The 72,089-nt window shown below is 47.0% G+C and overlaps 1 long non-coding RNA gene across 1 annotated transcript; it reads right to left on the reverse strand.

Annotated features, from left to right (window-relative positions):
• Nucleotides 1-49,801: 49,801 nt before the first annotated feature.
• LOC311606687 lies at nucleotides 49,802-54,762 on the reverse strand. The gene is made up of 3 exons (XR_014782399.1): nucleotides 54,662-54,762; nucleotides 52,584-52,671; nucleotides 49,802-49,816 (listed from the first exon to the last, which is right to left on the reverse strand). It is a non-coding gene; the product is annotated as an uncharacterized lncRNA (long non-coding RNA).
• Between the last annotated feature and the right edge of the window lie 17,327 nt (nucleotides 54,763-72,089).

Here is a 72,089-nt window from a genome sequence, read left to right on the forward strand (position 1 = left end):
TCTTTACCCTCTCTAAAAAAAGTTCAGAGAGAAAGACAAAGAGTAGAGAAATGGGAGACTAAGTTACTAACAACTAGAAAGGAAGAAAAAAACTGAACTCTTCTCCATAAAGTTGATAGAAGCTGGAATTCTAAGCTCCTTAGCTACAAGGTGTTTGTCAGGGCTTCCTGAAAAAGAGAGATAACAATAACTAAATCCCAACGAATGATGCACAGGATTTCATTAACTAAAGCCTAAGTTGGCACAAATGACCCAAGGCTTAGACTTTTCTGGTTTCTTTGTTTGATTTTTTTAACTGAGATTTCTAAATATTTGGACTAAATTGAAATGAAATAGTTAAAGAGGGCAGTGGTGGCACCAGCCCTTTATCCCAATACCATGGAGACAAAAGCGAGGAGTTACAAAAACTCCTGAGTTCCAGCCTGGCCTCCAGGGCCTTGACTCCCTCCTGATAAGATAAATTACTTACAAGAGACTGATTAAGATTTAAACTGACAGCCAGACGTGGTGGCACATGCCTTTAATTCCAGCACTCGGGAGGCAGAGGCAGGCAGATCGCTGTGAGTTCGAGGCCAGCCTGGTCTACAAAGCGAGTCCAGGATGGCCAAGGCTACACAGAGAAACCCTGTCTCAAAAAACAAAAAAACAAAAAAACAAAAAAAAGCCGGGCGTGGTGGCGCACGCCTTTAATCCCAGCACTCGGGAGGCAGAGACAGGCGGATCGCTGTGAGCTCGAGGCTAGCCTGGTCTACAAAGTGAGTCCAGGATGGCCAAGGCTACACAGAGAAACCCTGTCTCGAAAAACCAAACCAAACCAAACCAAACCAAACCAAACCAAAACAAAAACCACCCCCCCAAAAAAGATTTAAACTGACAATTTTTAAAATATGTTCCTTTTTCTTAACAATAAATTATATGTGCTTACTGATCTAAAAGATAAATATATATCAATCTTAGGTCTATATAAAAAAATGATAAAACTGCCCTAAAAAGGGTCAGCCAATCTCCTTAAAAGTAAAACTTCCACGAGGCATATGGTACTAAAGGGTAAATCGGCCTAAAAAATGTTTTGTTGGTCAAAATAAAAACCAAGGTAAAACAGAGAGACAGACATAAAACTGAGTAGCTCCCAAGTTGAAAAGTGGTGAGAGAAAAACACCCACAACAAATGTAAAAAGCCAGGTACAAGATACCTATGATATACATAAACCCTAAAATAAAATTCAAATCTATCTGATGTTTATTTAAAACTTAAGGCCTTTTTCTTCTGCTTAGGATAACCGACTTGTTTCTAAAATGGAAAACATTTTCTCGGAAAACAGGTTGCGGCGTAGCCTATACATTAGGTGCCATAGAGCCTAAAACAAATAAACAAACAAACAAACAAAATTTAAAACTATACAATCTTGTTTTTATTTCAATATGATGATAATTGAATGTTCATTGTTAATGGTGATGTCATATTTCATCTTTAAAAGAGGTCAAAGTAAAACAGGCCTAGATAAAAGAGAGACTACTAACTTAAGTGAGTCTGTGTCTATATAAATTCAAACTACAAAACAAACAGTTAACTTATATTACTAATTCCACTACATAAAAATAACTCTAAGACTGGCTGAGAGATGAATAAAGATTTACAGATGTTTTTCTTCTGCTCATACAAAGAACAAAAAACTAGCCTTAATTATTCTGTACAACCTACATACCTAATACATTCATAGTTTTTTTTTTTTTTTGGTTTTTCGAGACAGGATTTCTCTGTGCAGCCTTGGCTGTCCTGGACTCGCTTTGTAGACCAGGCTGGCCTCGAACTCACAGAGACCCACCTGCCTCTGCCTCCCGAGTGCTGGGATTAAAGGTGTGAGCCACCACTGCCTGGTGATTCATTTATAGTTTTAGGACTATATAATGCTTATAAAAAATTATAGCCGGAAAAAAAAATTATAGCTGGGTGGTGGCACACGCCTTTAATCCCAGCACTTGGGAGGCAGAGGCAGGCGGATCTCCATGAGTTTGAGGCCAGCTCAGTCTCCAGTTCCAGGGAACTCCAGAGGGAGTTTCAGGACAGCTATAGCTGTTACACAGAGAAACCTTGTCTCAAAAAAAACAAAACAAAACAAAACAAAACAACAAAAAAAAACCAACAACAACAAAAAAAAAAGAAAGAAAAGAAAAGAAAAAAGAAATATATTTTCAAAATAAAAGAACCAGACACTAATGTTAGATCAAACCTGACAGGATTCATTTCCCCAACATGCTGAGATACTGACATCCTACACCCTTCATGTTCCAGCCCCAAGAGCTTTGGTTGCTGTTCTTCATCAAAAAGCAAACAACTTAAAAAAAACTTCCTTATCCAAATTGGTCCAACATTTCAAACTGTCACACACAAGACTAATATTAAGCCTAGAAGTTCTCAACATTTAGAGAGTGGACCACAAATACTGTTCCCAGCTTGTTTAACCTTTATTTATTTGGGCCCCCTACAGGTATTCTCTGCCCTCAGTCAGCTTTAAAAAACTTAAAAAAAAAAAGAGACACCCCATTTCCTTTATGTGGGGTGGGGAGGAGGGGTGTTGGGTAGGTTTTTGGTTGCTTTCTTGGGCTATGGATATATATTATCATTAAAAAAAAATATAGAGATAGGGGTTACAAAAAGATATAGAGAGATATGTAAAGATGATAGGACAAAAAGTAGATTACTGAATCTACTTTTCAATTTAAGGCCTTAATTGTTACTCACAAATAAGGTTAATTTTAATTTATTGATATGAAATTTTGTATATTGATACAAAATAAGTTTAATTTTGATACATTAGAATACAATTCAAATTTAATATTATCTTCGCACATTATATTTCTACTCTAATATAATATACGTATACAACTCAATTCATGCATGGCTGCTATTCTAGGCTGCTTAAGATAATTAAATACAAGTCAACTGTTGATCTATTCATAATCATGTCAAATATAAAAATCTACATACTAGCTTTAGCAGATATGAATCTATAGATGGATATGGTAAAAATAGTTAAGTCTTTAAAAACCTCAAAGACCTACGAAATATGACATTAAAAAAATGTTTTTATTGTTTTAAAGATTCTTTGACAATAAGACAAGTTAACTCCTGGTAGTACCCAGCCTAGCACAAAAAAGATGATAAACATTAAAGAACTTCCCTGTAGAAATGGCTTTGAGTGTGACAAAACAGCCATTGGGACAAAAATGTCCATTTTTCCTACAGACAAAATTCTGCCTAATATGGGCAAGGTTGGATACAGATAGAGTTAACAGCCAAACTCTGCCAAGACAGGGTAAACAAGTCCTCAATAGTTCCTGCTTCATAAATATTATCTGTCAGAAACACTGGGCCAGAAGGCTGAAGAAGATGCTCCAACGTTTGGGTGTCTGTTCAGACAGCAAACTGTCTCTGTCGTTTTTTCATTTTAGAAGCTACTAACCTACACTTCCTGTTTACTCAGGTAATTACATTTATTTCTTCTCAAGTCTCTGATGAGGTTAAAGACCAGATAGTTTTAAAATTAAACTTAGTTGTTTAATAGTTAAAGAAATACTTTTATGTTTAGATAAATACTTATAGGTTGACAGACATAAACTTTAATAGATATTGATTCAGTTCAAAACTTTAAACTCGACAAGATAAAATAGATATTTTCTACAAGGTTGCCAAATACTTTTTGATTAGACATTATGTGTTTAAGTCTTACTTATTGGTTTTTATGGTTTTTCATAATTGTACTTACTGTATTATTTTTTTTAATGGCCTTTTTTATTTAAACAGAAAAGGGGAGATGTTAGGGGATGGTCTGATGTATTTTGATGCTAATTGCTGCTTGCTGTGTCTGTGACCCACCTTTTGGTTAATAAAAAGCCATCCCACCTGGGCAGGGCAAAGGAGATAGGTGGGGTTTGGGGGGCAGAGGTGGGGAGAGAGAGAGAGAGAGAGAGAGAGAGAGAGAGAGAGAGAGAGAGAGAGAGAGAGAGAGAGAGAGGAATCCTGGGAAAAAGAAAAAAAAGAGGGCCATGAGGAAAAGGAGACCTGAAGGGAAGAGAAGAAGGCCGCCATGGGTTAGATGGAGGAGAAGCACATGGCCGACGTGGATGGAGAATCCGGACCAGATAAGAAACATTAACGAGTATTTGAGATTATGGATGGGAGGTAGCTTGATAGAAATTGGTAGAACAGATGGCATGGGATTGGGGCAAGGATCCCATGCCGGCCCCACTATGGGAAGTAGTTTAGAGGATTAATGTCTGCCCTGCCCCAGGTTATCTCAGGGTATTTTAAAATATAACAAGTGTCTGTGTCTTAATTGATTGCTAGCAGGGCCTACGGATAATTTAAAAACAATAGAACCGGGGCAGTCACTTGGTGTCATATGAAAGCCAGACTCACTCTCAGTCTTTTTGCTTTGCCTGCCTTCGTCCTTGTCGTATTATGTGTGTTTAATGATGCCTGGGCTTCCCGGCTTGGAGCCGGGAAGAAAATTAAAGTGGTGAATCACTTAAAGAGTATATTCAACTTGACACTCAACACTGCTTTCTCTGAATTCTCCTGCAGTGACCTGTATGTGTTTATTCACGTCTGTTTACTTATGAGAAGAAGTTGGCTACAGGCCTGCGCCTGATCCAGTGCTGTCGGCTCATCGTGAGATGACTAAGATGGTTCGGGCTAAGTCTGACTCATCTTTTCCAGCAGAGAGGACAGGATGCCTTCCTCAAGTTCAAGGAGCCACACCTGTTCCGTGAGCAGAGTATTTATTTGACCTAATATTCCATGTGGAAATTCCTGGAGGCATTGCTGGAGGTCATGTGCCTTAATTGGTTAAAAAAACAAAACAAAACAGGTGGGGTAGATGTGGGGGGCTGGAACACTTATCCTTGAATCAGACTCAAAAGATGTTTTTGTTTGTTTTGTTTTGTTTTGTTGCTTAACATTACATTATACATTGTATGAGTGCATGTGTCATGGAGTGGGAGTGGAGGTCAGAGGTCAATTTATGAGAGCTGGTTCTCTCTCTCCTTCTGCCTTGTGGGTCCCAGGGATTGAACTCAGGGCACCCGTTTTGGTGGCTGTATCTGAAGAGTCATCTCACTGGCCCCAGAGTGGTTTATTAAAAGATATTTTAAAGACAGACTTTAAGAGACAGAGATGCAAGCCGGCGGTGGTGGCTCTTGCCTTTAATCCCAGCACTCAGGAGGCAGAGGTAGGCGGATCGCTGTGAGTTTGAGGCCAACCTGGTCTACAAAGCGAGTCCAGGACAACCAAGGCTACACAGAGAAACCCTGTCTCGAAAAAAAATAAAAAAAAGAACAACAAAACAAGACAGAGATGCTCTTGAGAAGAGAGTAAGACGCATTAAGAACACGGCTGTGGGCTTGTCAGAGGAGGCTCTCACTGCATTGTCTTACAATACTAATATATGGGATTTTGGAGTCATTATCAAATAATTTATTTCCAAGATACTCTTGACAGTATTAAATTTGTGTGTAGGTGCCTGTGGATGCCGGAAGAGGACACTGGATTCCCCTAGGGCTGGAGTTACAGGCAGTTGTGAGCCTCCCATCCACTGGGTGCTGGGAACTGACCCTGGATCCTCTGAAAGATTAGGAAATACTTTTAACCACATGAGCCATGTCTCCAGCCCCTAAGTACGTTTCATCTTTAAAGGCCACTTAAATCGATAGGTTCCTCTATCTATCTATCTATCTATCTACCTATCTATCTATCTATCTATCCACTATGCCCCTTTTTGGCTTGTAGCCAAATGTACTTCCAATTGATAAACCTTTTCATACAAATATTAAAGAAAGTGATTTAAAATTATAATCATCTTCTGCTGGGCATGGTGGCGCATGCCTTTAATCCCAGCACTCAGAGGCAGAGGCAGGCGGATCGCTGTGAGTTCGAGGCCAGCCTGGATTACAAAGAGAGTCCAGGACAGCAAGGACTACACAGAAAAACTCTGTCTCAAACAAAACAAAACAAAAACAAAACAAAAACCCCCAAAAGAAACAAAACCTAACATATGATCCCAAACACATCCTTATTTCCTAACTACCTATATTTACAAAGAGTTTATCATCTCATTAAATATTAAGTAAAAAAAGATATCTATGGGTAATAAATATGCACATATATTATTTTGTAATATATATTGCACTATAACTTCATCTCATTCGACATGTGACATGTCGAATAGCCAGGGCTATTCAGAGAAACCCTGTCTCAGAAAAAAAAAATTATAACCATCTTCTAGGGAGGTTTGGAGTGTGTTCCAAACAGTGTATTAAGCTTAAGGAAGTCTATTCTGTTTAGCTGACAGCCTCAGTGAGTCTTTGGTCATCGAGGACCAGCCTGGAGCAGTTCCAGCATGAAGGGACCGCAAAGACAAAAAGCAAATCTATCAGGCACCCAATGTGGTGGGTGACAATAATGTGTTCACTCGTTTATTTGTGGACAAGGTGTTAGGTAGCCCAGGCTGGCTTCAAGTGTGCTACATAGAGGGAAATGACCTTGAATTTAGTTCTCTTGCCTCTGTGTCCTGAGAGCTGGGATTATGGGCATTCATCACTGTATTCTATGCTGTGCTGGGGATGGAACCCAGGCCTTCATGTATATTAGGCAAGCACAGCTGAATTACAAATATATATATTCATGCTGGGGTTGCACTCTGCTACATGACCGAGTCCACATATCAGAAAAGGAGGGAACCTCACTCGCCCAACAGGATATACATTAGATAAGGCTTTTCACCCTGAATCTATAGGAAGAGGAGTCTGGGGAGGGGTCAGTACTAGACACTTGGAAGGCTGTATCTCTTTAAAGACCTCAACCAATAAGGAATTTAGGGCAGTGTGGGCAGAGAAATGCCACTAGGAATGTCAACTAGCATCAAATTGGCATACTGGCCACCTTTGCTCTTTCTCTAGGCTGATGCTTTGTGCAAGGTTGTTAAAATAAACAGCCTTGGGCTGGAGAGATGGCTCAGAGGTTAAGAACACTGGCAGTTCTTCCCAAGGTGCTGAGTTCAATTTCCAGCAACCACATGGTGGCTCACAACCATCCATAATGAGACCTGTTGTCATCTTCTGGCCTGCAGGCTCACACAACACAGGCAGGCAGAATACTTTATTTATTTATTTTTGAATACTTTATACATAATAAAATTAATCTTAAAAACAAAACAAAATACAGCCAGCCTCAGTTTGGCTCTTCTGAGTCTCTAGCAATCTCATTATGAAGTGGGGATTGCTGTTTCTCATATCCACGTGAAACAGTTATAGGGTCACCCTGATCCTATAATTCTCCAAAGTCTCAGACTCTAAAGCTTTGGAAGGCTCAGGTCTGGGTTCTCTTGATCCACAGAATCCCAACATGTGCCAATGAAAAGAACCCTGAAATTCCACCACATAAATGTTGCCCCATGCTCCAGTTTTACCTCTGTTGTTGTGATAAAATACCCTGACGAAAATCAACTCAAGGCAGGAAGTGTTCATTTTAGCCCACATTTCCAAGTGAGCTATTTTATTATTATTATTTTTCATTTATTGATTGATTGATTTTTCGAGACAGGGTTTCTCTGTGTAGCCTTGGCTGTCCTGGACTCACTTTTTAGACCAAGCTGGCCTCGAACTCACAGCGATCCAAGAGCCTCTGCCTCCTGAGCGTTAGGATTAAAGGTGTGTACCACCACGCCCGGCTATACTCCATTATTTTGTGGAAGGCAAGGCAACTGGAACTTAATTCAGCAGATATCCATAGCACATCCAGTGGAGAGTAGAGAGAAAGGATTGCATGCTTGTCACCTGCTTACTTAGTTGCTTGTGCTCAGCTCCTTTCCTCTACTCTTACACATTTTGGGGCGCTTGCCCTAGGGAATGGTGTCACCCACAGTGAGCTGGGTCTCCTGGTATCGATCAATATACTCAAGACTATTCCCCATAAATAGACACATAAGTCAATCTGATCTAGGCAAGCCCTCATTGACACTGTCTTCTTTGGTGACTGATTCTAGATTGTGTCCAGTTGATAATTAAACTGATCATCACAATGGGTAAAGGATTTGTCATGCAAGTGTGAAGACCTGAGTTGATGTCCAGACACCATGGAAAAAGCCAGGCATGGCAATGTATGCTTGCAATTCCAGTGCTGAGGGGGCAGCCAAGTGAAGAGGCTGCCCCAAACAAACAACACTGTAGGAGAGATAAACAAGTTTTTGTGTTGATCCCAAGTGTGGGATGGGGAACAGACTTGTGAGAGAGCAGGATGTTCTTCCATTTAGAAGTTGAACTACTTCGTGGGGGAGCTTGGATATTGCCAGCTGAAAACATCCTAATAGAGACTCTGAGAAGATATGTATATATACCCAAAACAGGAGGCTTTGGAGAGGACTTGGGATTGTTTTGGCTCTTCATCAACACTTGGAGAGATGCTCCTAGAGAGAACTGCTCCAGGGAAGGCTTCAAGGCTTTGGGCTCTGGCCTTGGCTCTTGGCCTCGGCTGCTGTTCCAGGTTCCAGCAGCCACCTTGGCTGAATTGTGAGTTTTTCTGAGGTCCTGCTGACTACGCCGGGAGAATCGTTCCTAGGACCTGATATCCTTAAGGTTTCATTATTGTGTTCTTTAATCTCCTTTTCCTATTGTTTGCGAATATAAAATATAATTATTAAGAAAACTGAGCCGTTCGGGAGGCAGAGGCGGGCGGATCGCTGTGAGTTCGAGGCCAGCCTGGTCTACAAAGTGCGTCCAGGACAGCCCAGGCTAACACAGAGAGACCCTGTCTCAAAAAACCAAAAAAAAAAAAAAAAAAAAAAAAAAAAAGGAAAGAAAAAAAGAAAAAGAAAACTGAGCCGGGCAGTGGTGGCGCATACCTTTAATCTCAGCACTCGGGGAGGCAGAGGCAGATGGATCACTGTGAGTTCAAGGCCAGCCTGGTCTACAGTGGGAGTCCAGGACAGCCAAGGCTACACAGAGAAACCTTGTCTTGAAAAACCAAAAAAACAAAACAAAACAAAACAAAACAAAACAACAAAATAAAACAAAACAAAAAACAACCCAAAACAAAACAGAAAAAAAAAAAACCCAAAAAAAGAAAAAGAAAAGAAAATTTAGTATACACAAAACAAAACAAAACACAAGGTAAATGGCGCCTGAGAATGACACTTGAAGTTGACTTTTGTACACAGTACTTGCACAGCACCCCTCCCCCTCCATACAAGAGCACACACCTGTGCTCAGACACACAGCCACACAGAGATAAAAGATAAAAACATAAGGACTGTTTGTTAGGGTATCTGTGATGTTAAACCCATTTGTCATCTCAAAGCTTTCTTTCTTTTTAAGATTTTTCTTTTTAATAAAAAAATCTGTTTTTAGCCATGTGTCTCTGTGTGTATCCATGTGCGGGGATGTGTGTGTGAGTGCAGGTGCCCTCAGAGGCCGGAGGCATCTGGAAGTGGACCTGCAGGGTGTTGTGAGCTGCCTGACACCACTGCTGGGACCTGAACTCTGCTCTTCTGTAAGAGCAGGATGCGCTCCAAGCCACCACCCAGCCAGCTCTCTAGTCAGCGACACTGAAAGGCTCACAGCTGCCTGTAACTCCAGCTCCAGTGGATCTGACAACCCCTCCTGACCCCACACATATGTATACGAGCACACACACACACAGACACACACACACACAGACACACACACACACACACACAGACAGACAGACACATACACACAGACACACACAGACACACACACACACACAGACACACACACACACACAGACACACACAGACACACACACACACACAGACAGACAGACACATACATACAGAGACACACAGACACACAGACACACACACACACACAGACAGACACATATACACAGAGACACACAGACACACACACACACACAGACACATAAATTGGGGTGGTCTTTTTATTAACTGTGTAGAGGTTGTTTTTGTATTATTCAAGTGCTGATTTCTGTTTGTTTGTTTGTTTTTTTGGTTTTTCGAGACAGGGTTTCTCTATGTTATCTTGGCTGTCCTGGACTTGCTTTGTAGACCAGGATGGCTTTGAACTCACAGCGATTCACCTGCCTCTGCCTCCCGAGTGCTGGGATTAAAGGAGTCAAGTACTGATTTCTGTACAGGCAGAGATCTGATTACAGGCTGGACTTTGGTATTGTGTGTGTGTGTGTGTGTGTATTTTTTTTTCCCTAGATAGGGTTTCTCTGTGTAGCATTGGCTGACCTAGACTTACTTTATAGACCAGGCTGGCCCCCCAGACTCATATCAATCCACCTGCCTCTGCCTCCGGAGTGCTGGGATTAAAGGTGTGCACCACCACACTTGGCTGGTATTGTTATTCTTATGGCTACATCAAATTGTGTAAACACTCCCTCCAACACCTTCTGATTGGTTTAATACAGCGATGACTGGCCAATAGCTGAGGCAGGAGAGACTAGGTGGGACATTTAGGCAAAGAAAGGAACCCTGGGAAAAAATCTGAGGTGGGGGTATTCACTAGCCAGAAGTGAACCGAGGTACTGAGAGTCACAAGCCACATGGCAGAATGTAGGTTAATATAAATGGGTCATTTAAAGTTATAAGAGCTAGAGCCGGGCGTGGTGGCGCACGCCTTTAATCCCAGCACTCGGGAGGCAGAGGCAGGTGGATTGATGTGAGTTCGAGGCTAGCCTGGTCTACAAAGCAAGTCCAGGACAGCCAAGGTTAACACAGAGAGACCCTGTCTCGAAAAACCACACACACACACACACACACACACACACAAAGTTATAAGAGCTAGTTCTTGGGCTGGAGACATGCTCAGTGGTTAAGAGCACCGCCTGCTCTTCCAGAGGTCCTGAGTTCAATTCCCAGCAACCACATGATGGCTCACAACCATCTATAATGTTATCTGATACCCTCTTCTGCAGATAAGGCATATCATATACAATAAATACAATAAATAAATGTTTAAAAAAAAAGAGCTAATTCTTATAAAGCCTAAACTAAGGCCAAGCTTTCATATTAATAAAAAGCCTCTGTGTCATTTTCAGGAGCTGAGGGTCAAAAAAAAAAAAAAGTCCCATTACATATGTACATTCACACATTAAAAAAAAAGTCATTAATTTTGTACGTTACACTCTTGAGCATGGACTATTAGCTTCCCAATGACTCTGTAGTAGATGACATCTTTGCAGTGTGGGATGGGGTAGCAGTTGCCTAGGTTACTTTGTTGGCCTACATCCTCCAACAGGACCACTTCTCCCAGTTTCTTCTACCAGGTCTCATGGTTTCCATCAGACTGTGACTCTGCCACTGCTTGGGTCAACCCTTCCCAAGCCTCACCTCTGAGCATTGAATTAGTGATCACGTATGTCTTTAGTGTATGAGCCATGGCATATAATTCATATCCACACCTCAACAGTGATCAAGAGAGCCTGAACAGATGGCAGGCTGTGAGGCAACTGCCAGTGGTCCTCTGTGTTCCCAGGCCCTGGGCATGGAGTTTGTGTACATACATAGGTATGGTGGGAGTTGTGAGTTGCATGGAACAAGATGGGCGTCAGCAAGGAAAGAGTGTACTTAACGGGTGTTGAGCAGGTCTCATAGTCCTTGGGAAAGCTGCGATTCAAGCTTTGTACTGATGTAGCCAAGCCACATGACAATCAGGTCATAGGACGAAAGCTGCCAGTCATTGCACAGCTACTGCTATTGCCACCGTCAACTGGGCACTCCAGTCTGCAGGCTTGCAGTCTCTGCTGCTTTGGAGGTCGAACCTCTGCCACTGCGTCCCCCGAGCTACCAGTGATCAAGTCAGAGGAGTGAACCAAGCGATGCACAGGAGAGACAGGGAGCAGACGGTTTTGGGTTAAGCGTTGGGGGGTGCAGGGGTTTAAGGTTCACACAAATCTGTGCGTTCTCAATCAAGCCTTTGTTCTCTGTGGGGTTTTTTTTTTGTTTTCGTTTTTGTTTTTGTTTTTTTGTCGCCCTACCTTTGAAGGATGCCGGGGCCATGCAGTCTCACTTTGATCATCTGTGTAGCTTTGACTGTCCTGAACTCGGGAGCTATCTGCCTGTGCCTGACACGGACTGGGGGCTGCATCTTTGCCCCGGCTTGGACAGTGGCCCTCCCTCTCCTCCCCTGCCTGTTTCCCTTCAGACTTCCAGGTCCCCTGCCTGTTGTACTTCCGAGTTAGTAGCTGTGGGCTGCTGTGTAATTGATTAGCCCTTTGCTTTTCCTAAGCCCTTCCTAAATCTCTGTAAATAAGCGCATGACTGAATGCTCCTTAATTACCCAGCTGGAGAGAGCCAGTTAGTTCCCTGACTGGAACCCTGAGCTAAGCAGGTAAAAGTTCTCAGCTCCATGAATACCCTCAGCGCTCACGCATAGATCCACGGAATTTGCTGGAGATTCCAACAAACGTGAAGCACATGGCCTTTCAAAGGGAAGCCTTTGGTTGCCATGACGACAGCCCAGCTTGCCAGTTTTCCTTGTTTTTCAAGAGCGGAAAAGACATAAGATTCTTTTCTTTTCGTTTATTTTGTTTATTTAATTGTTGATGGAGAATCACATATACCATAGCGCGTGGCGGGCAGAAAACAACTTGTAGAGTTCAGGCCTCTCCTTCTGAGGTGTGGGACCAGGTGCCAGGAATCGAACTTATGTCATCAGGCTACTCAGCCATCTCACAGGAGCCCTAATAGAAGAGTCTTTTTTCCCCCTTTAATCCCAGGACTCTGGAGGCAGAGGCAGATGGATTGCTGTGACTTCGAGGCCAACCTGGTCTACAAAGCTAGTGTAGGACAGCCAAGGCTACACAGAGAAACCCTGTCTGGAAAAACCAAAAACCAGGAACCAAACAAACAACAAAAAAAGGGTCTTTAAAAATTTTTTTTTTCGCTGGGTGTGGTGGTGCATGCCTTTAATCCCAGCACTGGGGAGGCAGAGACAGGTGGATCGATGTGAGTTCAAGGCCAGCCTGGGGTACAAAGTGAGTCCAGGACAGCCAAGGCTACACAGAGAAAGCCTGTCTTGAAAAACACAACAAAAGCCGGGCATGGTGACGCACCCCTTTAATCCCAGCACTCGGGAGGCAGAGGCAGGCGGATTGCTGTGAGTTCCAGGCCAGCCTGGTCTACAAAGCAAGTCCAGGACAGCCAAGGCTACACAGAGAAACCCTGTCTCAAAAAAAACAAAAACAAAAACAAAAACCCCAAAAAACCAAAAAAACAAAACAAAACAAAACAAACAAACAAAAAAAAGAAAAACAAAAAAAAATTTTTTTTTCTTTACCTTTATTTTAAGTGCATTTGTGTTTTGCCTGCATGTATGTCTATGTGAGAGTGTCAGATCTTGGAGTTACAGGTGTGAGCTGCCATGTGGGTACTGGGATTTGAACGTAGGTCCGCTGGAAAGGCCCTCAGTGCCCTTAACCGCTGAGCCATCTCTCCAGCCCCAATGTAAGATTCTTAAAGAGATCTCCTGGTTGTTAAGTGTTGGCTCTATTTTAGACCTCTTGGTTTGAGCTAGGCAAACATATTGGAAACTGGTCCCAGCCTCAGTCTATCCTCTGGGTACCCAGCATTCAGTTGGGTCTCGGGCTCTATAGGAAAAGAACCTGTGCCAGCTCCTGGTAAGACCCTCAGGGGTGTTCCCGCAGGGCAGCACAGAAGCCTGGTCATGCCCATCTTCTGCACCAGGACTCAGTGGTGGTACCCATAGGCTGGAGCCTAGAGCCTACATCCTGGCTGTGCCTGCTTGTTCCGTTGTATCTCACATGGGTGTCAGCAGAAAGCAAATTAAATCAGAGAGGCTCTAATTTGCAAACGAAACATGTTGTGGCGGGAATGAAACGGAGCATTATGCTCTAATCAGGTTTTTGAAATGTTTTAAGAACCATCTTAGTGAGCAGATGGTAGCAGCCTTAGCACTATCATTTCATAAGTAACAGTATACTAATGCGATACCCTCTGGTCTAGATGTTTTTAACAGCCACAGCATTTGTCTGAATGCTCTAAAAAAAAAAAAAATCTATGTTTTCAGAGTAGAAGAGTGACACTACCTTTCCAGCTGCTCAAAGGGGTAACCCCAGCTGCAGCTTTCTTCTGGAAGCCGTCTTCTTATCTTTGAGAGAGATACAAACTATTTAGTCTTGCCTTTGTCTTGTCTGTATATGTATGTGAGCACACATGTATGTTTATTTATTTAATGAGCATTTACCTACTGCTATTTAAACATTCTGCAAGCATTTTCTTATATCCCCTAGAGGGAAATAGTATTTCTTTCTCTTTTTCTCTCTCTCTCTCTCTCTCTCTCTCCTCTCTTTCTCTCCTACCAATGTGCAAATTCAAACACGCAGAGAAGAAGGGACTTCCAGGGGTTCACACAGCTAGTAACTGGTAGAGAAGGGGTCCTGGTTCCCAAATCTGTAACCTGAGTCACTTTTATAGAACACGCTGGCCTCGAACTCACAGAGATTTGCCTGCCTCTGCCTCCCCAAGTGCTGGGATTACAGGCGAGCATCACTGAACCCAGCGACTTTTGAGAGGTGAGGCCTGATGGGAAAGTCCTTAAATTTTGTGGGGCTCCAGTCCAAATGACCATGGCTTAGAATCTGCTAAACCAATAGTCAAAAATAAATCTTCCCTCTTTCTCTCTCTCTCTCTTTTTTTTGCAGTGCTGGGGATTGAACCCGGGATGTAGTGCATGTTAGGCAGCTGCTCTACCAGCCTGAAACCTTCCCTCTTTTCAAGTTGATTATCTCAGGTATTTGTTGCAGTTATTGAACACTTGCGTAAGGATTTTGTCCTCTCCCTGCCACTCTGAGGTTACCCATGCCACGTGTCAAGTGTTTATGAGTGCGACGGGCAGTTACCCGTGCCATGTGTCAAGTGTTCGTGAGTGCGATGGGCAGCTCCTGCCTTTCTTTTCCTCCACTGGTCTTTGTGCCCACCCTGCCTCTGCCTCCTGAGTGCTGGGATTAAAGGCATGTGCCAAAACACCCGGGGCCTCCTTCTTTCTTTTAAACCCCTACCTCCATACTTAAGGAAGATAAAGGAAAAGAGAGAAATCCCTGAGTCCAATCTCATTTTCTCTCTGAATAAGACCTATAATAACATTACTAACTCCCATTAAAAATAAACATACATAGCCCAAGAAAACAGCCAAAACTTTACCCAGCCCCCCCTAAAACCCCCCCACCCCCACCCCAGGGAATATGGGGAATTTCTCTTATTTCTCTTCTTTTTAGCCTGGCTGATTTAGGATGAATAATACCTTTGTAGAGGCCCAAATAAAATTGGGAAAATGGTTAAACAAGCTAGGGATAGCATCTATGGTCCAGTCTCTAAATGTTGAGAAAATCCAGGCTTAATAGAATTCCTGTATGGAACAGTCTAAAATTCTGGACCAATTGGAATCAGGAGCTTTCTTCGCAGCTGTCCTGTTCTGATGAGGAACAGCAACTGAAGCACTTGTGGCTGGCACATGAAGGATGCAGGATGTCAGCATCCAGCATGCTAGGAGAAATGAATCCTGTCAGGTCTGATCCAGTGTTAGTGTCCGGCTCTTTTGTTCTAAAAACATATAATTTCTCACAAGCATTACACAGTCCTAAAATATAAATGTATGAGGTGTGCAGGATGCACAGAACAATCAAAGCAGGTTCTCTGCTCTTTGTATGAGCAGAAGAAAGACATATGTAAATTTTGATTCATGCCATACAGAGAACGGCATGCAATAATACGTCACGGGCATTCTGTAACTAACAAGAAGCAGTGGCTGTGCACAGACATTCATGTCTCAGCTAGTCTCAGGATTATCCTCATGTAAAGGGGTAACAATACAGGTCAGCTGCTGGTTCTGCAGTTTGCATTCATGTACTTATAGACTGACTTAAGTTAGCAGTCTCCCTTTCATCCAGGTCTGCTTCATTTTGACCTCTTTCAAAGAGGAAGTATAATATCACCATTACCAAGGAACATACAGTCATTATCTAATTAAAATCAAACCAAGATTGTATAGTTCTAAACATCCTTCTCTAGGCTCTGTAGTGCCTGATGTATAGGCCAGACCACTACCTGTTTCCTGAGAGGAAACATCCAGTTTAGAGACAGGCCAGTTGCCCTCAGCAAAATAAAAGGCATTAAGCTTTAAATAAACTTAGGTATACTCTAGGCATCTTGTACCTAGGTTTTTACATTTGTTGCAGGTGTTTTTCTCTCACCCCTTTTCTCCATATGGATGGACACTTCTACCTCCTAAGCATATGAATTGTAGCCTTTGAATTTCTGGGACCTAACTAGGCTGACATGTACTTTGTCACATATAAGTTCTCTGTGTCTCTTTGCATCAGGCATGACTGCCACCTGTCCTCTGTGAAAGTGGCTCATGTTTAGAGGGATAAGCAGGCTGTGACACCTCATCTTAATCAGCATACAAAATTTTTTTGACATGGGAGGCATGTTGCTTGCATTTCTGTGTCCTGTAGTTTTTTTTTTTTTTTGTCCAACTATAACTGAATCATGAACATTTCGTTCTATGTCTTCAGTAGTTTGAATCCATTCATCAAGAGGTGCAGATCTTGGCCTCAAGGGTCTATCAGCTTTTTTGCATTCAGCATTAGCATTCTCAAAAGCTAGAGATGAAAGTAGAGTTTCTCAGGCTGGAGAGATGGCTCAGAGGTTAAGAGCACTGCCTGCTCCTCCAAAGGTCCTGAGTTCAATTCCCAGCAGCCACATGATGGCTCACAACCATCTATAATGAGATCTGGTGCCCTTTTCTGATGTGTAGGTGTACACGCAGGCAAAACACTGCATACATAATAATAAATAAATCTTAAAAAAAAAAATTCAAAGCCTGCTGGGCGTGTTGGCGCACACCTTTAATCACAGCACTTGGGAGGCAGAGGCAGGTGGATCACTGTGAGTCTGAGGCCAGCCTGGTCTACAAAGCGAGTCCAGGACAGCCAAGGCTACACAGAGAAACCCTGTCTCAAAAAACAAAAAACAAACAAACAAACAAAAAAACAAAAAAAAGGAAGAAAGTCGAATTTCTCTAGCATTTATGTCTGCTATGGTTCTAGTCACAGCTTTAGTTAGTTTCTGTAAAAAGTCAGTAAAAGATTCATTTGAACCTTGGATTATTTTTTTTTTTGTAAGTGATTCCATTTGTCCTTGTTGTTCAACCTTGTTCCAAGCACTCATGACTATTGTTCAGCATTGTTCTAAGACAGCACCATCAAGAACAACCTGTACTCTTAATTCAGAATATGGGCCTTCACCTAGTATCTGATCCCTGACAATATCGACGCCTCTAGTCCTATTGCACTGCTCCATAAGTGCGGCCTCATCTTTCCACCATGCCAGCCATTGTAACTGAGGACCCGGCTCTAAGATGGCAGTCGTCAAATCTCTCCAGTCTTTTGGAATTATGCAGGTCTGTGTGGCCCAGTTATTAAGTATCTGCTTGACATATGGTGAGTGTAAACCATAACTATTTATTGCCTCCTTAAACCCTTTTAAGGGTGGTGGTGGCGCACGCCTTTAATCCCAGCACTTGGGAGGCAGCGGCAGGTGGATCTTTGTGAGTTCAAGGCCAGCCTGGTCTACAAAGCAAGTCCAGGACAGTCAAGGCTACAGAGAGAAACACTGTCTTGAAAAACCAAAAACCCAAACAAACAAAACAAAACAAACAACAACAACAACAAAAACCAAAACCAAAACCAAAACCCAAAACAAAAAACCAAACCCTTTTAAATCTTGTGCATCTATTGGTTGCCAATTAAAAGCCTGACAGCCTTGGGGATTTTCCTCATCTCCTGGTAGTTACCTTATCAAGGCTTGGGAAATCATTTTAGTTTTTTTTTTTAAAAACAGATATAGACCACCCTGTAGTCTTGTTACAAAGTGGTGCTGCATGTTCTGGCCCTTTTTCTTCTGGTTCTGCCTCCATATCATTATTCTTAGTTATAAGCCTTTCTAACTTCTCTTCTAAAGTTTGTTTCCAAATTTCATATTTTTCATTTTGCTTTGTCTCCGATACCCTAGTATTTTCCTCAGTCCAATCTATGCATTTTTGTAATTATTTTTCTCTAAGCCTTTTTCTTTTAAGAAGTATAGAAAGCAAGAATGGTTACTAAAGTAAAAATACTAACACGATTTCTCTCTCTCCTACTTGTATCTCGCATCATTTAAAAGAACATTTAGCAAACTCCAAAAATTCTGAATTATTGTGTCTTTCATCTTTATATGCCTTTAGAAAAAAACTATCAACCTTTAAACTATTTGTCTCTGTTTATGGAAATTTAGATCCAACTTTTTCCTTTTATAACATACATACAGAAGTTTTGCCTTTCTGGAGCTTTGTTGTTGTTGTTGTTGTTATTGTTGTTGTTTTTGGGTTATCTCTTCGGGAGCTTATTCCCCCCACCAATCTATGGCAAAGTAAGATTTTTCAAGAATGTGAGTACTTTAAATTTGTTGGGCGCCAATTTATGGCAATTAGCTTATCAGTATGGCCTAGGGTACTAACAGTGAGATTATATTGTATTTTAAATCTACAATCACTATGCCGGGCAGAATCTAAACTACTCTAATCGCGTGGCCTCAAAACCTACATATATACCAATAACTTGCCAATCTGATGACTCCTGGGGAGGCTTCTTTCCCAACTGCCAACTGTCTGGCTACCAGCTCTTCCAACCTCCTCTCAGAAGCTCCGCCATTCCACTTCCTGTCCTTCTGCCCAACTGATTGGCCAAACAGCGCTTTATTGACAACTGCTACATCCACTCAAAGCATTTCTCCACATTTCTTGGTCTTACCCATCGGAGGCCTCCTTACTACTCCCTCAGGCAGTGAGGTGTGGGGGAGGCCCTCCCATTTTCCCCCTCACTCTTGCACTCAGCCACAATGCCTGCTTTCCCAAGGTAGATGGCAGACATGATAAAACATCTGTTGTGCTCATTCCTTGCATGTTAGGGACGTTTGTTAAGGAGCAAACAGACACAGGATACAGTGGAAAAAAAAATCTGTGATGGGTGCGGGGAGATGTCACCATGGAGCCCGCTGGCTCAGTTTATATCATAGGATGTGCACTCCTGAGTGGCTGTGAGACTTATGAGGCCACAAGTGAATTCAGTGCTCAGGGCTCTGCAGTGCCTCAATCCCCAAACAGCCATTCTCATGAAATTGTTTTCCTCTACCAGCAGTCAGACCAACAAATTGCACTGTGATCGCAGGTGGGTGGGGCCATATAAGCAGCATCAATTCAATTACAAAACAAGGTTGGAGCCATGGAAAAAGATGCAATGTATCGACAGATAACGATGGCTGTGTGATTGGGATGCTAAAGTAAGTAGTGCTGGGTCCTGGGCCTGACATCACAGCTGCCTTTGGGTACCCACAGGCGGCTCAGTGTCATCCAAAGGCACCGGGATTGGATGGGCACCTTCCTGGATTTCTTTTCTTTTTTCCTTCGAGACAGGGCTTCTCTGTGTAGTCTTGGCTGTCCTGGACTCGCTTTGTAGACCAGGCTGGCGTCGAATTCACAGCGATCCACCTGCCTCTGCCTCCCGAGTGCTGGGATTAAAGGTGTGCGCCACTAAATCCAGCCCCTTCCTTGATTTATTTCACCTTTTTCCCTTTGCTTCCTTCCTTTCTTTCTTTTCTTTTTGAGACAAAGTTTCGTGTAGCACTCTGGGTAGTCTTAAACTCCCCATACAGCTGAAATCAACCGGAATTCCTGATTTGCCTGCCTCTACCCCAGGTGTCAGGGTTGCAGATATGTGCTACCACACCTGATTTCTGCATTGTGGAAGATGGAACTTAGGCTGTGCTAGGCGAGCCCTCTACCAACGGAGCCACACCTTCAGCCTAGCCCCTCCCCCCTTTAAAAAAAGATTTATGTATTTATGCATTTTATGCACATGAGTGTTCTGTCTTCATGAACACCAGAAGTGGGCAACAGATCCCATTACAGATGGTTGTGAACTCAAGACCTCTGGGAAAGCAGCTAGTGCTCTTAGCTGCTGTGCCTGCTCCGCAGTTTCTCTTTTAAGGGTATCACTGAAACCTCTCTGAGCTCTGGAATTGGGTTCTCATCACTCAACAGATCTCCACCCTGTCTGCAGTTCTCCTGGCCTGGGTCTCAGCTCTAGGCTTCCTCTCTATACTTACACAGTCCAAGATCCCCTGCCTAGGGAATGACATTGCCCATGGTGGGCTGGGTCTTCCTATACCAATGAACAGAATCAAGACAATCCCTTACAACCTGATTGGGACACCTTCTCTTCCCAGACACTCTCAGGTTGTGTTGAGTTGACAATGAAAACTAACCATCAGAGCTGCTACACGTGGTTATGAAGCTCAGAGCCATTGGAGCCATTTTGTTACTCTGAAGGGAGCCTCCTCAGGAAGCTACTAACAGGGCAGAGCCATGGTGTCCTGCATCTCCCCCCCAGGAAACGCCTCTCACAACAGAAAGTAGGTCAGGAGCGTGAGGTGGCTGGTCATGCTGCAGCTGCAGTCAGGAAGCAGAGAGTGGGGGTGGGGGTGGGGAGGAATGCTGAGCCAGCTTTCTTTCCAGTTCCAGTTTCTGGAAGTTTCCAGGCACCCTACTGCCTAGGGCCTTTTCATCTGTGGTCTCTCTGCTTAGGGTGGCCTTCCATTTTCACCGGAGCTGCTCCTATTCATTCCTGGGGACTCCATGGAGACATTTCTTCCTCTAGGAAACATCACGGCTCTCTTCTTGATTACCAGGGCTATTCCTGACTCAGCACAGAGCCTGCTCATACACTCTACAGACAGTTTGTATCTACTGTGCACCAGGCCCTAAACACTGATGAAAGAACAGGCACTCTATTTGCCTTCCACTGGTTTACATCTTAGTGAGGAGATGAATACAAATACTGAGAAAACAAAAACAGTTGTTGCAACGGGCAATAATAAGTTCATCAGGGTCCGCGGAGTGCTGGGCATGGTGGCACATGCCTTTAATCCCAGCATTTGGGAGGCAGAAGCAGGCAGATCTCTGTGAGTTCGAGGCCAGCCTGGTCTACAAAGGAAGGTCCAGGACAGCCAGGGCTACAGAGAAACCCTTCCTCGAAAACAAAACAAACAAACAAACAAAACGAAACAAAATCAAACCAAGCAAACAGCAAGTTCATTGGCAAAACAAAAAAGTGACTAGGATGGAAAATAGCAGGATGGATTTTAGAGCTAGTGGCTAAGAGAGAGAGAGAGAGGTATTGGTTGGGTCTTGAAGTGATGCCAGGCTGTGGAGAGCTCTTAGAGGACAAACAAAAGGAATGCCCTCTAGGCAGAGGGAACAGCCCCTGAAAAGCACCAGAAAGAGCTGGATGCATTTGAGGAACAGAGAGGCTCCCATAGGATAGGACAAGGAGGGATGGAGAGGCAGGGGTCCAAAGTGAGTCAGGTAAGTCTCCTGCTTCATCTAGACCCTGCAGCGCCTTTGGGGACATGATCTCGGGGTTTGTCTTCAACACATGAACCACCATCAAAGTTCTTGGAGAGGGGGCTGCATGGGATCTAGGAAGAGCGGGTTAAGTTTTATGAGTGGAATGGGCTACAGCAGGCAAGCAGGAGACCCGGAGAGCTTGGCGGGGAGCATCTGCAGAGGTTCGGGGAGACAAGAAAGGGCCAGGACTGAGGGAGATGTTAGGTCTCAAGCCCAGGACAAATGGCTAACCGAGGTGCCTGTTTGATATATCTAAGCAGACCTGGCCTCCAGGTTCTCCCAGCATCCCTCAGTTCCAACTTGTTCCAGGCCATGGCTGGTATACCCCTGACCTCTACCCTAAACTTCTCCAGGCCCGGGGCTGGACTGCCCTTCCCTCAGTTGCCCTCCCCTATGTAATCCAGCCGTTTTTGGTCACTTGGCCTTTTGTCTTTAGCCTCCCTCCTCTCCTTCTTACATAGCCTGGCTCAGGGTCTTGTTTACTCTAGATTCTCCTAAATGTGTCCGCCTCTGGCTATGCCTTCCCTTTTAACTACAGTAAACCTTCTTCTTCACCGTACCCAGGAGCAGCCATGTCCTTCCTTTCTTATTTCCTCTTTTTATTCCGCAGTAACAAGGAGGAAGTGACCAGAACCGAGTTCATGGTATTTCCCAAGTGGAAAAGAGAGACCTCACAGGTGCATCATGGGTAGTGAGGAGGTTGGGCATCACTGAAGTTCTCCTACGTTGGGGTTTTCTCTCATTTGTACAACGTGGGGAGCATCCTCAGTGAGATCATGAACATGCATCACATAAGACAAAGCTCCTCACAGTGAACTTGAGGATGGCCAGTCGTGGTGATGGATGGCCCGGGTCGGCCATGAGAACTTTGGGTTGGGTCCTCCAGATTCCAGCGTGGATTTCTCTCTCGATGCTGAGGAAGGACCAAGCGAGCAATTGAACACTTAATTTGTATTTTTAAATGTTTTCTGGTAGCATCAGGCTGGGTTTTCCTTGCTTTCCTTCTGTTAGCCTTTTGCTTAGAACTCAAAGTTGGCTACTACTACTTGGCCTCTGGCAGAGCGGCAGTTCAGAAGACAGCCAGCAGATGGCAACAGAGGCTAAGGGAAGACGCCCCTCCCTTCGGTCTTCGTCTGATCTTAGCTCTCCTTCCCTCTTAGGCTTGCAGAGATGAGAGCTCCCATTGCTACTGGGACCTGCAGTTGAGCCCTCGGAAGCCTCTGGGAGACGCAGTCCCTACAAAGAGAAGCAGACAGAGAGCCCAAGAGCCTGATGGGGTCCCTGAATGCCACCCCCTCAAACCCTTTGATCTCTATCCTGTGTCTTCTCGCTCAGGAAATGTCTAAGTAAGGCAAGAGGGTCGTGTGTGAGAGGGATTCTCCTAGGAGGAGCCACTTCGTCTGCTAAGGAGGAACTGTGAAACTTCTTACAGCAGGCTACGACCTCCCTGTCCATCCTGGGTAAAATATAAAATAAGAGTTTTAATTACCAAGCTTGGAAGGCAGCCGACATGTTTAATATTTAATGTCTCCAATGCCTGTGCCCCAGGCGTGCCGGCACTGACACAATTGGGGCTTCCCTTGGGTTGGTTCTGAATGTACTTGGAGAACGGCCAGGCAGCCGCCTTCCCCAGCACCTGGGAGCCTCCTGTAGCCCAGCCTGGGCCCAGGCCTGCCCTGTGCCTCCCACCCCCTGAGGGACTCCTGACAGGAAGGCCCAGTGAGGCCTGTTCGTCCACCTTGGGGTGGACAGGTCTTGGAGCCCCTGCGAACTACCTAGTGAGTACTGAACCCAGCACCGGGTCCTGCAGGAAACCACTGGAGGCGGGGCCTAGGCAGATGAGCTTTTCTGCAAGACGCTTAGCTTAGCCTCTTCTCCGGGTGTCACTTTTATTATTCATAAAACGGAGAGTGTATTTCCTGTGTTACGGGTTGTTAAAATGTCGCCATTTTTGAGGTTTAGCATGTGTCAGAGCCCTGCTCGGCACCTCACATGTACCGTGTCTTCGTCAATACAACAACGCTTTGAAGTGGCTGAGCTGGAACTTGGATATGAGGCCTCCTGATTCCGGAGCTTATGACTCTGAGGGCTTTGTGCAGAAGGGCTTTGCGGCCTTAGACTTAGAGAAACGTGAACTACCCCGTTCCAGACTTGCAGACCCTAGTGAGTCCTGTATGCAGTGAGTGTCACCTTCTGCTGCTGAGGGCGGCGTCGGCGTCGGCGGGGGAGGGGCGTTCAGGACAGCACCCCAAACCAAGCTACCATACCATGGTTGTTCACCCCACATTTTTCATTCCTACACAGAGGTGGTAGGCATCCGAGCTGTATTTGGTTAGTTGATTGGCACTGTCAAAATAGTAGAATTCCCCAGGCATGGTGGCTCATGCCTTTAACCTCAGCGTTTGAGAGACAGAGGCAGATAGATGGATCTCTGTGAGTTCCAGGCCAGCCGGTTCTACACAGTGAGGCCCTGTCTTTTTTTTACATTTTTATTTATTTATTTATTTATATTTATTTATTTATTTATTTAGAGACAGGGTTTTTCTGTGTATCCCTGGCTGTCCTAGAACTAGCTCTGTGGATCATGCTGACCTCGAACTCACAGAGATCCGCCTGCCTCTGCCTCCTGAGTGCTAGGACTGAAGGCATGGCGTCATGTAGGTCTGACTATGCCCACTGGTTTGGTTTTAGACACAAGTGTCACTTCTTGCCTTGTTGGCTGTGACCAAGTTAGTGTCTCAGGTTATTTACTTTCTTAACCAAGCATAGCACACAGACGATGGCAAGTGCTGAGGCTTGAGAGTCACACGTCCAAGCATCGAAGCTGGTCATCTGAAGAGGCAGCAGGGCACATCGCGGCCTTCATCAACTCTGCAGCACCAAGATGGACGGCTGGAAAAGAGAAGAGAGCGGTGACAAACCTTATGCTCTAACCTTCAGATGGCTGCACCCAAGAACCCTGGTCTTAGCAGGAGAGCAAACAGCAGCCATTGTTGAGAGTTCATGCCCCATGCTCCACCTATTCAACTCCAGGATGTGTCTCCAAGACCAGGTTTCACATCCATGTGTAAGACCATTTCTCCAAGGGTTTTCCTCAAAGCCTTTACCCGTACTAACTGAGGGGCGGAAGTAACGAAGATGCCACGCCACACTCGGGTTTCTCTCTATATCATACGAGCCATTTTCCCTTTTTAAAATCCTGCGCAGGCCAGTGACATGGCTCGGTGAGTAAAGGTGCTCGCAAAGCCTGATGACCTGAGTGAAAACCCTAGAACCCACACGGCAGGAAGGAAGAGCCGCCTCCCTCAGGTTGCTCTTTGACCTCCATATCCACGCTACGGCACACATGTGGGCACACCCAACAAATATGCGCATGCGTTGAAAGCAGTACTTCTAAAGCAATGGATAAGTCACACGTGGCATATACGTGGAACAGTATGTAGCCTAGGCTATGTGGTGTGGCCCTGTTCCACAATAAGAGAAAATGGAAGGAAAAGGGGGAAAACAAAACACGAGGGGGAGGTTAGTTGCCCAGCACCACCACTTTGAAATTTCAGCCTAAATGCCCATCCCTTCCCCGTCATCCCTCCTTCTACCCTGTGGGTTTGGAAACTGCTCTTCCCCAGTGTGGCCTAGAGGTGGCGCTATTGCAGTTGGTCTGTGACTGAGGCCTCAGCCTGTGAAGTGGGGGTTGGAGAAGGACATTTTGAGGGTGTTGGAGAGTCCTTTGTGTTTTGGGAGGGTCTGCTCACCAGCTCTTGGGGCAGTGTAGAGTCGGGGTGAAAGGCAACAACTGTGTGTGAGGAGAGCATTGCTGGAAGACATTCTCCAACTGTTCTATCTCCAGGAAACCAGTGGGCTGGTCTCTGTAGAGACCAGAGTTGGGATTCTAGGGTGAAATAGATAAACACTTAGTCAACCCAGTAAAAGAGCTCCTGCCTCCACTCTCACTTTCTGTCTCCTTTCTGTTTATTATTATTATTATTATTATTATTATTATTATTATTATTATTATTATTATTATTATTATTATCCTCTTCTTCCTCCTCCTCCTCCCCCTCCTCATTGCATGTGGGTGTGTGTACATGTGTAGGCCAGAGGGACAGCCTTGGGTGTCATCTTCAGGTGTGTCACCTTTGTGAAAGACAGGGTACCTCACTGGAGCGCCCCAACTGGGCTACAATGGCTGGCCAGAGAGCTGCCGAAATCCTCCATCTATGTCGTCAGTGCTGGGATTACAAACCTGTGCCTCCCCGCACAGTGTTTTTATACGAGTTCTGGGTGCTGAGCATCACTCTTGCAAGGCAAGCACCTTACTGACTGAGTTGTCTCCCCACCCCTGGCTCCTTTTATCTCTGGCGAGCTTTGGGGACCTAGGCTTGATGCAACCTGCTAACAAGCGTTCAGGGGCCCTTGGCCTTGGGGTCATGAACTGAAGGCGCCTCGAGTAAGACCATCTCCGGGATAAAGGACATGAGGTAGATAATCCAGTGCCCACCGATTCTCTGTTGCTGTCTGATCACGGATGCTTAGGTCTTCAGCCATCCGTGGTGGTGGCCTGTGAGATGAGTTAAGAGGAAGGAGGAATGGACCCGGGTGCGATTGCGTGTAAAGGACGTTGGTCCAGATCTGCCTGTTGCTAGAAGGTACAGGAATGTTCATGGGATCAGGAGACAGGATGTGAGGCTAGGGACGTGGGAAAGATCTGGATCCAGAGCAGAAACACAGGCTTTCCTTTCCCCTCCTCTCCAGACTGGCCTTCCCTGCTGGGTTCCACACATGAGGTGAGACGGCTTCCCCGCTTTGAATCAAATCACTGTCAACCACTCCCAGCCAGTGCCCAGTGTCTTGGCGTTCCAGATCTGTGTTCCCAGGATGCAGTTCCACAAGCCTTGGCTGCCACCTCCGGATGACGTAGGTTTGAGGTATCGCTCATATCCCCAAGAGTCTACATCCGGCTCTCTAGCACCTCATGGGCATGGCCTGAGACAAGTGAATGGGTACACAGCTTTGGTCCGGCGGCGTTGTGGTTCCAGGAAGCAGGATGGGGCTGGGAGATGAAGGAAGGGAAGTCAGTAAAGGACTCCCAGGCCGAGGCTGCAGCTGTCTGTGGGAGAGACTTAACCGCTGCTCTAAAGGCACAGAGTCCCTCTACCCACCACAAAGTGCCTCCCTGCCTCGGGGAGGAGCCCGGGGCCCACCAACACCTATATCCACTGGGTGAGGGATATCTCAGGGTTGGTGGGGCAGCTGAGGGTGCGTTGCCAGGTGACGCTGGAGAAGGGGAGAGACACGTGGAAGGAGTGAGCTTTGAAGGAGATGCTTCCAGTGCAAAGGGACTCGGTTCTTGCCCATCACAGCTGTAGCTGAAAATGGAGGTCAGGGAGATGCCTGCACCCAGGAGTCTGGGGTACCCAGAGATAGGTCATCTACAATGTGATGGCTCCTTCAGGCTCAGAAGCTGTTGCATTTGGAGGCCCGCCCTCTCTCCTGAGTGCTGATCTGTGCACACAGTTGGTCCATTGATGCCTAATGTTCTGGATGCCTCTCGGATCTTCACTCGGAACAAAGTCTGGCTGCTCATCACAGCATCTGCCCGCTGCCAGGAGGATGTGCTCATGTGGGGGTGTGCATAGTATGTGTAATTGTATCCCAGTGTATGTGGAGACCAGAGGTTGGCCTGGGTTCTCTCCCTCAGTTGCTTTCCACCTTATTCTATTTTTGGTTTTCTGGGACAGGGTTTCTCTGTGCAGCCTTGCCTGTCCTTGATTGCTTTGCAGACCAGGCTGGCTTCAAAAGCACGGCAACCCATCTCTGAGTGCTGGGATTACAGGTGTGCTCCACTGCGCCTGGCTTCCACCTTATTTTTATTTTTATTTTTATTTTTTGAGACATGGTCTCTCGCTGCTGGAATGGGAACACATCAATTTGGCTAGATTGGGTGGGCAATGAGATCCGTGGACCCTCGTGTCTCCACACCGCCAGAGCTGGGACTGCAGGCAGGCAAGGCTAAACCCATCTTTTATATGGGTGCTGAGGATCCAAATGCAGGCCCTCACAGTTACACGACACGCATTTTACCAACAGAGCCTCCCCGGCCTCCGAGGCTCGAGCTTGCCCCTTCTGTCTCTACCACTGTTCCTATCCAGTCAGTTGCCAAACCTCTGGATTCCACCTGTTTCCTTTTTCCCACTCCTGCCCTCTCTCCTTTCTTCTCCCTCCCTCCCTATGGAGTTAGCATAGGTAGAAAGGAAGAAGACTGAAGGTTGCCCATAGTGACAGCAGCACACTCTCTCATACTCTGAGGACAGGAGGAGAGGCCGATGAGCCTCAGGAAGTCAGTGGGACAGAATGTGTCACTAAGCACAAATCTCGCTCCATTTCTGAGGCTGAACTGGGATCCACTATGTAGCCCAATCGGGGTTCAGACTTGGGGAGGTTCCTGTCTTGGCTTCCCCAGTTCTGGGATCATAGCTGTAAGCCCTACACCTAACTCTAAATGTTACCGTCTAACCTAAGACTGGGTTCTAAGCACTTCTTCCAACAAGGCTCTACCTCTCAAAGGTTCCAAACCCTCCTAAAACAGTACCACTGACTGGGGGGTGGGGTGGGGCATGTATGAACCTGTGGAGGTCATTATCATCCAAACACTACAGTGATTGTACAAGTAATGACGTGCCTAGCCTTGTAAGATGGCCTGGTCAGAACTGGCAACCATGGAGCCGGGTGTGGTGTCACACACCTTTAATCACAGCACTTGGGAAGCAGAGGCAGACGGATCTCTGTGAGTTCGAGACTAGCCTCTTCTATAAACTGAGTCCAGGACAGCCGGAGAAACCCTGTCTTGAAAAACCAAAAACCAAACAACAAAAACAACAAAACAAACAAAAAACAAAGAACTGGCAACCATGGAGAGCGGCAACAGGCACAGACCTGGTGCAGTGTGGGGCAAGTTCCAAATCCCCCCTGGAGCTGTGTTGTCTGGGCCCCGAAGGATGAGCTCAGGTCACTCTCACAGTGGGGTGAGCATGGCCGAGGGATTAAAGAAAAAAGCCAAGAAGTCCATAAGAACCAAGACAAGCTTTATTTTATTTTAAATTTGTGTCTGTGTGATGGGGTGGAGAGTGCATGATGCCGCACACATGTGGAGGTCAGAGGACAACTCTGTGAAGTGGGGTTCTCCACTGTCACCTTTACATGTGTTTGGAGGGTCAAACTTAGGTCCCCAGGCTTGTGTGGTAAGTGCTCTGCCCAGCTACGTTGCCTGTCCAGCATGAATCACTGAACCTGGGGAATGGCAGTAAAGATGGACACAGTGGACAGGTGGATGGGGAAGGCCAGAGAGAGCTTGTGGAGGTGCGGGGGTGCGGGGGGTGGGGGTGGGGGCCGGTTGGGGAGAGGTTCTCTCCAGCTTCTGGTTTGCTGTCCCGTGTATGGTGGCACATTCTGGAATGGAGAGCCCTGGAGAAAGACCCTGTGATAGGTGTGGGACAGGTGCTGAGTGGTCTCACGTTGGGTTGAAAGTTTCCAGCCACGTCCCAGAGGCAATTTTTGGCGGGTATCCAGGCACCCACAGGCTTTTCTGAAACCCTTCTTCCCTGCACCAAGTTCCTGAGCCCCAGGCTGTACACAGTGTGATCAGGAAAGACTGCCCTGGTCTGGAGAGAGCAAGGCAGGAGCCTGGGACTTGAAAGGAAGGCAGCCAGACAGAAGAGAAACGGATGCAGGGGCCGTCCTGATGGGCATGGAAAGACGGTCAAGATGGGGGCTCCAGGCTGCCCAAGTGGAGACACATCCCTTGAGGGACAGGTGCCAGCTGCTGATCCCATGCCAGTCTTTATTTTGCCCCTTCCGAGGCCGATTGTACAACACTCACCTGACTTTTTTTCGGAGAACCTCTCATTCTTCTAGTGACCTCCATTTGCTTCGTTAGAGTAATTTAAGTGAGTTTCTGCCCTTTGCAGCTCCTGAAGCCCCTACAAAGGCACCAGCTATGCATGCTTTATGTTTATGCCTCTGAAAACAAGCTCTTGCCGGGTATGGTGGTGCACGCCTTTAATCTCAGCCATCCCGCTCTGCATAGTGAGATCTAAGCCAGTTGGGGATATATAGTGAGATTTTTTCCCCCTCAAAAATAAAAATAGGGTGGCTGGAGAGGTGGTGCAGTGCTTAAAAGCACTGGCTGTTCTTGCATGGGACCAGGCTTTAGTTCCCAGCACCCACGCTGTGACTCACAGCCATATGTAATCCCAGTTCTAGAGTATTCAGTGCCCTCTTCCGGCCTCCTCAGGCACCAGGCACACACGTGGTGCACAGACGTACATGAAGATAAAAAGAATGTGTACATATAAAATAAAAATCTTTTTTTAAATTAAAAAAAATGCAAAATAAAATTTAAAAAGCTCTTATTTGCCAACTTGTCTCTCAGTTTAGCTGTAAAATATTGAAGCCAACTTTATAAGGCAAGTTACCCAATTACTATCTTTTCACACCCCAAATTCATGGGCCCCTCTTGCAGTTGCTCAGGAAGTCCAGAATCAACTTTTCAAGGGAAAAAGAAGATCCTGTGAAGATTTTCATTGAAATTACACATCAGATTTATAGATTACTTGGAGGGGAGGATTGACACATCCACAATACTGTTCTAAGACCAGATTCTGCTTCATTGATTCGAGGCTTTAAAAAAAAACCAACCCCAAAAAACAATAGTCCTTCACCCAATTTCAACATATGTCTTTGCACATATTTTGCTAACCACATTGCTTTGGTCCCCTGATGCTCTCCAAGTTGTCATTACTGGGCTGCAGGACAGGAATTGATCTGGATATATTTATTGCCTCATATGAGCCTCTTTATTCAATGCTCTAATTAGTTCTCGTGGTTTCCCAGTCTATTCTCTGGCCTTTGCAGGGCGAACAAATGTGCTCTGTGCAAATAACGATCATTTTTGTCTTGGCCTTGCTGGTATGCACACACTGTTTCTCTCCTTTGTTATCTGACGCCCGGCATGAAGCCGGGAGACGGCTGTGATGGCTGCCGGGTTTCCAACATGGCTGGTCGACTTGTAGGATAAGAGTTGTGACGGTTTCCTAAACTGGCACCTGGGAGCACTGGTCCACAGGATGCTGACTGTTTTGCGGAGGTTTGGGCTCCAAGTAACTTTAGAATGTGCTAGGCTGAACAATAGCAAACTTGGTTCTCTGCTTCCTTAGTCATCAGAAGATACGATGTTAAAATGTATGGTGGCCGTGTAAGGGGAGAGATACTGCCAACAATAAACACTGAGCAAAAGCAACGTAACGTAGAGTGGGAAAGAATTTATCTGACTTACGTATTCAGATCCATCATTGAGGGAAGTCAAGGCAGGAACTTGCAGGCAGGCATATTTGCTAGCTCGTGCTAGCATTGCCTCAGACCAGGGATCTTATCCAGGGCCAAGGAAGTATGGTAGAAAACCTGGAAGAATGCTGCTAGCTATATCACTTTCAGGATAATGCTTAGCTTTCTTTCTTTCCAAAAAGATTTGTTTATTTACTGTGTATACAGTGTACACCTGCAGGCCAGAAGAGGGCATTCAATCTCATTCTAGATGGTTGTGAGCCACCCAGTGGTTGCTGGGAATTGAACTCAGGACCTCCAGAAGAGTAGTCAGTGCTTTTAAGCACTGAGCTATCTCTCCAACCTTTATTATGTATACAGTGTTCTGCCTGCCTGTGTGTCTGCCTGCCAGAAGAGGGCAACATCTCATTCTAGATGGTTGTGAGCCACCATGTGGCTTCTGGGAATTGAACTCAGGACCTTTGGAAGAGTAGCCAATGTTCTTAATACATGATTAAAAACCAGCGCAAAACCAGTTATGTACTGAATACTTATGCCTGCAAAAGTCCTGCTTATGACCACCTATGTTCTCATGTGAGGTGCCCAGGAGGGCTAGCCTGTCTTCCTTTTTACGCCTCTCAAATGAATCCTTTCATAAGAGACACAACTAAAATACCTTTTAGCCTCTGAGACATCTCTCCAGCCATAGCTAGCTTTCTTACACAGTCTAAGACCACCTGCCTAGGGAATGGTGTCACCTAGAGTGGACTGCACCTTCCTAAATCAATTAACAACCAACTAGGAACCAATTCCTAAATCAATTAATGACCTTCACAGACTTGCCTATAGGCCAATCTGTGTGAAGTCGACAGTCAAAGTTAACTAGGATAAGTAACATTTTCACCCTGAATTGAATGCTGCCCCCTTTTCCTCATGCCTTATGCTTTAGCAGTTTCTAGCATCATTCATAAGGAAGTATTGTGACTGCTACCCCAAGACTCACCACGAAGGGACATTTGCCTTGATTTCTGTAATTGGAATGTTGGACGATGCACAATTTTTTTTTCTTAAATTCCTGCTTTACTGAGAGTTTTAGATTTACTTGCATTTTTAACAGACAGAGTCTTTCTATGTTACCCTGGTTGGAGTGTGTGTGTGTGTGTGTGTGTGTGTGTGTGTGTGTGTGTGTGTGTGTGTGTGTGTGTTATTATAATAAACAACCCTACTCCTGATACTAAATATAGACTTCCACCTGATTAGCATGGTGCAGTATAGCTCTGAACTCCTAGGCTCAAGCCAGTCTCCTCTCCAGCTTCCAAGTAGGAGCTATAGATGCTGCATACCTGATTAACTATTTTTAAAAATTAGAAATGGAAATTAATTTGAGCAAGTGGTTTTTAGATGTCTACGGAGACAACCGCACACTCACCCTTTTTTAAATTAGTAGAACACTACCAAAATGCATAAAATGTGCCTTAAATATCACACAAACTCTCAAGACTGCCTGTCTGTGAGATGGTAACAGAATAAAGGGGGTGAAACTGAGCAGCCAGCCAGCCAAGAGTTCCTAGGGTCCCTCTGTCACATCCAATGGGCTTCTGCCTCATCTGCAGTTTGCTGCCTCCTGGTGGCTGTTTGCTGCTATGACTTACACATCCGCTGGAACAGTGCTGGCTCAGGTTGGTCTGGACTTTGGGAGGAGTAGTGTTCCCAACTACCCAGGACCAACTTTGACCACTCATCTAAAGAGATGGAAGCGGAAGGTGTTGTCTTCGAACAAGATCCCTAATGTTTAATTTTACCAATAAAGACTCAGGAGCCAGATGCTGGGGTGAAAGTCTATTAGCTCACAGAGTCAGAGAAAGCACCCAGATGACCTTCCTACTTAGCTGACATCCCAGAAGGAAAAAGCCCCTTTTGTCCCTCCATTCTGTTTTTAAAATCCTTCAAACAGAATGTCCCTCTGTTTGAGTCTCTCTATCCATCCTCAGGTCTTCCTCTCACTCTCTATGGGTTTCTCCCTCTATGTTCACTCCCTGTCAACTGATTGCCTGCACCCACATTTTAATCTATGGTTGACTTTATTTAATCCTGTTTACAGAAAGTTCTTGTATTTAAGGTGTGTGCTAGGGCTGAGTCACATCACAACTAGAAACAGGTTTTTCCACTACACAGTCTTGGGACTCACAGTGTGATCAAATATCCTGCGACAGGAAGGAAGGCTTTTGGAAATACAAGGGACTCACTCTCTCTGATTCTTGTGTCTAGCCAGTGCCCTCCCTTCCTTGCCCTGACCCTTGAGTCTAGTGTCCTCTATACCTTGCCTTGCTCTCAGATTCAGAAACTGAGTAATCTACGCAGCTCCCGAGTGAGCCCCTGGGCTTGCTATAGTACCCAAACCAACAACTAACTCTGCCATCAATTTGTTTTAGGATTTGGTGAAATTTACTCTCTTTTCATTAATTTTAAAAATGGTTTATTTGCATTCACTTTTATTTCATGTGCATGTATGTCTGTGGGAGGGTTTGGAACCCCTGGAACTGGAGTTACAGACAAATGTGAGTTTCCATGTGTTGGGGGATTGAATCTGGGTCCTCTGGAGAACAGCCAGTACTTTTAACCTCTGAGCCATCTCTCCAGCTCCCTAGAGTTGTTTGTTTGTTTGTCTGTCTGTCTTATGAGACAGGATTTCTCTCTGTACAGCCTTGGCTATCCTGGAACTTGCTTTGTAGACCAGTCTGGACTCAAACTCAGAGATTCACCTGCTTCTGCCTTCCAAGTTCAGGGGTTAAAGGCATGCACCATCACAGCCCAGCCAAGAATTATTTTAAAATTTTATTTATTTATGCATTAAAAAAATGTATGAGTGCTGTGTCTACATGTACACCCACATGCCAGAAGAGGGCATCAGATCCCTTTATAGATGGTTGTGAGCCACCAAGGCAGGCACTCAAGGCAGGAGCTTGAAGCAGAGACCTCAGAGGAACACTGCTCACTGACGCGCTCCAGGAGCATGTGGTTTTAGCCTTCTTTTCACGCCCACGGGTGACACCACCTGCAGTGATGGTGGCCTGGGCCCTCCCACATCAATTACCAATTAAAGGTCCGCCACAGAGACCTGCCCACAGGCTAGTCTACTAAGCAGTGACTCAGCTGAGACTCTTTCTTCCCAGGTGTGTCAAGCAGACAAGCAAGGTTAGTCACCACAGTGACTAAGGTAATCTGTTGGATCATTCTTTCTAGTTTCTCACTTTGAGGCCTTTCAGGATTTCTTGAGATAATCTTCATAGTTAGCTTCAGAAGTTCACACTTACTACCTACCACGAGGTGATACATATCATTAGTACATGATTAAAAACCAGTGCATAACAGTTATGTACTGAATATTTATGCCTGCAAAATTTCTGGTGATGGCCGGGTGTGTGCACATGCCTTTAATCCCAGCACTCGGGAGGCAGAGACAGGGAGAGATCGCTGTGAGTTGGAGGCCAGCCTAGTCTACAAAGTGAGTCCAGGACAGACAAGGCTACACAGAGAAACCCTGTCTTGAAAAACAAAACAAAAGATTGTAGGATCACTTGGAACTTGGACCCTGGGCGTGGCTGTGCAAGGTTATTTGATTATAATGGCTGAGGTTAGGAGACCACTGTGGGTGGCACCATTCCCTGGGCTGGGTCCTGGACTGCACACACACACACACACACACACACACACACACACACACACCAAAAAAAAAAAAAAAAAGGAAACAACCCATTTTCAAATAGATGGACACTTCTCCTTCAGCACATATGTCTATGGTTGCCACCACCATCATCAGCTGACAGGTGGGAGAGCCAGGTGAGGACTGCGAGCCATCCATCTCTCTGCTCCAGTAGTGAGATGACCTTTGCTGGATTGCCCAGCCCCCACTGAGGAAGCCAAGGTGATAGAGCCCTTTCTATAATGGGTGCACATTCTATGGATTCCGTTTCTCTGAGGACCTTGTCTAAAACAACTTCCTACACATAACCCCTGAGCTCTAAAGTACTAATTTCTCTACAGAATCATCTTCTAACTCATACCTTCTTATTATATTTCTGTGCTCAGCTTCATGCTCTTACTTATTATTTTCTTATGTTGGTTTTGGCTTCAAATTTTTTCTCCAGTTTTTCAAGATAGAAACTTATATATCCCATTTGATATGCTTCTCTTTCTTTTCAACATAAGCCCTGTGCTATGACTTTGCCTCTCAGGCAATGTTATGGCTGCACCCCACAATTAAAAAATGTTTTTTTTTATTATCACAAGGTAGCTATAACAATAATGGGTCTTATTGTATATTCTACATGTATCTAATGTATTTTTATCATTATCACCTCCCATTACTCTCATTTGCCCCTTTTCAACTCCTGTTAATCCTTTCTCATTTTCCAGTCAGCCTGATTCTACTTGTGTGTGTGTGTGTGTGTGTGTGTGTGTGTGTGTGTGTGTACGTGTGCAGGTGCATTCCTGAAGATCCTGAATGCTAGGGCTATAGGTGTGAGGCTCAACACTCAACAGGAAGTCCTGTTCAATTCTACATACTTGGGGCTTTTGTGATGTGTCTTCCTGTGACTTGCTTTTGACTTCATAATGTATGGAAGGAGAAAAGCCACTGCATGATCTCTACTCTCTTTGCTTTTGTTTTTGAAACTGGGTTTCTCTGTTTAGCCCTGGCTACCCCAGAACTCCCTGTGTAGACCAGGCTGTCCTCAAACTCTGAGATCTGCCTGCCTCTGCCTTCTGGGTGCTGGAATTAAACATATGCACCACCCCTGCCTGGCTGATCTCCTCTCTCTCTCTCTCTCTTTCTCTCTCTCTCTCTCTCTCTCTCCTCCCCTCTCCCCCCCCCCTCTCTGTCTCTCTCTGCGCTTGCAACAGCCCTCACAGCATACCCTTTTGTCCTCACTTCTTTGCTTGCGGTTCATTGCAATGAGTCATTGGTCCTGGCTTTTGGTATACTATCAATACTGGAACCTCACAGGGACTCCTCTCAGGTACCCTGTTGCTGCCCTGTATCATGGGGATCCTGCAGCTTTGGATCTGCAGAACCAACGCCTTCACATACTCCAGCAGTTCACAGATGGGATAGATGTTGGGGCGGGCCAGCTCAAAAGCCTGGATCTGAGCTGGCCAGTTTGCAGCTCTCCCACACCCATACCATCAAGTCGAGCTTTCCAGGCCTGCCCTGGATAGCTCATCCAAAGCAGAAGCCAGGAAGGGGCAGAGCCAGCTCTTTAATTTTCATGTCCTTGGAGCCAGCTCATCTGCATCCATGCCATCATAGCTAGCTGTAATAGGCTGCCCAGGTGAGGTGCAAAGCCCACTCTCCTGAGTGTTGCTGTAGTGAGGGGCTAGGACAGCTTTCCAGCTCTCACACCCTCAGGGCTAGCTCACCCATAGCCCCTGCAACCAGGGACAGCTCTACCCTGCTGCCCAGGGGAGGTGCAGTGCCAGATCTCCCAAGTGTTGCAGCCGGTGAGGGGCAGGTCCCCTCTCCTTCTCTGGTGACCTCAGGGCCAGCTTTTCTGCCTACCATAAGTGGCAAGGGGTGAGGAGGTGCATCTCTTCCTTTGTGGTGCCACAGCAGGGCAGACAAGTGTCAGGGCCAGGTCTCCTATGCTCACATCACACCCTCTGGGCCGGCTCACCTGCAACTCCCACAATCCAATCAGTGCCAGCTCTACTGTGCTTCCTGAGTAGTGGATCTAGCAAGAATCAGGGCCAGCTCTTCTGTCATACTCTTAGAGGGAGCTCTCCCATGATGCCTAGGTGAGGGGTGGGGACAGTTCTGCACAACTCTAAGGCATCAACATGGCTCTGGACAGTAGCGTAGACCAAGGAGGTCTGCCCAGCCTTTGGTGGTAACAGAACCCTGTTGCTGCAGGGCCACAGACCCAGACATAGCCCTTGGTGGCAGCACAGGGCAGGAACTTACCATGGCCTGAGGTGGCATAACCAGTTACTCACATTAGGCTGTTTCTCACTATCTCTGAGTCACCAGCTCTGCCTTGCTTTATTGTGCACACATCCTTCTGTTTTTGTCTCTCTCTTCCATTTCTCCACCACTCACTTGATCCTCTTAGTGGTGCCTTGGGTCTCTTGGTGGGGGTCTCATCTCAAAAGTGATCTCAAGAGTGCTATGACCCACTCGTGCAGTGTGGCACTGGGCAGAGGTCATCTTGGGTGTGGTCTGCCCACCAGGGCCTATGTGGTGGCAGATTGATGGTCATCTTGGCTTGCTCCTGCCTGGGTCTTCTTGTCTGTGGCTTGTTCCTGGCCCAGGCCCATGTGCTGTGGTACCAGGCTGGTGGTTGATTTGGGCTCACTCCTGGCCTGGGCCCCATGGCCAGTAGAAACTTTGATTTCTACACACACACACACACACACACACACACACACACACACACACACACACACACACATTATACAAATATATTTGTAAAATATATATTTATATAATATATGTGTATATATATTTGAGTGAGTGTTATGTCTTCCTGTACATCTGGATGACAGAAGAGGTCACCAGATCTTATTACAGATGGCTGTGAGCCACCATGTGGTTGCTGGGAATTAAACTCAGGATCTTTGAAAGAACAACCAGTGCTCTTAACCACTGAGCCATCTCTCCAGCTCCTCAATCTCTAGTCTTTTAAAAATTGTTGGTGCTCACTTGACCCAGACCCTAATTTATCTCACTGAGTGTTCCATGCATGCTTGAAAGAATGAGTATTTTGTTCTTGGCAGAAACTGACAAATTGGGCCTCCCCTGACCTTCTAACTTTCTCTCTTCTTCCTCTCTGTTGCTTAGCTGGTTAGGTCGGCCCTACTTTATGCATCTTAAAGCTCTGTAGTAAAATACGTGAACACTTGGGGCTTTTGTGCCCCCTTGGTGAATATATATTTATTATTGTGGTTATATTAAAGTGGGTTTTGTGTAGGAAGTGCACAGTTGAAGTGTGTGTGTGTGTGTGTGTGTGTGTGTGTGTGTGCGCGCGCGCGCATGCATGAAGGCACCCGCACACCACTGCAAGCATTTGGAGGTCAGAAGACAACTTGTAGAAGAAGGTTGACTTCTACCATGTAGAACCTGGAGCTCTAAGTCACCTTGTCAGGCTTGGTGACAAGTGCTTTATACTGCAAAGCCATCTCAAAGACCTCCACCTCTGCCTCTTCCTTAAAAAATCTGCTTTGTATGCTTTATGTTTTGTCATATTTGGGATAAAAATCGAGGCCTCAGCCACACTAGTCAGGTGCTTTGTCGGCTGAGCTACTCCCCCAGTCCTGTGGGTGTTCATGAATGTGCTTCGTGGTCATTTGGCTCCTAAGTTCTTCAGCATTTTAGGCCACTACACTGTCACACAGCTTGTGACTTGGGCTACAGAAAGGAAGAGGAGAAAGACCAGGGGGCACCTCTCCCCCTTTTCTTGCTTCATCTGACAAGAAAGGTGGGTTTCCTCTTGGGGCTCCGGGGCCCTTGCTATGCCCTATCACTACAGGGCAGTATTGCTAGTATTCACCCTGGGCACAAGAGAAGACAAGAGAGACAGCCCTGACATTCATACTTTCTGGCCCAGAGACCCCCGCACAATGGCTGCTCTTGGGTTTCAGCTTGACTAGAGCTGGAATTAACTAAAAGGCAAGCCACAGGGCACTCCTGTGATGGGTTTTCTTGATCAGATTATTTGAAGTATTTTGGTGGCTTCCAGATTCTCAGGGTAGATTTTGCAAGTGAAATTGACCTGCAAAATAGTCATATGTGTTCATATTGTTAATTGTTTGTTCCCAAATTGTTCTTTAAATTGCCCAAGCTAATTTATATCACACTAGCATTGTTTTTTGTTGTTGTTGTTGTTTTTGCTATTAGCTTTGTTCTTAAAACAGACTGATGAAATGGCTCAGTGGGTAGAGGGGCTTGTAGCTAAGTCTGATGACCTGAGTTTGATCTCTGGGACCCACATGGTAGAAGGAGAGAACTGACTTCTATGAGTTCTTCTGACCTTCATACTTGTGTTGCATTGGGGTGTACACACACACACACACACACACACACACACACACACACACACGGAGGGGAGGGAAGAAGAGAGAGAGAGAGACAGACAGACAGACAGACAGACAGACACACACACATACACACAGGGAGGGGGAGAGAGACAGACAGACAGACAGACACACATACACACACACACACACATACACACACACACACACACGGAGGGGAGAGAGAGGGGGGAGGGGGAGAGGGAGACATACACACGGGGAGTGGGGAGAGAGAGAGAGAGACAGACAAACAGACAGACAGACAGACAGACAGACAGACACACACACACACACACACACACACACACACACACACACAGTGTAATTTAAAACCAACCACACCTCTCCTAGCCCCTCCCCAGCAACAGATCTACACTTTCCATCTGTTTCCAGACTGTTGGGGACAGAGATACGATTTTGTTGCACTGACTTCAGGCTCCATGTTGCTGGAAGAGCTAAGCATCCTTTAATGTATTCGGGGCCATTTCTGTAACCTCCCTGGCAGGCAGTCCCTTTCTATTCTTGCCCATTTTCTGTCTGGTCATTTGTCTTTTCACTATTGATTTGTTGAAATTGCCTGTGTAGTTTCTGCTGTTTATTGAGGCTTACGTTGAGACTCATTACTTAATCAATTTGTCCATATGTTCTGTGAGCACTTGAGAAACAATGTATTCCCTGTTCTACACTCTACCGAGATATATCACAACCATCTGGTTAATTTTGTTAGATAGCTTATAGGATTTAAAAAAAATACTGATCCGTTGAATGCTGAGCTAGGACAGGTGTTTTCAGATCACCTACTGTGGTTGTGGCTTCTAAAACTGCCCCTGTGGCTTTCATTTTTCTCTCTTTCCTTCCTTGTTCCTTCTGTCCCTTCCTCCTCCTTCCCTTCCCTTCCTCCTCCTTCCCGGCACGGCCTCCTTCTCCTCTTCCCCTTCCCTTCGCTCCCCGCCCTTCCGCCTCCTTCCTCCTCCCCCCTTCCCTTCCTCCTCCTCCCCTTCCCTTCCTCCTCCTCCCCTTCCCTTCCTCCTCCTCCCCTTCCCTCCTCCTCCTCCCCTTCCCTTCCTCCTCCTCCCCTTCCCTTCCTCCTCCTCCCCTTCCCTTCCTCCTCCTCCCCTTCCCTTCCTCTTCCTCCCCTTCCCTTCCTCCTTCTCCCCTTCCCTTCCTCCTTCTCCCCTTCCCTTCCTCCTCCTCCCCTTCCCTTCCTCCTTCTTCCCCTTCCCTTCCTCCTCCTCCCTTCCCTTCCTCCTTCTTCCCTTCCCTTCCTCCTCCTCCCCTTCCCTTCCTCCTTCTCCCCTTCCCTTCCTCCTTCTCCCCTTCCCTTCCTCTTCTCCCCTTCCCTTCCTCCTCCTCCCCTTCCCTTCCTCCTTCTCCCCTTCCCTTCCTCCTCCTCCCCTTCCTTCCTCCTTCTTTCCCTTCCCTTCCTCCTCCTCCCCTTCCCTTCCTCCTTCTTCCCTTCCCTTCCTCCTCCTCCCCTTCCCTTCCTCCTTCTCCCCTTCCCTTCCTCCTCCTCCCCTTCCCTTCCTCCTTCTCCCCTTCCCTCCCTCCTCCTCCCCTTCCCTTCCTCCTTCTCCCCTTCCCTTCCTCCTCCTCCCCTTCCCTTCCTCCTTCTTCCCTTCCCTTCCTCCTCCTCCCCTTCCTTCCTCCTTCTCCCCTTCCCTTCCTCTTCTTCCCCCTTCCCTTCCTCCTCTTCCTCCCCTCTCCCTTTCCCTCCCTCCCTTCCTCCCCCCCCCCTTCCCTTCCTCCTTCTCCCCCTTCCCTTCCTCCTCCTCCCCTTCCCTTCTCCCTTCTCCCCTTCCCTTCCTCCTCCTCCCCTTCCCTTCCTCCTTCTTCCCTTCCCTTCCTCCTCCTCCCCTTCCCTTCCTCCTTCTCCCCTTCCCTTCCTCCTTCTCCCCTTCCCTTCCTCCTTCTCCCCTTCCCTTCCTCCTCCTCCCCTTCCCTTCCTCCTTCTCCCCTTCCCTTCCTCCTCCTCCCCTTCCCTTCCTCCTTCTTCCCTTCCCTTCCTCCTCCTCCCCTTCCCTTCCTCCTTCTCCCCTTCCCTTCCTCCTTCTCCCCTTCCCTTCCTCCTCCTCCCCTTCCCTTCCTCCTCCTCCCCTTCCCTTCCTCCTTCTTTCCCTTCCTCCTCCCCCTCCCCTCCCCTTCCCTTCCTCCTCCTCCCCTTCCCTTCCTCCTCCTCCCCTTCCCTTCCTCCTTCTCCCCTTCCCTTCCTCCTCCTCCCCTTCCCTTCCTCCTCCTCCCCTTCCCTTCCTCCTCCTCCCCTTCCCTTCCTCCTTCTCCCCTTCCCTTCCTCCTTCTCCCCTTCCCTTCCTCCTTCTCCCTTCCCTTCCTCCTCCTCCCCTTCCCTTCCTCCTCCTCCCCTTCCCTTCCTCCTTCTCCCCTTCCCTTCCTCCTTCTCCCCTTCCCTTCCTCCTTCTTCCCTTCCCTTCCTCCTCCTCCCCTTCCCTTCCTCCTCCTCCCCTTCCCTTCCTCCTCCTCCCCTTCCCTTCCTCCTTCTCCCCTTCCCTTCCTCCTTCTCCCCTTCCCTTCCTCCTCCTCCCCTTCCCTTCCTCCTCCTCCCCTTCCCTTCCTCCTTCTCCCCTTCCCTTCCTCCTTCTCCCCTTCCCTTCCTCCTTCTTCCCTTCCCTTCCTCCTCCTCCCCTTCCCTTCCTCCTCCTCCCCTTCCCTTCCTCCTCCTCCCCTTCCCTTCCTCCTTCTCCCCTTCCCTTCCTCCTTCTCCCCTTCCCTTCCCTTCCTCCTCCTCCCCTTCCCTTCCTCCTCCTCCCCTTCCCTTCCTCCTCCTCCCCTTCCCTTCCTCCTTCTCCCCTTCCCTTCCTCCTTCTCCCCTTCCCTTCCTTTCCTCCTCCTCCCCTTCCCTTCCTCCTTCTCCCCTTCCCTTCCTCCTTCTCCCCTTCCCTTCCTCCTTCTCCCCTTCCCTTCCTCCTTCTCCCCTTCCCTTCCTCCTTCTCCCCTTCCCTTCCTTCTTCTTCCCTTCCCTTCCTCCTCCTCCCCTTCCCTTCCTCCCCCTCCCCTTCCCTTCCTTTCCTCCTCCTCCCCTTCCCTTCCTCCTTCTCCCCTTCCCTTCCTCCTCCTCCCCTTCCCTTCCTCCTCCTCCCCTTCCCTTCCTCCTTCTCCCCTTCCCTTCCTCCTTCTCCCCTTCCCTTCCTCCTTCTCCCCTTCCCTTCCTCCTTCTTCCCTTCCTCCTCCCCCTCCCCTTCCCTTCCCTTCCTCCTCCTTCCTTTTCCTTCCTCCTTCTCCCCTTCCCTTCCTTCTCCTCCCTTCCCCTTCCTCCTCCTTCCCTTTCTCTTCCTCCCCTTCTCTTCCCTTCTTTCCCCTTCTCTCCCCTCTTCTACTTTTCCTTTTCGTCCCTCTACTTCCCTCCCCTCCCTCCCCTTCCCCCTCCTTTTTCTTTACTTCCCCTCCCCTCTCCCTTGAAGATGCAGATGAGTGACCCCAGTCCATTCTGTGGTCCTGAAGACCACAGCTCCCCTCACCCACCCCCCTAGGCCTGCAGCATTGTGACAAACCACACTCCGAGTGGCTCTGAGTCACTCAGCTGCAGAGTGCTTCCTTACTCAGTAATGAACAACCAGAACAAGAATAAAGGATGTTTTTAAAACATTTAGGTAGATTATCACTATGTAGCCCAGTGATACAAGCCTTAAACTTGTGATTCTCCTGCCTCAGCCTCCCACACTTTGGCATTAATGGCATGTCCCACCGTGCCTGGATGAATCTTGTTTTTGACATTGTCGTGTTTTTTTCTTTCCTCCCTATGTACCTCACACACCCCATTTTTGGTTCAATCTTTTTCTCTGATCTTTGGGTAGCCATGCATTTCGACACGACTAGGTTTTTTTTTTCTTTTGAGACAGAGTTTTATAATAGTCCTGGCTGTCCTGGAACACATTATGTAGACCAGGCTGACTTTGAACTCAAAGATCTCTGCCTGCCTCTACCTCCCATGTGCTTTGTGTGTGTGTGTGTTGTGTATGTGTATGGTGTATGTAGGTGTGTACGTGTATATGTGTGTATGGTGTGTGGTATATGTGTAGGTATGTGGTGTGTGTGTATGTATATGTGTGTGTGTGGTATGTTGGTGTGTAGGTGTGTGGAATTTATGTGTGTGTATGTATGTATGTGGTATGTGTGTGTATGGTGTGGTGGTGGTGGTGGTGGTGGTGTGTTGTGTGTGTGTGTGTGTGTGTGTGTACCCCCAGTCCACTAAGCCAGCACTGAGATTCTCGAGTCTTATGTCAATCACATTCTGATTGGGTAGTGAGTCTGGCAACACAATGGTGCATGTTCTAGAACTCTGTGAGTAACGCTGTCCTCTCACACGTGGTGTGCTGAGGTAGGGATAGGCTGTTCTCCCCTTGTCAGGAGCCTGTTTCATCTGCTGGACATTTGCAGCAATTTTCTTTGTTTCTCTAGTTGCTGGTCCAACAGTGTTACAGGATGCATAGACGGAATTTATGGCTGAGCCTGAAGTAATAGATGTTAAGACACCAGCAGAAATCAGGCAGCTAAGTTCCTTGGACAGGCTGAGCGGGTGACCAGCCAACTCTCACCTCTCACTGTGCTCACCCTGAGGGAGGACAGCAGGGTGGCCACTGACATGCTTTGTAGTGTGACTTCTGGAGGAGGCTGTCCGGCCGCTGTGAGCCCTCACTCCCTAGCAGGGGTTGACATGGGGTGTTGTCCCTCACCTTCAGCCCGGTGGGACTGGCCGGAGAGACTCACACATAGCCCTGAAATTAGGGTCCACAGCGTGAGGGTTCTCTCCCAAGAAGTCTGTGGGCAGCTGGTCCAGGATCATATTAGGAACTCTGATAGTCCTCTGTCTTGTTTCTAGACATGTGAGTCACTTGAGTTGTGGCTGTCCTGGCTAAGTGTTAGTTACATTTGCACCAGTGTGACCAAAATAACGAGGACCGACTTAAAGGAGTAAGGATTTTATATTGGTTCCTGGTTCAGGTAACCATGGTGAGCAGGGCACAGCGAGGCTCACGGCGGTGGACGTATGCCTAAGCCTCCTCACTACATGGTGGTCTACACCAGGGAGCAGAGCACAAACTGGGACACCCCTCCTCCTCCCCCACCACCCAGCTTGACTAGAGACCAACTTCCCTCAGCTGTCCCTGCCTCCTGAGGATCTGAGATCATTTCCAACTAATGCCAATAGCTGGGGAACGAATTCTCAAGACCTGAACCTCAGGGAACAGTTTCGGTTCAAACCACACCCAGCTGGGGCGCTGGATGTGAGCTTGTCTTTAGCCCTTACTCAGAGGGCTGCGTGGGAGCTAAACACACAGCGCCAAGCCAAGATGCTGCCCGGTGCCCCACAGCTGAGAATGGAGGATGCTGGCAGCTGGAGCGAGGGGCGTGTGCTTGGGTCAGTGGGACCAAGGGGAAGGAACCGTTCTTCGGAAGGTCTGCGAACACCCAAGAAAGAGACTTACCTTGACTTCCAGTCAAACATGTCGGCTCATGGCAGTTGGGTGAAGTGGTCACACCCTTGCTCTCTGCCTTTCTTCCCTCACCTCCACGTTGGGCCCGGGCCTCACTGAGTACCATCATGTGTTTTGCAACATCTAGCAACAGGGAGGGTGGACGCATCACAGAGAGTCACCGACAAGGTCCTGGGAACGGAGTCCGCTAAGTTTTCCATCTTTAACAGTTCCTTTAGGTTTGACAAGATTGGTGTGGCCTTAGGAAGCTAAAATGACAGTATAGAAACAAAGAAACCAGTAGACAGTCATGATATTAGTTTTTGAGAAACTTCAATGGGAGTCTAGCTTAGTGCACAGCAGGCAGATGAGAGATCTTTATGACCAGTTCTTCTCTTTGGAAGCCATGTGAAGCATTCAAGGGAACACAAGCCATTACACAAACAGCTTAGCCTAGGTGCTTAGGGAAATGGAAGAAAATTTGTCATCAATAAGTAAATATACATAATAAATAAATATAGCTGGGTGGAGGTGGTGCACGCAGAGGCAGGTGGATCTCTGGGAATTCAAGGCCAGCCTGGTCTACAGAGTGAGTTCCAGGACAGTCGGGGCTACACAGAGAAACCCTGTCTTGAAAAAAAAAATGCGTGCGTGTGTGTGTGTGTGTGTGTGTGTGTGTGTGTGTGTGTGTGTGTGTATAAAATCAATGTTTAGGAGAAGATGGCCGTAAGTACAAATCTGTGTGGTTGTGCATTCATGTGTGTAAACTTGATGTATGTACAAGCATGTGCTTGAGTACAGTCAGCTGCGTATGTGCAGAGGCCAGAGGACGACCTGTGGTGTCCTGCTCTGCCACTTGTTGTTTTATGCTCTTCAGAAAGGGTCTTTCACTGGACACGGACCTAGAATAGCAGCCACCAAGCTCCAGTGACCCCTCTGTCTCTGCCACCCTCAGTGCTGTGTGGCTGTATAGGCATGTCATCGTCATCTTCTTACATGGGCCTGGGGGATTCAAACTCAGGTCCTTACACTTGCATAGCGAACACTCTTACCCACTGAGCCACCTCCCTAGCCCCATGTGAACGAGGTTTTCAAGTTTTAAAATTTAATTTGTGTAAGTATACTCCTCCTCTCCCTCTCCCTCTCCCTCCCTCCCTCCCTCCCTCCCTCCCTCCCTCTCTCTCTCTCTCTCTCTCTCTCTCTCTCTCTCTCTCTGTGTGTGTGTAGGAGTGCCAGGAGGACATCTTTTGAGAATTAGTTCTCTCTTTCCATCAGGCACACCATGTGGGGTCTCTGGCATGGAACTCCGGTCACCAGCATTGGTGGCAAGGACCTTTGGCCTCTGAGTTGTCTCATCAGGGACACGGTATGGGAGCTGTTATTACCCCATACTATAGATGACAAAGCTAAAGCCCACAGAGACTGGGCATGTGGACACAGGGCTCGTGGCTATGCAATCTGTAAGAGGTGACATAGATAGGACATTTCAGCTTGTGTGATGCCCATTCCTTAACCTAGAAGGTCAAGAGACTGCAAAGCTCACAATGCCAGCACCTCCCTTTTCTCAAAGGTAATAGTTACTGACAAGCCTTTCCTGAGACTTCCGGGAAGGGGGAACTGCAAGCCTCCTTCCCAAATGCCAGCCTGAAGAAAACCCACGTCTTGGGCCCCTCGATCAAGAGGACTTGGTGAGTGGTGGATCCAGCCTTCAATACACCGAGGTCCGACAGGAACTCGTGAGTCCTTGTCAGGAGCATGGCACGGCGGGCAGATGACACCAGCCCTGACTGGCAGCCTACCCAGAGCCCACACCTGGGAGCAGCTGCTGTGCTCGCAGAAACCTAGTTCTGAAGTGTGAGGCCGACTCATGTGGCAGCTGCTATGTGCTATCGTTTCTCTTTTTTTTTTTCTCATAAAAACCCATTTCGGCTACACAAGAAATAAGCACTTGCTGAAGCAAAATTGAGTAATAGCAGAAGTGTAGAAAGAAGTTCCCAGGGCCCTCCCCAAGCGCATGGTTTCATGTGGCTTTTAAGGATTTTGCAGGCTGGGCATGTAGCTCAGTGGTTAGCAGTTACCTAGCACGTGTGTAGTACTAGTTTCCATCCCCAGCACCGCAAAAAAACAGGCACAGGGGCACACACTAGTAATTCAGCACTTGGGAGGCAGAGGCAGGAGAATCAATAGTTTAAAGTTATCCTTGGCTATCTGGCAAGCATAAGGCCAGCCTGGGCTATATGCAAGAAAGAAAAGAAACAAACAAGCAAACAAATGAACAAACAAATAAGAAAGAAAGGAGGAAAGGAAAGAAGAAAGAAAGAATTTTACCTACATTAAGATGAACTTTTTTACAAAATTCTCTGATAGTATAAAACTGTATTTGGGGCATATTTTTCCATAAGTTCCCTCATGTTTACTTAACCGCTTTAAAGGCTACATAATATTATCTTTATATATAAGCAGCATTTTTCAGTAGCAATATAGTGTGAGCCTCACATGCAATTTTTTTTCGAGACAGGGTTTCTCTGTGTAGCCTTGGCTGTCCTGGACTCACTTTGTTGACCAGGCTGGCCTCGAACTCAGTGGTCTGCCTACCTCTGTCTCCCAAGTGCTGGGATTAAAGGCATGCACCACCACTGCCTGGCTTCACATGCAATTTTTATTTTCTGGTAGCTTCACCTAAAAAAATATAATAAGCCGAGCACGGTGGCATGCGCCTTTGATTCTCAGCACTTGAGGTGCATAGGCAAGCCTGGGCTACAGGGGCCAGCCTGGTCTTCAGAGGGAGTTCCAGGACAACAAGTGCCACACAGAAAAATTCTGTCTCGAAAAACCAGGGGGGAAAAAAGGATAAGGAAACAAAAATAAATAATAAAAAATTTACTAAGATATCATACTCCACCCAACATGTCCAGTGCATTACAAGGTCAACATGCAAATAATATAAAACTATTAAGATACTTTACATTCTTTTTTTTTTTTCCGAGACAGGGTCTCTCTGTGTAGCCTTGGCTGTCCTGGACTCACCTTGTAGACCAGGCTGGCCTCGAACTCACAGTGATCCGCCTGCCTCTGCCTCCCGAGTGCTGGGATTAAAGGTGTGCGCCACCACGCCCGACTACTTTGCATTCTTTTTAAGTATTAAATCTTTGGGATCTGGTGTGTTTTAACTTTTTATTGATTATTTGTGAACTTCACATCATGCACCCCAATCCTACTCATCTCCCTGTCCCTTCATATCTGCCCTCTGCCTTTGCAAAAAAAAAAAAAAAAAAAATATATATATATATATTAAAAAAGAAAAAAGCCCATAACAACAACAACAACAACAACAACAACAACAACAACAACAACATTATTTCACTGTGGAAGCTGCAGTATGTCACAGTATGTCACAGTGTGTCACACAGTGTACCCATTTGTCTAAACATCCTTACTTGCAAATGTCCATTGCAGTGAGTCTTTGGTCTGGTTTGAGGCTTCTGGATTCTGTTTCACTAACAATACTGGATCCTCACGGGGACTCAGATAGCCTGTTGCTGCCCTGTGTCATGGAGACCCTGTAGCTTTGGATCTGCAGGACCAGCCCCTTCAGGTGCTCCAGCAATCGATAGATGGGGGCGGGGGTAGATGTTGGGGAGGGCTAATTCAAAGGCCTGGAGATGCCCCAACTAGCTCACCCAAGTGCCTCAGCTGGCAAGGGATACCACCAGCTCTCCTCTTCTCACACCCTTGGGGTTGGCTCATCCTTGCCCCACCTCCAGGGTCAGTTCTACTGTGCTGCCCAGGTGAGGGACAGGGCCAGCTCTCCAGAGTGCCACAGCCAGTTGGGGGCGAGGCCAGCTCTGCACAGCCCTTGGACATCAACGTGGTTCCAAGTGGCAGCGCAGACCAGGGACGTCGGCGTAGCCTTTGGTGGTAACATGGGCCACAGAGGCCCACAGGGGCCATGAGGACACAGGCATGGTCCTCAGTGGCAGCAGGAGCCAGGACTTCCCCATGGCCTCAGGTGGTAGGGCAGGCTACTCACTTCAGGCTGTTCCTCGCCACCCTCGCGTCTCCAGTTCTGCCTCTCTTCCTAGTGCTCAAACAGGTCCGCTTCTCTTTCTCTCCCCTCTCTCCACAACGTATTTGTACATCGTGGTGGCGCTGGGCTCTGGTGTGTATTTTGCATAGAGCTGATTTGAGGCCGGCTAGTTGCATGTCAAATGCTCAGAGCCCCCTGTGCCTGGTGACTTCTAACTGGATGATACAGGCTTGAGGTGCACCTGCTGATGGAGGGGCAGTGGGATCCAGATTTCACCTTCAGAAGACACATTCTTGTTGCTTGTCCTGTATTTGCTGAGACTCTTTTTAAATATTTATTTTCACTTAATATATATGTGTTTACCTATATGCATGTGTGTGCTCTACATGTATGTGGGTGCCTGAAGAGGGTGTTGGGTCATCTGGAACTGGGATTGTAGGCTGTTGTGAGTTCCAAGTGGATGCTGGGAAACTGAACCCAGCCAGAGCTCTAAACTGCTGAGCCATCTTTCTAGCCCCTCCTTCCAGGGTCTTGGGATTATGTCTTTGGGATGGACTAATAAACACAAGCTTTTTAAGTCAGAGAGTTTGTATAACTTCTATTGTAATTGACATGGCAAAAGGTTGGGGTTGTTTTCAGTGGTAGAATGCTTGTTTAGCGTGTGTGAGGTCCTGGGCTTGATTTCCACCATAGTGTTATGTGTGTGTGTGTGTGTGTGTGTGTGTGTGTGTGTGTGTGTGTGTTTCCAAATTACTCTCTAATGAGATAAAATCTAATTATACGTCTACCAATATGGTTAAGAGTGATCATTTTCCTACACCCCTGCCAAATTAGACAGCATTCTTTCCCCCTTCCCCTACCTGTTTACTGTGTTCTGAATGTTAATTAAATACAGGGCCTTGCACATGCTAGGCAAGTAAGTCCTTTACCACAGAGCTACAGTCCCAGTGTCCTGGGACTGTACAGTCTACAGCTGTAAAGAGGTGCCTTGACCGTGGCAGCTCTCACAGATGAATTGGGTCTGCCTTACATTCAGAGGTTTGGTCCATTACTGTCATAGCAGGAAGCATGGCAGCACGCAGGCAGACATGGTGCTGCAGTTCTGTATCCGGATTGGCAGGCAGCAGGAAGACAGACACACTGGGCCTGGCTTGAGCATTTGAAACCCAGAAGCCCACCGCCCCCCCCCCCCACCAGTGACACACTTCCTTCAACATGGCCACAGCTCCTAATAGTGCCACTCCCTTGGTAACCAAACACTCATATCTATGAGCCTATGGGGGGGGGGGCTATTCTTATTCGAACAACCACATTCCACCCCCTGGTCCTCATAGGTTTGTAGCCATATCATAATGTAAAACGCATTCGGTCCAACTTTAGAAGTCTGCACAGTCTATCACCAGCTCGACACTGTTTAAAAGTCCAAAGCTCAAAGTCTCTTCTGGGAGCCATGAGCTCTCTTAACGGTAAATCTCTGTAAAAATCAACATCAAAAAAGCAGATCACATCCTTCCAACACACAATGGCACAGGATATGCATTACCATCCCAAGAGGGAGGAAAGGAAGCATAGTGAGAAAATACTGGATTAAAGCAAGACCGAAACCCCAAACCCTGCATCTCCACGCTTGGCGTCAAATCAGTCCTCAGACCCCCAACTCCTTTCAGCTTTGTTGACTGCAGCACACTCCTTTCTCTTGGTCTGCTTGCACTCCTTGTTAGCAGCTCTCCTTGGTAGGTCTCCCATGGCTCTGGCATCTCCAACACCTTGGGGGTCTCCCATGTTGTGCAGGCTTCACCTTCACAGCGTCATGAAATGGCCTTTCTGGGCCTCCATACAGAGACACCCTAGCCCCACATCTGGCCTCAGCAGCTCTCCTTAGTCACGGAAGGAGATTCCATAACCACTTCCTTATATCCTTAAGGCCAAAGCTGCCAATTTTGCTGCGTGCTGGGGCTGGAACATGGCCCCCTCAATGAAATTTCCTCTACCTTTCTGTTGTTGATGCTTTTCTTCACTGCCTCAGTGAGGCTGTCCTGGAACTCACTTTGTAGACGAGGCTAGCCTTGAGCTCAGGGGTCTGCCTGCCTCTGCCTCCTGCTGCTGGTATTAAAGGCCTGCGCCATCACACCTGACCCTAAGATTTTCTTTAATCCCACTTCACAAGTTGGAAGCATAGCTGGGTGGATTCTTGCCCTGAGGTCACCGCTCTCTTTATTCGTTTAGCATTAAAAACTAGAAACTAGAAGTTTCTTTAAACATTTTATCTCCTTGAACACGGAGCTTAGCTCCATTACACTTCCGGGTGCCCCCCTTTCTCCTCAAACTGTACGTTTTGTGTTTTTCCTTGCTCAGCTTGCTCCTTTTTCATCATTATAGATCTGCATAAGACTGTCCACCAATGACCTTGTGACACCGTCACTACTAGGATGTTTTGAAATCTCCCTCGCCTGTATCATTAATCCAAAACTCTTCAGTTTAGCCTCAGGCAGACTTTTCAGACAAGGGCAAAAAACAGGCACATTCTTTGCCAAAATATCGCGAGAACAGCCTCTAGGATACTTACTAATATTCTTCTCCTCTGAAACCTCTTGAGCTGGGCCATCATAATCTCCACCGCTCTCGGCAGCGCTGTGTTCGCTGCTCCTGCCAGGATGGCCCTTTAAGGCCCACTGAAAGTGTTCAACTGTTTTCCTACCCCAAGTCAGATTCCGTGCCCCTCCCTTGCCCGGAAGAGACACTATGACCATGACAACTCTTATAAAAGAAAGAATTTAATTGGCGCAGGCTTATACTTAGAGGTTTAGTCCATTGTCATCATGGCAGGAAGCATGGTGGACACAGACAGACATGGTGCTGGAGAAGGAGCTAAGAGTTCTATATCTGGACCTACAGGCAGCAGGGAGAGAGAAAGAGAGAGAGAGAGAGAGAGAGAGAGAGAGAGAGACAGAGAGAGAGACAGAGAGAGAGACAGAGAGAGAGACAGAGAGAGAGACAGAGAGAGAGACAGAGAGAGAGACAGAGAGAGAGAGACAGAGAGAGACAGAGAGAGAGAGAGAGAGACAGAGAGAGAGAGACAGACAGACAGACAGACCAGACAGACAGACAGACAGACAGACAGACCAAACAGACAGACAGACAGACAGACAGACAGACAGACAGACAGACAGACCAGATAGACCAGACAGACAGACAGAAAGACAGACAGAGCGACACATTTCCTCCAGCAAGGCCACATCTAATGGTACCAGTCCCTGGAGACCACGTATTCAAACATCCATGAGCCTATGCAAGCCGTTCTTATTCAAAACACCACTCCCAGCTGGCCACGGTGGCACAAGTGCTTTTAATCCCAACACTTCCCAGCACTCGGGAGGCAGAGGCAGGTGGATGGTTGTGAGTTCAAGGCCAGCCTGGTCTACAAAGTGAGTCCAGGACAGCCAGAGCTACACAGAGAAACCCTGTCTCGAAAAAACGAAACAAAACTAATCAAAACACCACACCCAGCATGCCTGCTTTCTTTGAGGCAGGGGCTTGCTAGTTACGCTGTCTACGCTGGTCTTGACCTTGTTGCTCTGCATTCTAAGTTCTCTGCTTAACATTTCTTTAAAACTTCCCCATCATTCTGTGCCCTGCTGGACCTTCACCATAGGACACTACAGACATCTTTTCAAAGATAACCCTCACCCTCCACTGGTTATTACCAGCCGCTAGACAGGATGTGTTTGGCTGAATAAATGAAGAAGAACCCAGGAAAAAATTGGCTCAAGTAAATAGCTTATTTTCTCATGTAAGAAGACTAAAGAAAAATGTTGATCCATCCTACAGTACCTTTAAAGTTTTTCATTCTTTTTGTTTGTTTGTTTGAGACAGGGTTTCTCTGTGTAGCATTGACTGTCCTGGACTCACTTTGTAGCCCAGGTTGGCTTTGAACTCACAGAGATCCACCTGTTTCTGTCTCCCTAAGTGCGGGGACTACAGGCGTGTGCTACTGCACCCGGCGTGTATTTCATTCTTAGCAGCCTCTCTCTCTTCATGGTTGTTCATTCATGATCACAAAGTAAGTTCCATCACCAAGGACAATACATCTGTGTTCCAACTGTGTAGGAGAGAGAAGTAAATAGCATTATCTATTTCTCATCCAGATGCCATCATGAATGCCAACGTTTCACCAGCAGAACGAGGTCACACAGTGTGATTGTTAAAATGCTCATTGTCAGATTGACTGAGTCTTGACTCACCTGAGCTGCATCTCTCGCTGTGTTTGGGGGCGTGAGGAGGGAGGGACCCACCTTGGGTGTTGGCAGCACTGTCCTGTGGTCTGGAGTTCTGAAGAGAATAGATAAAAAAGAAACAGAAAGCTGAGCATTACTATGACCTGCTCTTGGACTGAGGGCAAAATGTAAACAGTGACCTCCCATGCTTCTGCCACCAGGCCTTCCTACCATGAAGGACTGTGTTCCCTTAAACCGTGGGCCCAAGTAAACCCACCCACCCACCTTTACAGAAGTTGCTTCTTAAGTTTTGCTACATTTAATTAGTCGTGTGGTGTGTGTGTGTGTGTGTGTGTGTGTGTGTGTGTGTGTATTTCCATGAGGGATGCACACAGTTCTGGTCCGTCTCTGCATGTGCACGCTCATGTGAACATGAGTGCCACAGCATGCATATGTAGGTCAGAGGGCAACTTGTGGGAAGGAGTTCTCTCCACCACATGAGTCCTAGGCACCAAATTTAGGTCATCAGGCTTGGCAGCAGGTCCCTTTGGCAGCCAGCTCAGTGACTCCTGAAGCTCCTTCTGTCAAGTGTTTTGTCAAAGCAGCAAGGAAAGTCATTATACAATTATCCCAGTTGCAAAAGAGGCTGGGGAAAATTGCAACAGCCTTTTGACCTATATTAGAAGAGGACAAAGAAAAATGACATTGGTAGTGGCCAGATGTCATGGACTCAAGGTGACGCTAGGCTTTAATGCAGAGAATTGACCTCTTGAACCCAGGATGCCTCTTTCTGGACTTAGTCATCCGGCCTCTGGCTTCCCTCAGCAGTGTGGCCTCACTATGACAACTGTCTTGTATTGCTCTGCTTTGCACCACAGACTTTGGAGATTATTCTGGGTTCTGACTGAGGCCGGTGAAGAGAACCTTCTAGAAAGAATGTTTAGGATAGGCAGCTCCTGACATGGTTCCAAATGGCCCGCTTCTGGTGTTGGGGTGCCTGTGTACCCACCTCTCCCTGAGTGGGACTTGTTTCTAATGAATAAAACGCAGCAAACGGAAGAGATGTCGCTCTGGGGACTGCACTAGAGTCAACACACAAAGGAGCTGCATGTTTCTCTTGCTGGTGTCTTTCTGTATCGCATCGCTGAAGCAAGCTGCCATGTTGGAGAGGCGTCAGTCAGTGGAGGCACAGTGCCCCTGGCCGGTGCCCACAAGGGATCACACGGAAGCAGATCCTGCCCCAGCTGACCCTTGCGATGACTGTTGTCCTCGCTGAGACCTTGACTGCAGCCTCTGGGAGGCTTCCACGATGAAGACTCAGTTGAGCTACACCTCGCAAGATCTGGGGCAAATGCGAGATGATGCTGGAATGAATCATTGCCTGGTGCTCTGCATTTGGGGGCAATTTGCCACAGAGCAGTGGGTCTTCTGGAAGTCCATCTCTTCCGAAACAAGCAACTCCTGTCTCAGCACCACTACTGTGTCCTCTAAATATTCACCCCTTCACACGGCTGCAGGGCAAGAGCCCCTGTGCCTAAGAAGGTGGGGCAAGGCCATCAGTCGTGGGTGGGACGCCCCTCTCTGCCCTTCTGCTTTGGTATTTAAGGAGTTTTTCTTTAGTTTTTGACAATTTCACACGTATAGACAGAATATTGCAGTTGTACTCACACCCCCGTTTTTCTTCTGAACCCCTTCTTCTTCACATCTGGTCTTGAGTGATCATTAGAGAAAATGACTCCCTCTCCCATAGCAACTATTGTCATTGGCTCCTCAGGGAGGGATGGTGTCCTGTGAACACCTCTACCTATTACGGAAAGTCGGAGGGTCCAATCATGTGCAGAGAGCTGTGGCTGCTGTGTGTGACGGCAATTTCACCCATCCTCAGGCTCTTATGGTCTTTCCACGCTCTCTTTTATGGTGTTTTCTGTAGCTCTGTTTACTTATCCTGTAAAAAAGTGTGTGTGTGTGTGTGTGTGTGTGTGTGTGTGTGTGTGTGTGTGTGTGTGTTTATGGGTATGTACATGCATACATGTGTGTGGGCCAGAGTCAGCACTGTTCCTCTCCCGCTCCTCCCTTTATTCTTTGAGACAGGGTCTCCTGCTGACCTTTGAGTTCACCGATTTAGTGGTGCCCCAGGATCCTGCTCTGTCTTCTCAGCACTGGGATTACAAACCGACATCACCACATACATCCATCTTCTTTCATGTATTCCGGGTCCTCGTGCCTTGTGGCAGATCACTGGCTGAGCCGTCCCCCCGGGTTTCGCTTTTTACATTGTCTGATGCGTTCTTGGGGACTTCATCTCAAGGGGAAGGGAGGACATACCAGCCTTTATTGCTACAAAGATTGGTGTATCTAAGATGAATGCCTCTCTCTGTGCCCCTGGTGCATCCCGGGAACTGAAATTTGCATGGTGCATTTAAAAGGAACCAAGCTTCTGGACCTTCTGGGTCCTTCTATTCCCCCGATTCTTCCAGGAGCCCCACAAGAAGACCCTCAAGGCTGGTGGATCTGGACGGGGTGGGGGGCGGGGCTGCATGAACTGATGCGCCAACTCAGGACAATGCATACAGTAAACCTAGACCGCTCCCCTGTTCAGATCTAGCCAATAGACAGCTCATTCTCCACAGTTGTGTGGAGAGCGGGGACTGACTCTGACATGAACTGTGGTGCCCCCAAGTTGGTTACTTCCCCTTGGTGGGGAGGCCCTGCAGCACACAGATGAAGGGGAAGCAGGCTATTTGGATGAAACTGATAGGCTGTGCTCATATGGTGGGGGAGGAGGTCCCCTTCTGTCATAGACCTAGGGGAGGGGAATAGGGCGAAAGAGGTGAGGGAAAGAGGGAGAGAACAGGAAGATATAAGTGAGAAGATAACAATCAAGATGTAATCTGAATAAATTATACATATGTATATATACATATATACATATATATGCATACACACACACACACACACAAAACTAAGCTTGCTTTCCACCCCTGATGCTCAAAGGAATGGTGCCTGATGGCTGCTCCTGACAGGGTGGTATAGTTTTCTCCAGGGGCCTCTGCCTGGCAGCCTTAGATCTCATCTCAAGAGGAAGGTCCCTGGTACCCATCTCAGCCACGCCCTCCTAGTCCACCTCACTGGTCACTCCACTACTTGTTTCAAATAAGTCTTGCTGTGTAGCTGTACAGCATATATGTAGTGAACAGTTAAGATGTGCATGTGTGTTCATGTGCACATATGTGTGTGCATACATGAGTGTGGAGGCCAGAGGTCAACAGCGGATGTCTTCCTCAATTGTGTGCTTTTTTTTTTTTTTTTGACACAGTCTCTCACCGAACCTGGAGCTCTGATTCAGCTAGCCTGGCTGGCCTCAGCAGTCCTCCCTCTGGCCTCCCAGCTATGAAATGCAGCCTCACTCTGCCTCGCCCAGCTTTCTGTATAGGCACCGGAGAGCTGGACGCGGGTTCTGATGCTTGCACAGCAAGCAGTTACCAGCTGAGCCATCCTTCCAGCCCCCTTCAGTGAGAGTTGGACCTGCCTCTCTGACCTTCTTATTGCTGCTGAGCTTGGAGCCAAGGTTTTATTTGTTATCTTTCACCCAAGCACCAACTCACATTTCAAAAGGGCTGAGCGTTGGCTCATATTTGTGGAGATGCAAAGCAAATTTGACAGAAGGAGAAACCGGTTGAGATGTGCGTGTCGTTCCCCCCCCCCCCCCCCCCCCCCCCCCCGAGAACGAGCTGAGGATCAGGATCTCACTTTGTGCGTCTGTGTCCCTCGGTGTACCCCCAGTAGTGGACATGGCTGTGAGTGAGTGGGTGACCCTGCCTATAGGTGCACCTACATACAGCCTTCTGTCCCTTTCATGAACCCAGGGCCTCCAATCTGGGACCCGCCCTCTGGCTTCCTTTCTGTGCGCTGATCCCTCAGAGCCTGGGCAAGGGTTTAAGAGTCCAGCAGGACCTTCCCTCAGAAGCCCAGAGAAAGCTCTGTTCCTTTCAAAGTACTTGGTGACAGGACCCTCACCTGGCACTACACACGTAGGGTGCCGAGCAGCATTCCCCCCCCACCCCCGCCCCGCCCCGCCCCCCGCCCTGAGCTCTCCTACCTCTGCAGCTTCCCAGCTTCCCTGATCTCTGTTCAATGCGTGATTTTTTACGATCGATCTTATATCCGGCACAATCCGATTTATGGCTCCTGCATCTTATGAAATTACACAGATGTTGCCGCTCTGCTTCTCTCCAGGACAGTAAAAGGCAATAACGTTCTTGCAGATTTCGACAGCAGGCAATTCAATAAAGGGCCATGTATATTTTATAAGTACAATAAAGACGAAGGCTGTGTGCCCGCATTGCGGCCCGCTAGGGCCCAGCGCTGCACGGGCCGGCAAGTGCCCTCCCCCTTCCTGTCTGCTTGTCGATCAGAGCTCTTCCCCGTCACACAGGGGACCTGGGAGATTTATCCTTTTTCTGATCCATTATTTAAGTTCGGCTCCAGGGACCCTACAATGGGGGCTGTTTAAATTTTAAAGGTGTTTGTGGAACTTAACACTTTCCTCCTCCTGATTCACACTATAAAATTTTATCTATATTTTTGTTGCCCCATAAAATGTTTCTATCTTATCGGACGGCTTGTCCTTTTATGGGCAAAGCCATAAATACCTGATGAGGTGAGGGTTGGTGGAAGGTCCCGGAGGGGCTCAGGAGAGATGGGAGAAGAGAGGCCTCCCCAACTCTGTAGCCCAGGGTGGTCGTGGGCTGACACCACTCTTCCCCAATTCAGTTTCTGGAAGACGGCGAGGTCCCCGGTACTCACTATCTGGGACTGCTCTGAGGATGTAGCACCTGGCCCAGCATGTGCAAAGGTCCTGAGGCGGGAACTGTGGGGATGTGGGGATGTGGGGATGTGAAAAATCTCTGGATCAAAGTGGTTTCCTCTTCAGGGTCAAGATGACCTTCAGGGCTGGACAGGGTTGCAAGCAAAGCTCTGAGGAACCCAGCAGGTACTCACCTCTGTGTCCTCACAGAACAGAGATGTCACAGCTCCCATCCCATAAGGGTGTTGGTATGAATTAAGTGACTTGGTGCTGGTCACATGGCTGGCTCACCACCCTGTACCCTCCTCCTAAATGTCAGATGTGGCTGTTACATCATCACTATTAGAGAGCAGGGCCGAGATCAGGGAAAGAAAAGCGAAGCACCCAGGAGTGAATTAGAAAGGGCATTCCTCGCTCTCGGGTCTGCGGGGCAGGGCAGGTGGCTGGGAGTGTGCACCTCCTAATACTGGCTACCCTGTATGTCTTGCAGCTATACCCTGGCCCTGGCTCAGCTCTCTGGGACTTTTCCAAGTTTGCTTGGTGCATCGATATGCCAGGACAGACACAGGCTCCTGGGTCCGGGCAGTGGGAACAGCGTCTAAATCCTAAGCTGAGCAGGCAGAACCTTTGATGGTCCGTGGGCCAAACAAGGCTCATCCCCTGCAGGCTGTACACACTGATGCCAGCCCTACACCTGCCGTTTACTGGGTATGAAGAATCACACTTAATCTCTGGCCTCAAGCGGCACCCAGTCTGGTGATGGGGGTCGGGGGTGGGGGTGGGGTAACACACCTCTGCATGGAGAGATTGCAGGGACTGCATTGGGGAGCAGAACGTTGGGATGCAAGGTGGGTGTGGCAGTGAAGGGCAGCAGGAAAGGCATCGTTTGAGGGAACTGAGGAAGGATAAGCAGGAGGCTGCCGAGTAGGAAGGGTCTCTCTGGTGACCACCAAGCACCAGGACACCACTGGGCTTGCTACACCTGTGGGGCCTGAGGATGGAGACATAGGCCTTCATCTGTTTCTTGTGCTTTCATGAGCAGGAATGAGGGTGGTGGTGGTGGTGGTGGAAACAAGCAATGCTGCAACAACAGCAAAGAGCTGAGTTCATCTGAACTCTGGGGCTACGGAGAGATGGGCCCCAGTGTAGCTTGGAGTAGAGGCAAAGCCCCTGGGCCTGTTGCTTCTGCACCACGCAGAATTGGAGGTCTGCCTGGCATCACAGGGGAAGCGGAACCATGGGAACTGTACGGACACAGAACCCTTGTATGGACACACATTGTCGCTTTAGCCAAAGGCAGTCCCAGGGGAGGGAGGAGCTTTGCTGCAAGATTTCAGCAGTGAACAATTTCTGGCAGCTGAGTGGCTACCTGCATCCTGAGAAGGATTCCAACTCTTTATCTGAGTCTCTACTCCTGCTATTGCCTCGCCCTGTCTAAGGGGATGGCTAGGCACCCGTCCTAGGACAATTCCAGACTTGCCACTTCACTTGTATTAGGACAACTCCTACCAAAAATAAATAAACAGGCAAAAAAAAAAAAAAACCCCTCATAATAAACTAAACAGCCAAGTATTGATGAGTATTGAAGAAATTGTGGTCAATAAGCAAAACAAGTTTTATCATTGTAACTATTCATCTTATGCTTCTGTGGTATCAAGTGCACAATATTATACTTGCTGTGGACAGCTGTGCAGCGGTCTTACAAAAGGTTAAAAATAATATTAACATATGATTTGGTTATTTTACCTCTGGGTATAGGCCCCAGTGAACTAAAATAAGGACTCAAAGCAAGTTTTGTATATGTTTTCATAGCAGCATTAGCACAAGAGCCAAGAGCTAGTGGCAGCAGCCCACCTGTCCATCGGTAGATGGATAGATAAATAAATAGTGGTATGTACACACAATGGAGTGTTGTTTAGCCCCAGAAAGGGATGGAACTGTAGAGCCAGGTAGGGTAGCACACGTATCTGAAATCCTGGTGCCCCTGTGATCAGTTGGGAGAAGGAAGACAGAAGAATCCCTATGCCAGTTAGCCCAACCTTAAGAGGTCCTGTCTCAAATGAAGTAGACGCTGAGTATTGACACCCGAGGCTGGTCTCTGACCTCACACACATGCCTTAACCGTATGCACCTGCATTCACACATGTATATGCACATGTGTCACACACTCATCATAGACACTCGTCGCACATGAGAGGAAGGAAATTGTGATTGCGAGCTGTGTCGTAGACAAAGCTTGAAGACGCATGTGAAGTGAAATAAGGCCTGATGCCATGGGGTCTGACTTACAGGGTCCTTAGAGAAGCCAAGTTCACAGAGAAAATGGCATAGAGGTGCCACCGGAGGAGGGACTGAAGGGGTAGTGTTTAATATGTGGAGAGTGTTGGTGTAGCGAAGCATTCTAGTTGGCTTTGACCATCAACTCGACGCAGCCGAGACTCACCTGAGAGTCTCGGGATTTCCCAGATTAGATTGGCCTGTAAATTAATCTGTGCAGGCCTGTCTTTACTGTTTTTTTTTATATGAGGACCCAGGCCACTCTGGGTGGTTCCCTTCCCTACGCAGATGGTCTGAGCTACATAAAAATGCCAGGTGAGCATGAGCCAGTGGGAGGCAGGTAGCCAGCAACGTTCCTCTATGATTTCCGTCTCTAGTTTTTGCTTGGATTCCTGTCTAGCTGCCCTCCGTGATGGGCTGTGACCTGGAAGTCGAAGCCAAATACACCCTTTCCTCTCTCCTAGTTTCGTTTGGTCAGAGTGGGCTATGAAGAGCAACAGATGAACCTGGAAGGAAAGGTGAAGGGTTCTCGAGAGGGATGGTGGCAGACGTATTTGTCGTGTGCTATATATTGCACAACAGGGAGGATGTATCTCGTACAAGAACAGCATACTCACCCAGGCGTGGTGGCGCACGCCTTTAATCCCAGCACTCGGGAGGCAGAGGCAGGCGGATCGCTGTGAGTTCGAGGCCAGCCTGGTCTACAAAGCGAGTCTAGGACTGCCAAAAAACAACAAACAAACAAACAAAAAAGAACGACACACTCAATGTTTGTTAGGATGGTGTCTGTATGTGGATTTTTACCACAATTAAAGTAAAAAGTAACTAAAAAAAATATTAAGACTTGAGGGGGGAGTGGCATGAGGGTGGGACTGGAGGAGAGGAGGGAGGGGACTGTGACCAGGTTGTAAGGTGATTAAATCAATCAATCAATCAATCAATCAATCAATGGGAAAAAGGAAAAAAAAAAGGCTTGAAAGGGCAAGAGGCGTGTTATGGACACTTACTTTGTTGAAGTATCATTTAATGACCTGAAATAATCTTCTAGAATATAGAACAGAGAGAAGATATGTGTGAGGGAAAAGTTAAGAGACAGGGTGCCTGGAACAAAGAGAGCATTTACCTATGAAGAAATGAGATGCGAACGGGTTCCAGACTTCCCTTTATCTCCGCTGGACACGAGAACAGCGTGTACGGATTTCCTTAAAGTGTCCATTCATGGAGAAGCAAAGGCACACGAAGATAGACCATGTGCCGCTCACTGATAGCTGGCCGCCCATGGCTGTCAGTTTTGCTGGGGTCGGAACCGCCATGGAAACTCAGCTGTGGGTGTGTCCATCAGGTGTTTCCAGGAAGGTTTCACTGAGGAAGATTCACTCCAAATGTGGGTAGCATTTGCATTCTAGGTCTAGACAGGATGGGGAAAAGAAAGGAAGGAAGGAGGAAAGGAAGGAAGGAAGAAGGAAGGAAGGAAGGAAGGAAGGAAAAGCAAGCTGAGCACAGGCACTCCTCTCTCTGTTCCCTGGCTGCTGACACAAGACTGGCGATCTCCGACTTCTGCCCTGCTATGACTTGCCAAACTTTCAATTTGCTTCTTACTTCCTTAATTTGTTTCCATCAGGCACTTTGTTACAGCAACGTAAGAGTAACTAATACAGAAAATCGGTGTATTATTAAGCTGGTATGTACTAAGGTGGGAATTTGAGAGACCAAATTATTAAGAGAAATACAGACAGTAGAGGCCCACCTCACAGGTTTGAGAGGGGAGCAAGGATTCTATCAGGACTGCGCTGTAGGCTCTTCACGTTCATATAATATGTGTCTATTAATACGTAAATCCTGGCTTCATTCTGCTAGTGTCCTGAGAACTTGACTAAGGCTCAGTTTAAAAGCACTAGACTCATTTGTTAGGTGGAAGAAATTTCAAGACTGTAGAGTTTTCGGGCAATGACGTAGCCACTGTCCACCAACCTCACCCAGGTCTACAGCAGGAGAGAGTGACAAGAGGAGCAGAGAGATGACAGATATGATGTTTCAGTTGTGGTGGCGGAGGCAGTGGCGGCAGTGGCGGCAGTGGCGGTGGCAGTGGTGGAGCACCAGCACGCAGAGACATGTGGGTTTTCAAATTCGAGGCCAGCCTGTTCTACAGAGAAAGTTCCAGGACAGCCAGCACTATACAGAGCAACCCTGGTGGGGGGTGGGGGGAGAGCAGGAGAGAGTTCAAAGCTACAAAGTTACAGAGGCAAGGAGGGTGCAGAGAAATACTTCTGAATGTTTGCTTGTGTCTTAAGGCAACTTAAAGAGCACCCTTGTGCCCAGCACTTGGGTGATTGGAGAGATGTCCTAAGGGCCAGTCCCACACAGCCAAGGCTCCCGCTTGTAAAACCAGAAATTCAGTTGAGAGGAGAGAGAACCAAGGATGCTGTTAAAAGGTTCTCTGCTCCAAAAGAGCCATCCTAGGAACCCAGGGACCAGCTCCCAAAGGCACACAGAGGCCATCTTGAGTGTAGTAGAAGGGGGGAAGTGAGGAAGTGGCCAGAGTCATGGAATGGGGTCTGTCGGATTCCAAAGCTCTGTCTTCAAACCAGGTGGGGCCAGCTGTGCAGAATGGGTTCCTCCCTCTGGTGGCTGATTCCTTAAAACCTCCCTGGTCCCCACAAGCATGGAGAGATGTCTTAATGGTCTCAATTTCCAAATCAAATCTAGGAAAACTCCCAACTTTGCTTTGGCTTTATCTTGAGGGCAAGGGGGGGTCTTGTGAGGTACAAGGCTGGAGACAGGGATGAGGGAAGCAGCGAGGCCAGGAGAGATGATGGGGACAGGCAGGTGGGCAGGCAGCAGGGAAGCCAAGATGGCGGAGGGTGACTGAGAATGTGCTAGGGAGCTCACACATTGCGTTACTTCCCCTGTCACTGTGACCAAACAGGGGACAGAAATACCTGATGAGAAAGAATTTTGGCTCATTGCTTCAGAAGCTCGGTCCATCAAGGCCAGGAGGCCATGGAGGGACAGCACAAGCCACATGATGATTACAGGTCAGGGAGCAAAGAAAGATGCAGGTCAGTGTGCCATGCTTTCCTCATCCCTGACACCTATGCAGTCTGAACCCCCAGACCATGGGATAGAGCTACCTGCAGTCACGGAGGTCTCTTACTCAGTTAATCATCTCTGGAAATCCCTCACAAAAGCACCCAAACACCCAGAGGTGTGTCAACATAGGTGATGTGAAAGCTAGCCACCTTGGTCACGTAGACTAATCATCACATATGTGCATGTGTGATATGTGTACACACGAAACATTCAAAGAAATATCCAAATGCATGCACTGGCACACACATTCACACACCAGACAGTTTAGATTACCCTAACAAGGCACAGTTGAGTATAACTGTCCCAGAAGAGTACCTTGGAGAGTGACTGTAGGGGTCAGGGGTCAGGTGGGTGAACACACCGAGCACACAGCGATGGAATCCTCCAGAAGGCAGTTCTCAGATGGTGTTCCATTGCTGAGCCATGTACGACTGTACAAGTCTGTCTGCATAGGGACAGAGAGAACGAGGAACACAGGAAAGCCCAGAGACACTCCAGCGGAGGCAGAGACCCAGAGGCAGAAGTCAGAAGATGGAGTGGAAAGGAGAAAGCAGCACTAAGGGGTCAAAGATGATGAAGGACAGTGGCACACAGGGACACAGAGGCAGTGGGGGCATGGCAGGTGACAGGACGAGCAAAGGAGAGCAAGATAAAGAGATACAGAGGCAGACAGACAGAGGGACAGAAAGATAGGGAGAAACAAAGATAGAGACAGTGAAAAAGAAAAACAGACACATAGACAGATAAGACAAAGACACATAGATACATACTGAAAAAGGCAGAGGGGGGAGGAAGGGAGGGAGAGAGGAGAGAGAGAGAGAGAGAGAGAGAGAGAGAGAGAGAGAGAGAGAGGCAGAGGCACAGAAATAGAGACAGATGGCAGAGATATAGAGACAGGGAGAGAAAGAGACAGGTACAAAGACAGAATGACAAAGCTATAGAGAGAGGCAGAGACAGAGGGCTGTGTGGAGAGTGTGGGTGAGAAGTGGACAGGCACAGAAACTGAGCCTCAGGAGAGTTGGGGAGGGAGACGGAAGCTGAGGGCTAGGGGAGGGAGGCTGGAGGCAAGGGTAGCATGGAAGGCAACTGAGGCAGCTCTGGAGGCCATTATCCCACTTAGAGGATGACCCCCCCCCTGCTGCTCCCATGGCCTAGAAGCTCACTCACCTCTCATCACCCCCCACTCTGGCACTGGCCCGTCATCAAATACAAGAGGGAGGAATTGGGCCCACATATTCCTCACTCAGAACAGAACCATTAATGTTTTCTAAAAAGCTTTTTAGCTGTGGCCTGCTCTGCATGTTATTAATTTCTTTATTACAGATCTTATTTTCAGAGGTCCCTGGGGACCCATTAACAACGGGTTTTTATGGGAAAGAAGTTGGCTAAAGGGGTGGGAATAACTGCTTCTCAGCCCTGAGTCAGTAATCGAAGTTGCACGGAGGATAATGTAGGCTGTTTTAATTTCCAAAATAGCAACAGTTCAGACACTTAATTGCAGTTTTATGCCCCCTTTTTCATGCTGCCGAGTGTAAAATATGTGACCAGTAATATATAACAGCTAACCACTGAGCCACAGACTGGCCCCGCCATCTCATCTCTCCTGGAGAAAGGGGGCAGTGAGTCAGGAAGGAAAGGAGGAAAAAGGGGGAAAGTAGACCGGAAGAGGGTGGGCTCCACTAGGCTCAGAGCCTTATGTGTGTGGTCACGCCTGCTTTTGTCGCTCCTGAAAATTATTCTCTGAATCATACATTCACGTATTTCCCCCTTGGGAGCTGGAGAGACTGCTCAGTGGTTAAGAGCACTGGCTGCTCTTCCAGAGGTCCCAGCCTCAGTTTTCAACACCCACATGGCAGCTCACAACTGTCTGTAACTCCAGGGAATATGATGCTGTCTTCTGGCCTTTATGGGTACTTTATGCATGTACCGCACAGACATACCTGTAAGCAGAACACTCATACAACATAAAACAAAAATAAATAAATCTCAATTTCTTTCTTTCTTTCTTTCTTTCTTTCTTTCTTTCTTTCTTTCTCTCTCTCTTTTTCTTTTCTTTTCTTTTTTTTTTTTTTTTGTGTGTGTGTGAGAGAGACAGTATCACTGTGTAGCCTGACTGTTTGGAACTTCACTCTGTAGATCAGGCTGGCCTTGTACTCACAGAAATCCTCCTGCCTCTGCCAAATGAGTGTGGGGATTAAACCATGTCTGGCTCACAAATCTTAATTTAAAAAATTGCTAGGCAGTGGTGGCACGCACCTTTAATCCTAGCACTCAGGAGGCAGAGGCAGGCGGATCTCTGTGAGTTCGAGGCCAGCCTGGTCTACAGGGTGAGTTCCAGGACAGCTAAAGCTACACACAGAAAAACATTGTCTCAAAAAATAAACCAACCAAAAATTGTTTTCTTTTTCTCTTATATCTACCCCCACAGACTGTGAGCACCCCGCCAGGGGACCAGACGTATCCGTTGATAAGATGGCCCCTGCCACAAATTCTCCCCATCCTTCCCTGACTGTGACCAAGGGACGTTCAATGTAAGAAAATCCCTTGTGGCTTTTCTCAATAATCTCCTGACTTACATCTTGGGCAACCCCAGTTCTGCATGGCATTCCTCTGGCACCCTTGCTTGCCTGAGCCTCTCCTGTCTTGTTGTCACAGATGCTACTTAAGAAATCTTTTCTGAGTGGACACACAGCTTCTTGGGGACAGTACAATGGCCACTGAGGTTGCCCCAGGTGATGAGTGCATGTAGGTGGTCACTGGACCTCTGTAGAAGCATTGTAATCCAGCAATATGGCTGCTATGATCACATCCAAACACATTCTAGGTCTGTGTGATCCGGCTGGAATGCAGACACACCCTTAGTACACTCCTTTAACCCCAACCGAAGAAGGTAAAGTTAGTTTATAGAAGGAAGCACCCATGTTTGAAAGTGACCTCTAATTGAGAGGTAGACAAAGTGATGGATCAGAGAAAGATTTGACAAAATGAGTCAGGATAGAATATTCCCAACTCTCACCAGAAGAGACAGGAAAAAGAGGACTTAGGCAAAAGCAGAACGGGGTAGGGAGAGGAGGAGGCAGTTTTACCAGGAGGGTTTTACAGAGACAGGTTGAAGAGAGAACAAACTAGACACAGGTGAAGACAGAATGAACCAGAGAATGAGAAGGAGCCAGAAGATCAAGACAGATAGCTAGAGTTAGTTTGAGGCTAAGCAGAGCAATTCGGTCAGAAGATAAGAGAGGCCAGATTCTATCAGTCAGCTTGCAGAGATGTTTGAGCCAGAACAGCTGAGTTGAACCAGCCAGCCAGCCAGAGTTCACAAAGAACTAGAAAGGGTGAGCTTATTCAGCAGCAAGTCTCAGAGGATGAAAACATTCTAGAACTAGATTGTACAGAGGCCAGAAGCTTTTTAGGACTAGGCCTAGGTAAGCAGATGGAGGCAGTGAGCCACTAGGATGACAATCACAACATACAAATAAGAGTTACATTTACAGACCTCTTACAGTGAAATAGCTTATCTTGTGGGTACCATGAGACCGTGTATGTGTGTGTGTGTGTGTGTGTGTGTGTGTGTGTGTGTGTGTACATGTGTATAGAGGCTACAAGTTGACAGTGGTGTATTCTATTTTCCTCCACTGCCCCATTTTTTGTTTTTGCTTTTTTCCAGACAGAGTTTCTCTGTGTAGCCTTGCCTGTTCTGGACTTGCTTTGTAGACCAGGCTGGGCTTGAACTCATAGAGAGCCACTTGCCTCTGTCTCTTTGAGTGCTGGGAGTACAGCATGGGCCACCCTGCCCTGCTTCCCTGCCGGCACCCCTGTAAAAGGAACTTTTATTTGCCTGTTTAAATTGTTGTCTGGGAGGCTTACTGCCTCCTTCTACTAACCTAGGCCTAGTTCTGGAAGCTTCTAGCCTCCATACAATCTAACAAAGGCCTAGAATGTTTTCAGCCTCTGAGACTCATCACTTAATATGCTCGCTTGTTCTTGTTTATTTCTGAGCTCATAGCTGGCTGGTTCAATTCAGCTGTTCTGACCCAGACTCCTCTCCCAGTCAGTTTATCCAATCTGGCTTTTCTCTTGGTCTCTGAATTGCTCTGCTTGGCCTCCTCAAACTAACTCTAGCAATCTTTTCTAATCTTCTGGCTCTTTCTCATTCTCTGGCTCATTCTGTCTTCACCTGTGTCTAGCTTGGTCTCTCATTCAACGTCTCTGTAAAACTCGCCTAGTAAGGCTGCCCCATCTCTTTCTATTTCTCTGTGTTGCTTCTTTAAGTAGCTTCCCTTTCCCCTCCACTCTCATGAGAGTTGGGCATATCCTATTCTGTCAAATCTTTCTCTGATTTGCCACTTTTTCTGCCACCCCATTAGACATTACTTCCAAACATGGGTGCTTTCTTCTACAAACTAACTTTACCTCCACAGTTTGGGATTAAGCTGAAGTGGAAATTTCTGGTTTCTTTGAAGACTCAGCTGTGTCATGTGAATGTGTTTTTTTTTTTGTTTTGATCCCAAGTGTGGGATGTGGGAGTGTTTTTCCACTATGGAAGACAGACTTGTGATCTTTGTTAGCTAAAAACAGACTCTTGAGAAGGTACATGATGTTTTGCTGGAAGTTGTCTCTCGAGAGGGTCCTGGTTTTTTGCCAACTGGAAAAAAACCTTCTTGTGTGGACTCTGAGAAGGGATAAGTAGAAGCCCACAGACAGTGAGACAACACTTTTTGCACTGCTGCAGCATTGCATTGCCTTGCAACCCTTTACATCGCTTCGCTGGTCTTTGCTTTTCTACACATCACTTCCCATGAAAAACACTTCAGAAAACGTCTCTTGGCTCTCGGGCCGAGTCTTGCTGCTTCTGCTGACTTCTGCTGCTGTTGCTGATTTGTGTTGCTCTTCGGTGTTTGCTGTTTGACTGGACTGCTGGTACTCTGACAATGAAGAGTAGAATCATCCCAAGGAACTACGTCTAAAGTGGTCTACAACCCCACTTTCCTATTAACCTCCTTCCTCCCCTACCTCTGGTGAATTGGTTGGAAGGGAGGTAGAAGGGTTTAAGAACCCTAAAGTAGAATTTTGAAAAATAGCCAGGCGTGGTGGCGCACACCTTTAATCCCAGCACTCAGGAGGCAGAGGCAGGCAGGATCAAGGCCAGCCTGGTCTACAAAGTGAGTTCAGGACAGCCAAGGCTACACAGAGAAACCCTGTCTCGAAAAACCAAACCAAACCAACAACCAACCAAAACAACAACAAAGAAAAGAAAAAAGAAAAAAGAAAAAAAGAAAGAAAACAAAAATCTAAGCCTACACTAACCTTTTCTTTTTCTTTCTTTCTTTCTTTTCTTTTCTTTTTTTTTTTTTGAGACAGGGTTTCTCTGTGTAGCCTAGGCTTGTCCTGGACTCACTTTGTAGACTAGGCTGGCCTTGAACTCACAGTGATCCACCTGCCTCTGCCTCTCGAGTGCTAGGATTAAAGGTGTGCGCCATCATGCCCAGCACTAACCTGATACTTGCTCTATACCAGGCTGGCCTTGAACTCAGATCTACTTGCCTTTGTCTCCTGGATTAAAGGTATGTTTGTATTCCAGATAGATTATATAGACCTATAAGGTCTTTTGATGTGATCTTTTGCCAGAACAGCCATGTTCTGAATTAAAATTACTCTACACACACACACACACACACACACACACACACACACACACACACACATACACACACACACTTTTTTGTTGTTGTTTTTCTGAGACAAAGTTTCTCTTGTAGTCCTGGCTGTCCTGCACTCACCTTGTAGACCAGGTTGGCCTTGAACTCACAGAGATTCACCTGCCTCTGTCTCCCAAGAGCTGGGATTAAAGGTGTATGCCACCACGCCTAGCTCACACATACCCTTTTAAAAGGCAGAGTCTCTCAGCGAACCTGGAGTTCACCAACTTAGCCAGCCTACCTGGGCAGTGAGCTCCAGGGACCTTTCTGTCTCTGTCTCCCCAGCGCTGGGATTATGGGTATGCCTGGCTCCCCACTTCCCCTGTAGGTGCTGAGGATCTGAACTCAGGTCCTCATGCTCACATAGCAAAGACTCTACTGAGCAAAGCATCTCCCCATCCCACTGCCACTATTCCTCCATATCGCTGTGGTCTTGGGTGGTCATGTATGACCCTGATGCTGAGGTTCTGAGCAGGGCCCAGTCTGTATTGTTTCTTCTCTGCTCCACAAACAGCCATCTGCTTTCTGACCAAGAGCAACCCAGACTCATCACAAGATGCTCAGCAAAGGACACACAGAGGAGGTAGTCACCAAGAGGCAGCATCAGCCTATGGGCCTCTCTCTACAAGTCTCTCTTTGTGGTCCCACGTCAGTGCCTTTTAGCATTTGGCTCTGAGATGCTATTTTGAACCAATGCATTAGTAGGCTAGCCTAACAACCTTGATTCTGACCCACACATGCATGTGCACAAATATACACACAATATAATAATACTAATATTAATAACAAACAATAATAATAAATGGAATTTTCAAAAAAAAAAAAGAAGAGAAGTGGAAGAAGAGCCCCCCTCCCAAAAATCTATGAGTTTCCCAAGCATTCCCCACCCCAACACCCAGTTCATGTCTTGGGTCTAGAGGTTGAGAGTTCTGAAAATCAAATCCAAAATCTGATTCTGTAGGTAGCTAAATAACAATACTAATTCAATTCTCAGGATTGAGGGACTCACGTTAAGTTAAGGTTAAAGCTGAGAAGGAATGGGGCTCAGAAACATGGAATAGGGACACCTGGGCAGACTGATGGAGAGTAGAACTTTGAGCCCCAAATCCCATCGACCTAATCATCTGTCAAACATTCCCTTTACATTCTGAGATTACTTGCCTTTTGCCTGCGGAATCTATAATGGCTTTTTCTCATGTGTGCATGTGTGTGTGTATATGTGTATGTGTGTGTGTGTGTTACATATGTGTACATGTATGTCTGGAATCCAGAGGTTGACATCATGTGTCTTCAATTGCTCTGCACATTGTTTTGAGACATCTCTTGTTGAACCTGGAGCTCATCAATGAGGCTAGACTTTCTCACCATAAAACTCCAAGGACCCCCCTGTCTCAGCCTCCCCAGCACTGAGATTACAAGTTAGCACTGGCAAGCCCAGCTTTTTACACAGGTGTGCCAAAGTCAGGTCCTCACATTTGCACATCAAAAACTTCAGCAACTGAGCCATCTTCCCAGCCCTTATTCTTGCAAGGAGAAGGCTAACTTGTCCTAGAATTCCTACCCCACACCCATCATTGTTTCTAGATTTATAACCAGATTGAAGGCACAGCAAGCTTCAGAGAACCAGGTACAAAGTGTAACTCATAAGGAGACACTGCACACAGGAAAAGGAAGTGCGAGATGTCTCAGACTTATATGAACATGGGAACATATCCTAAGAGGTCAGATCATGGTAGAAGAACGTAATATAATGTTGGATCTGGCTAACTTGGTTATATGAATGCATCCTAGCTTGCTTCTTTGTTGCTGTGATTAAACACTGACTAAGCCAACTTGGGAGGGGGCTTATTTGGCTTACAGGTTTCAGTCCATCACTGAGGGAAGCAAGGCAGGAACTGAAGCAGAGACCTCAGAAGAACTGCTACTTACTGGCAGATTTGACGGCAGCTACCTTTCTTATATAGCTCAGGTGCTTAGAAGTGACACCGCCCACATCAATCAGAAATCAAGACCAATCCGATGGGAGGCAATTCCTTAAATTAGGGAGGGTTTCCTCTTTGCAGGTGTGTCCAGCTGGCACTCACTATGACAGACTGTGGAAGCAGAGATTCCAGATTGATTACTATAGTTTAAGTAGCTGGGACACTCAGTACTCAGTGTAACCCAGATGGAACAAGACTGTAGTTTTATGATACCCTTTATACACAGAAGGCGTGGAATTTGGTATAATGTCCAAGAAAAGAAAAATTGTAATTCTCTGGTGAATAGGTTATTTAAAACACATTTGTTTTCTCTTTTGCTCTATTTTTCAGGTGGCCCCTGATGACAAACTAACCAAGGCTTTAGGAAATAGGTGGCGTTCTTTAAGAATGAGATGCCACGCAACCGATATGATATACAGAGACTTATTTGAGAGAAGGGAAGCGGAGAGGAGCTAGGCCCTGAATGAGCCGTGAGGATAGAGGGAGGCAGAGGCAGAGAGACAGCGGAAGATAGAGAGAAGAGGGGAAAGGGGGGCACCCCTTAGAGAGATAGACAGAGAGTGGGAGAAAACAAGGAACTGAGAACACAAGAGAGATGGGTGGTGGGTTTGTCCTTTTTAACCTGGGCCCTTGGCAGCAGAGCCAGGTGATGACATCAGAGGTTGCTAAGCAACCTAGAGGCAGGCTAGTGGAGCTACCTATGTGCTAACACATGGTCAGACAGATGTGTGGACATACTAAGTCCCAGCTACTTGAGAATCTAAGGTAGGAGGATTGCCTGAACCCAGGATGTGAGGTCGATCTGGGCAACTAACCAAACATGTGAGGGCCTAGATATATGGCTCTGGTGGTAAAGCACTTGCCTTGCAAGCATGAGGACCTGAGTTCAATCCCCAGAACCTGCCTGTATGTGCAATCCCAGACCCCATAGTTCAAATTACCCTCAGTGTCACTGTTTTCCATCCTCCAACTAGGATGGTCCATTAAGCCCCTTTTAAAGCATTCTACCACTTTCCTTATCCAAAATCCCCAAATCTACATTCCTTCAACAAAAGCATGGTCAGGCTTATCACAATACCTATAGAGGAATTTTAATTCAGAACATGGCTGCTTTGGCAAGAGATCACTTCCAAAGACCTTCTAGGTCTGTGGGATCTGGATGGAATACAACCACACCTTTAACCCAGGAGACAGAGGTAAACAGATAGGAGTTCAAGGCCAACCTGATATAGAACAAATATCAGGTAAAGAAAAGCTTAGGCCCGGGTGTGGTACACACATTTAATCCCAAATGAAGGTAAAGTCAGTTTGTAGAAGGAAGCACCCATGTTTGAAAATTATGTCTAATTGAGTGGCAGAAAAAAGTGAAAAATTTGAGAAAGATTTCACAGAATAGCACATGCCCAACTTTCACAGAGAAGAGAGAGAAAAGGGAAGCTACTTATGGGGCGATGGAGAGAGAAAGGAGGAAGTTTTACTGGGACCGTAAAAGAGAGACAGGTTGCAGAAAAAGAACTCAGGTAAAGACTAAACGAGCCAAAGAACGAGAAGGAAAGTTTCCTTGAGTTAGTTTGAGGCCAAGCAGAGCAATTCAGAGACCAAGAGAAAAGCCAGATTGAATCAGTCAGCTGGGAGAGGAGTTTGAGACAGAACAGCTGAGTTGAGCCAGCCAGCCCAG

Source organism: Acomys minous (genome assembly GCF_964271855.1).
Source record: "Acomys minous genome assembly, chromosome: 10".
In the NCBI taxonomy this organism is placed as follows: Eukaryota; Metazoa; Chordata; class Mammalia; order Rodentia; family Muridae; genus Acomys; species Acomys minous.